Source organism: Polistes dominula, unplaced genomic scaffold (genome assembly GCF_049000335.1).
Source record: "Polistes dominula isolate Pdom_NZ unplaced genomic scaffold, Pdom_raw_medaka contig_15, whole genome shotgun sequence".
Taxonomy (NCBI): Eukaryota; Metazoa; Arthropoda; class Insecta; order Hymenoptera; family Vespidae; genus Polistes; species Polistes dominula.
Genome location: NW_028300915.1, coordinates 3,897,121 through 3,969,209, shown reverse-complemented (window position 1 = coordinate 3,969,209; position 72,089 = coordinate 3,897,121). Strand labels below are relative to the sequence as shown.

General features: G+C 31.7%; 2 protein-coding genes and 1 long non-coding RNA gene across 3 annotated transcripts in view; all 3 read right to left on the bottom strand.

The window, feature by feature from the left end:
* Positions 1 to 23,555: 23,555 nt before the first annotated feature.
* LOC107072209 (uncharacterized) lies at positions 23,556 to 55,017 on the bottom strand. The gene is given in 4 exon segments (XM_015331963.2): positions 23,556 to 25,705; positions 25,707 to 25,814; positions 42,614 to 42,786; positions 52,714 to 55,017. Coding segments are annotated over 4 exon segments (1,476 nt in total). The 5' UTR covers positions 53,744 to 55,017; the 3' UTR covers positions 23,556 to 25,540.
* LOC149033176 (uncharacterized) lies at positions 39,673 to 41,033 on the bottom strand. The gene is made up of 2 exons (XR_016175926.1): positions 40,790 to 41,033; positions 39,673 to 40,260 (listed from the first exon to the last, which is right to left on the bottom strand). It is a non-coding gene; the product is annotated as an uncharacterized LOC149033176 (long non-coding RNA).
* A 16,740-nt stretch (positions 55,018 to 71,757) lies between the features above and the next one.
* Positions 71,758 to 72,089, bottom strand: part of Rpn3 (regulatory particle non-ATPase 3) — a 2,061-nt gene continuing 1,729 nt past the window's right edge. The window contains exon 2 of the mRNA XM_015331599.2: positions 71,758 to 72,089. This exon is cut by the window's right edge and continues 1,279 nt beyond it. Within this exon, the coding sequence (XP_015187085.1) occupies positions 71,867 to 72,089 (223 nt within the window). The 3' untranslated portion in view covers positions 71,758 to 71,866.

Sequence of the window (72,089 nt, the reverse complement as noted above, 5' to 3'; positions counted from 1 at the left end):
TCTCTATAATACCTAGCCTTGCTCTTTGTCTAGTTAAATACTCGTATTTATCTATCTATCTTTATCTTTTCCTCTAGTCTCTCGCTCCTCTCTTCGTGACTTCAACGCGTTAATTCTCTTCACGTTTTCAACGTGAGTCGATCGGTCCTCGCACGTTCGGGCCGGAAGTTCGATCTGAACTTTCTCGTTGAGAGTTTTTCTCTTTCTTTCTCTCTTGTTCTCTCTGTTCTTTTTCTCCCTTTCGACGATATTATTCCTCATAACGTTTTATAGTTTTTGATCGTGTAAAATCGTTCAGTCTCTTGAGATCGTGTATGATCGTTCGCTATAGTACAAGATCGTTTTAGTGATATTGTTAAACCATCGTAATTATTATGTTTTATATTCTATACGCGTGAAAAGGTGTAATTTGAAAATTCGTATATGTGTTACATTACGTATTATTATATACACGCACAACTAAAACAAAATCTTTTAGTTTTTTTTTTCTTCTATTTTTTATCGAGAAAAAGGTAACACGTTTATTGAGAGTAAAATATAAAAAAAACCGGGGGATATAAAAAAAGAAATAAATAATGAATAAAAATATATATAATATTACACTTAACCCTTTGAGTGCTATTGACGCATATATGCGTTTGGTCAAAAATACTAGCGTGGTCGTTCGACGCATATGTACGTATTTGTTAATATTAATTTAAAATAATGTAATGTTTCTATTAATTAATTAAATTATATTCACAGAAACAAAAACATTAATTATTAAATATTGTTTATTATTAGAATCAGGTTAATAATAAATTATTCCGTTTATACAAAACATTTTAGGTAAAAGTATTTAGCACCCAAAGGGTTAAATGTTATACCAAAAGTGTGATCGCATAAGACTCTCAAAGAAACATTTTAGTAAGAGTATATGTTACTGCTATTACTATTACTACTACTAATACTTCTAATATATATATACCGTGTGAATTGTGATACGCGAGCGAGTGTAAGCAAGACGATTCATCAACATTATCACTGACGGCTGTAGTTAGCCGACGAAGAGAAGAGTACTTCCTAAGCAAGGAAAACTAAGATACCAGAGAGGTACATATACACTGTGTTCAGAATGTAAGAATGAAACTGGTAGCAAGGTAGATGAACGATCTATGAGAAAGATTTAAATATGTCGGACATCAATCATCTAAGTTACGTCCTTGATATTAAAAATTTGAAGTGTTCCTAATATTCCGTCTCATTAATCTTGTAACGTTCGATAATTTAGTTTCTCATTTAATTTCTTGGAAACACTAAATTATGATAATGTAATTTTAATATTTATATGATATTAAAAAATAGTATAATATATATTTTTCTTAAAAAATTTCCACACACAAAAAAATAGAAAAAAATTTATTATTAAAATAAACGAATGAAAACATATGATTATTTATACTAGGTGAAAAATTGTGTCAACCAATTGAATGACAATCTATCTTTTAAACTCTTCCCTTTTATTATTTTTTTATTTCTTTTTTTTTATTTTCATTATTGTCTCGTGCAAAGGCACGCGTGTCAGACACGACTGCTCTTGCATTCGGAATGATCAATGGATAGAGATAATGGCCGAGAGATTATCATCTCGCGATAACGTTGCACGAACCGAGTTAATATGACGTGCGTGCAACAATCAATAATAGACCGAATGAGATTAAAGGAGAAATATTATGAATTATAACGTGTTATTCCATGATAACGCATGCAATTAGGTGTCTGTTATATGTATATATATAACATATGTGCAATACGATCTGTGGAAAAAAAACATATTTGAAAATACTTTCTTTAAATATTGTAAAATAACTCATAAATATAATAGATATATTTATAAACTAAAAATTAACAGATGCATGTTGCATTATTTAAAAAAAATAAATGTAATATAGTCTAATAACATATCAAAAATAGAATTGAAAGTTAAAAAGTTTAGATTCTAATTCTTTTATTTCATCTTCCTCATTGCTGCAATCTTGTCATAATGTAAAATATAAATATGATATGCACCAAATGCATATTCATCAAAAATAATAGTTATTCTCGAGATGTTCAATTTATATAAATACACGTGTAATAAATTTCACTCATCAATTATCGTCATTGATTTTTACAGGTCAAAATCTAACGGAAAACTAACGAACCGTAAACATACCGTCAAGTAGTTTTTGTTTAAATCTTGAGATTTATTAACGATTTCGAGTTCTTACGAAATATTCAATCAAAATGTATTTTATATTACTATTATATTGATGCATTTATTTAAACAATTATACAAATCACAATTACTAATAATAAATTGTTCTTATACAATTAATAACAATCAATATAATACACTAAAGCGTTACAAGTATTTTAACATTAAATAATTGAAAGAAGATAGAGGAAATTCAATTACGAAGGTGTCTAAGTAGCAACGATCCATTAATAAATCAAAGATCAATTCTTCAGTAATGATAATTACTTAAAATGGATAATATAATAAATTGATTGCACAATCAATTTCTTTTTTTCTAACGAACTTACCTACCGCGAAAATAATACACGACGAGTAAATAACGTGTAAATTTATTTGTAATAAGTATGTGTGTATGTGAATGTGTATGTTCGCGTGCACGCGTGCTCAATGACGCGAGACAAGCCCTTCTTTTTTAAAAGGGGGATATATTGTATGTGAAATGAAAATTCTCCTTCAACGGCAATGTGACTCGACGTATGATATTTGCATGCACTGCACTGCACTGCACTAGGTGGTAAGGGGTCACGTGCCATCTCCCACACCCTTCCCATCTGTTAGATACGATCTTGTACGATCTACGAAATGAGAAAAAAAATAAAATAGAGAAAGAAAGAGGGAGATAAGATGAAAAATGTTAAAGCCGACTTTTTGATAGTAAGACGCCTTAATTACGAGCTCATTGCACTAATACTTCGTATAGATAAGAATATAATATGCGTAATGCGTTTGAATGCTCCACCGGCTGACCTTGAATAATATTTCTCAGCATCGCTCTTAACATCCTCCACGGTCTTTAACGTCCGGATAAACGCCTTTAAAAGAAAGAAAGAAAGAGAGAGAAAATCTTATCGTGATCTTCCGCGTTGTCGATCAAACGCGTTCGTTCACCGACTTCGGTCGTTTAATTCCAGCAGACTTTTTACGTGGCACGTTAATTGCCTCGATTCGTGCCGAACGGGCACGGTCTGCTCTTGAGATTTTTCTAAATCACGATAGATCGCCGATAGATTGAAATCGTGGATCCTTTTACGCAACGCCTACCACGATTAACCTAAGATTTTTTGAAGGATCCTTTAGCTTTAGCTTATAATACATTTTCTATGTATAGATATTTATGTACGTACGTACGTATATGCACATGCATGTAAGTATGGATGTATGTAGTTTCTGATCACCTAATATCTTGAACATGAACCATCTGTCCGTCAAAACTGTCATTTTTTAACATTCACGAATGAACTATACATAAGTTGCAATCTTATGCCAATATCGTGAGAATTTATTTCATATCAAGCATATTGTAATTAAATTTAATATGAATTACATCTTTATTTGTTAAAATTTTTTTTTCTTAAAGTCATTAAAGTATTTTAATCATATTTTGATAATCTTGAATCAAATTTTTGTTCGTATTTAACTACGAGATATCTTGTAGTGTGTGCCGCGATTTTAAATTAATTACAAATGGTTATTTGCGTTAAGAATTATTTAAAAGGTTGAATAAACTATATGGTGTAAAAAACATTAGTTATTAATTATTGTAAATACTATTACAATATTATATCAGTAACTTAATATTATTATATTTTTCAAAATTTAAGGTAAGACGCTCTAAATATGTATGTCTGACAGTCAATGGGTTAAAAAAGACAATCATCTTGTAGACGAAAAAATAAAAAACATTAGAAATAAATAATTAATATATCTTTAATACATTCATTATAAAAAGTAAATTAAGAATATACAAAAAGAATATATAAAGTCTCGTATCTTAAAATTTTACATGCTTGTCAAACAATTGATTGGTCATAGTTTTTTTACCGTCATTTAAATATTATTTTCTTTATTTTTTTTTTTTTATATCAGAATCAGTTTAATACACACGTTATTTTTTACTCCAAAAAAAAATTGTAACGTTAAAAATCGAATAAACAAAATCTTTCGGTGACTCTACTAGATACGAAAACGCGCGCGAACCAATTCATTCGAATCGTGGAATTTAATCGTGCGCACTATCGAATTCTGCCTGAAAATCCTCTAGCTAAAAAAGAAAAAATATCATAGGGGAAACGAAATAGAAAAAGAACAAATAGAAAAAAAAAGATGAACGGAATTGCGAGAGACAAAGAAAAAAAGAAATCGAACGCTTGTCGTCACGTTCATGACGCGCGTCTAAAATATCGACGTCTCGTTGAAACACGCGTCATGCGCGTAGTTCAAAAAGTAAATAGAGAAAGAAAGAGAAAGAGAAAGAGAACTTGATTCGTTTATTCAGCTTGTAACGAATAGCATTCTCGTCTTTCTCATGATTTTCCATTTTCATGAAAATCTCCTATAGATACGTATGTGTGTGAACGGTTTATGGTGTTCAAAGATTATCTTCAATCACGTAATTTACATTATTGTAAATCAATCGTGAAAATGATTTCAAAAGTAGAGTTTCATGATAAGAATCACGTGATTAAATTTTAATACTCGACTAGGTTTTATTTTTGTATTAATTTTGTTAAACATTTAAAACATTTTTTTCAATTATCCTTATCAATGACACAATATATGACATAATTATAATATCAGTGACTAAAAAGATAGCTATAAGTGAATACGCGAAATAGAACTACATGGATATTCCCATTCGTATTTTTTATTTTCCATTGATGTCCTTCGCCGGCACCTTCTTCTTCTTCTTCTTCTTCTTCTTCTTCTTCTTCTTCTTCGTCCTCGTTCTCGTCCTCGTCCTCGTGGTCGTCTCTTCTACAGGACTCAAACGAGCACCCAATTAACCAACAATCCAAAACAATTTGGTCGGTCAGATGGTATCTTCGCCTCCAGCACGGACCAAGGCCATTGGACCTATCTCTCTTCTTTTCTCTTCTCTTTTCTTTTCTTCTTTTCTCTTAGAGTTCTCAAGGTACGACCTTAAGGCTGCACCCACACGTAGGTCAACGCTGTGAATTTCAACCTGCTTACTATTCCATGTTCGTTACAAGCCGTCGAGCTTGTTTCATCCCTCATCGATGTTTCGTTTACACGTTGAAACGTCATCAAAAATCATAGTCAATTATAACGATATAACAATTAAATTTGAACGAAAGAAAGTCCGAAAATTACTGTAATTAGTTAATAGAAAAGAAACGATAGAGAAAGTGAAAGAAAGAAGAAGAAGAGGGATAGAGAAAAAAATATTCTAAAAGGAAACAAAAAACAGATGTAGACAGATCATACACGGTAGAAGTGAATCCTTCAAAAAACCAAGCTAAAATACTCGAAGTTAACTTCGGCTTTCTTCGGTCAACTTCGGGTATCTTCGGGTTTGTTTCGGTTTGTTCGGGTCGCCTCGTGACGCACATGCGCGATGTTCAGAAAGTCATATAAATAACTTTCAATAAAACAAATTTCATAGAGGACAACGGCTCAGTCTGAAGGTGAATTTCGAGGAGGACGGTGCACCGATCATATACTTGGTATTTTAGATAACAATACACATTCCTATCGATTAATTAACAATTATTTTAATACTTTAATGCACTGTACTTATATTATAGGACAATTTTACCCTCGAAGTCATCACTGCGCATGAGCGATGAAACAATTACATTAGAATGCAAAAAAATACTAAAACGTTATAATCTGAAATTCTTTTTATTAAGAATATTGTTACCGTTGCACACACGTGTAGCATTTGGAAAGTCATATAAACAACATATAATAAAAGTATTTATATAGAGATCAACGTGCCAGTCTGAAAGTGAATTTCGAGGAAGACGGTGCTCCGAACATTTACTCACCATCAGTGTTTTACAACGTTGTTTTACAATACTGTCTTCTATCCCATTCTTTCACTGACTAAATCCTATAGATGGTATATATGTTTGTCTCTTTTTAATGACGTATTTCCGTTTAATCGTGTTTCACGCTCTTCCGCTTCACCGATTTCCAAATCACCCCAATACTAAAGAAGTTTTCACTTCGATAAGATTCCAAGACTATCTCAGTCGTTGTAAGAAAAAAAAAAGGAAACAAAAAGAGAGAAGAAATCTTACTAGCCGAGGGATAATCGTAGAGTTCGATCGAGAAAAGTTGGCAAGAACAGCGCGCGAAAGAGTCTTCTTCTCTACGCTAGGAGATCACGAGGATCGTGCATAGCACGCATCCTGTTATTCGCGAGAAGGTAAGCAGCAACGAGAAAGAGAAAGATAGAAAGAGAGAGATCGATGCTGAGAGAAGAGAATGATCGAACGGACCGGAGGAATATCGTTGACCGTGAGATCGGACAGGAGGGAAAAGGAAAGGTAAAGGTAAGCTAAAACAAGAAAGAAAACGAACGAACGAGAATGAGAATGAGAATAAGAATGAGAGAGAGAGAAAAGATCTCTCCTCCCCGAAGGAGAGGAAACCCGCACCTAGTTCTGTCGATACAACTACTCTCCTGCTTGACTCGGTTCTCCAACTCGATAGTCAGGGAACTCTCTTTGCACGCTTATTACCCTAATGCCAGTACTTAACACACTGTTGCCTGCACATATTCGTCGTTTATTTGCCGTGCCAACGACCGGGTGTCCTGCTTTAAATCTCTGATCGTTCTTGAAACCACGTACGGAAACGATCGTCTATCCAGCTAAGATATTCCTTTTTATGATCCCTCTAAACTCGAAATATTACTCTTTTTTTCTCTCTCTCTCTCTTTCTATCTCTTTCTTATATTCTTTTTCTTTTTAGAAAACGAGAAAAGTAGACGAGACAAATACGAGACTTCTTGGTTTAAATTTAACGTTGAATTATTGGAAGGAAACTTGGGCGAACGTATTCTTTACTTACTTATTACTATTTCTTATAAATCGTTTACCCAATCTCACTTTACAAATTTTCTCTCTCTCTTTCTCTCTCTCAGGATTATAGGTTGCTGTTACTGTTGCTATTGCTGCTGCTGCTGTTGCTGCTGCTGTGGTTGCTACTTACTTTGTTGCTCTTTCCGTGTGGTTCTCTGGTAAATGGGAAATTAACTCTTTTTAACCTTGACTGACTATTTTGCTTCATGTAGAGTACTAGCATGTAATTATACCTGTGGAATACGATCGTTCCACGTATCTCGCGCTATCATTCGATTCGAAGATCGTGAAATTGATAAAGCTCGTCTAATTCTCTTTCTCTCTCTCTCTCTCTCTCTCTCTCTCTCTCTCTCTCTCTCTCTCTATTTTAATCATGATTAACGTTCCATTCGAATTAAACTACTATAGAGTTAGAATGTTAATCGAAATTTGTGCACACCTCAAATTTCCTGTCAAAATGTTAACATGGATCGATATAGAAATTTAAGTAAAAATATATGTAATAAAATCAGAGAAGGAGAGAAAAAAATTAATATAAAGAGAAGGAAATAAAGAAACGCGAGATGAAACGTTCTACAAGTATACATATATATATATATACAAAATGTAGGTCTCGTAACGATGGAAATAACATTTCTCGTCTCTCGTTTCTCTCTTGGAGCGACTGTTAACGCGAACGTGTAATTACCAAGATATGCGTCCTTTATGGGAGTCTCGCTTTCTTCGTCGAGCTAAATATCGCCAAACGTTTTTAACTTAACGTAACCGTACAACGAGTTAAAACAGAACGCCCATCGAACGTACTTATAGATAGATATATACGTACGTGTATATATATATATACACATATATATGTATGTATGTATGTATGTATCTTACCTGTGATCGAAATCTTACGATCCTTTTTTATCTCTTCTTCCATAAAAACACGAACACATTACGACACTACGGAAACAACCATTCAATTACTAATTATCTCTTAATTACAATACGTTACGGGTTGTTAAAAAAGACTACAAGTTGAAAGACTTGTGTATTTTTCTAGCCATATAAAAAAAGATATTATTATTATATTTCTTTTTTATTATCTATAATTATTGTTAAATTATTAGACAAGATAAGACTGAACATTGTTGAAAGTATCCGTAAATTAAACGATAATGATAATTTGTTAATGCAAAATTGACGTTTCTAAATAAATGATCCATATTGAAAAAGAATAATTCGTCGATACCGGGATCACCCGGTATATAGATCAACCGTACACGATGCTGCCTCGATGGCGTGGCGTTCTTGGCAGATAATTATCACTAACCATCAGCTATTTGCGAGGAATGGCTGATAATTGCAACGTTGTTCAAGCTCTACCGAGCGATAACCCGCCTAGGACTCCTTTTAGACAAGCACTCGCGGTCACTGCGGTTCCCACCTCCTCCTCCTTCTCTTTCTTAACCTGCTCCTTCCCTCGAGCAGCATGCTTTTTTATAGCCTCGTCGCCTCGTTTCCTTCGCATGGCATTTCGAAGGAGTTACGTTACGTTAAACTTAAACGACTTAGAAAACTAATAAAGGAAAAAAATCATAAAGTTCAATAATTATTATTAATATCAATTATCTTTGAAAAATATGAATTACTATAACTAAAACCTAGTAAATGTGAATAAAAAAAGAGATCAGTGTATTTTATAGCGAATGTTTAAATTATTCGTAATTTGAAATAAAACTGATATGATACCTTGTGTTTATTAAAATAATATTTATTTATGAATTATTACGAGGAAAGGGTGGATAGAAAAAGAAAATGTTATTTAAAAAAGAGAAAAGATGAAAATATATTATATATATATATAGCAAGTCTCGATCGTTCGATAATTCGACATTTCCGAACCATGACATCTCGACGCTTAGATAGGAAAGGAATGATCGATAGGTATTCTAACTTCTTGTCTGAAGCATAGCAACGTTAAAAGACTTATCTACGTCTGTCCTGTAAATTAGCCGTTAAGCCGGGGAAATTATAATGCGCTATATTATAAGGAAAAATATTTCAAACGAGTTACGATGCGAACAGAACGTGTTTTTCGCGGATTTAACATAGACGAGTGAATATATCGAACTACCGGTTGCTATATTATCTGATATTATTACCGATGAAATTACTACCAGTCCGTGTGACGACGAATCCTTTAGAATATGGCTGACACGTTTACAAGAAAAATGAAAAAAAAGAAAGATAAAAAGGATAAATACAAAAGGGAAAAGAAAAATTGGAAAGATGCAGCAGCAGCAACAGAAGAAGCAGCATCTTAGTTTTGCAAACTATTTTTCGATTCACGGAACGTTGTATCCGATGATTTGCGTCACGCAAATACACCTAGTAGCAGATGCTGATTTTAATACATTCATCTTTGGACCTTGATTACCGTCATCGTACGACGTTAATGAATTGAAGAAACGACAAGTGTGTTCCGGATAACAAGTAGGCGAACTCGTCGGACGGCCATTGTTTCTCTTATTAGATACGAACTTTTAATTCTAATGAGAAACGTAAATGTCAAATTGTAATGTTTACTTTCAATTCAACTTATTTTTAACAAGTTTTAATTTAACATTTCTGTCGACAAAATGTCAGGATGTTGAATGAACTCATTTTGTGATATAAAAATGTTAGAACTAGATTTCAACATGTGCGTAATGTTGTCAAATGTTATTCAATTATTACAAACAAATGTAAATGTGGTTAATATCGTTGTAATTTTAAATTATTATTCTATAGTCACACATACAAGAATTATTTTTTAAATAGATGTTAAACGCGTTATCAATGAATCATAACAGTGACCGTAGTAATTCACAAATGATATATATATAATATAAATTAAATAATAATTTATACAATAACTATAAAGAAACAAAAAAATATATAAATTTATTACGATTTAGAATTTTTATTCCATTAAAAATAAATTTATCTAAGAACTTCAATTTTGCGTCAGTGTTAAACATAATTTCAATTGCTAACTGTTTTAATGTCACGAGAACACGGTATAAAATTATAAATACTAAGAAAAACTCAAAACAACATAAGAAGAATATTTTAGTAGTAATAATTGTAAAAAGAAAAAAAGAAAAAAATTAGGAAATTTAATTGTCAAAAAATGAAAATTGTCCAACTCGTTCGTCGATGTGTAAAATGTAATTACGTAATCCGTGGTATCATGGAATCGAACACAGCAGTAAAATTCAGTGCTACCTTAGAGCTTTACTCCTTCTGGTATTAAATTGGTTAGAGTAGGAGAAGAGAACAAGCACGCTACGTTAACGCCACGTTACGGGCTCACTCACGAACCCGCGCTGCTTGGATAACTCTCTTATTGCCCTGTAAATCGTAATGTTACACCAGCAATTTAATAAGCCAGCCGCGTTCACTTATCCCCACTGACGAGCACGGGCGCACATAATAATGTTAATGGTGGTGAGTATATCTTCTAGGACAGCAGAGAGGCTGGTAAACGCACGTATGTATATATATATATATATATATATATATATACGACTACACCCACGTGAATCCATCCGCTCGTCCAGAGCTTGAATGGTTCCTATGGAGACTTTCCTTCTATCTACAGGATGATTCTAAAGTAATCTATTGTTTTATACTGCTGCATAATAAAATTTCATCTTTCTTTTATATATATGTATATGGAATGTACTATTTATTTGTTTTTTTTATGTTTGTTTTTTCTTATATGGAATTATATAATACATTTAATTTTAATTTTTATAGACAAATGTATTGGGTTGGGTAAAATTTTTCTTAGTAATTTTTTGGTAAATTGTTTGAATATTTGGATAGTTTGAGTAATGTTAATCGAATCTAGCAATATTCGTGTGTATATTTGAAAGATAATATTGTATATCATAGAATAATTAAAAATTAAGTTATTATATTTGTCTATTAATTCAAAAATTACTACGTCTCGAAAATGAGTGAAAATATTATTTAAAAAATGTATAATAATATATATAAAAGTTTTTTTTAAATTTTATTACAAAAAATAGAAAAACACGACTCAGACTAGTAATCAAATTTATTATGTACATTATCAAACATTATATCAACGTGGAATTAAACATCAAACACAAAGTTTTTAAATAATTTAAAGAAACTTGAGAGTAAAAATACTTGCATTAAAATACAAAGAAACTTATAATAATATTATTAATACAAAGCATTACCCTTAGTAAAAAAAAAAAAGTAATATTTTAAATACATTTCAAAAGTTGAAAAAATATTTGAATAAAGTAAGCTGCAAAAATTGAGTAATGGTTTTTGGATAACATCGATGTTATTTTGAAAGACGTGTTTTAAAACGTTGAATGATTTTGACGAAGAAAAATGACTTTGAGTTGATTCGAATAGAACCGTCACGAAAGAGAGAGAGAGAGAGAGAGAGAGAGAGAGAGAGAAACATAGGGGTCCTTAATAAAATGCATTAACGTCGTTGATGAAGTAATTATTTCGAATGATGTTCGATCGAAGATCGATAGAGGATTCGATCATCATCGATGGTAAAACAAATGTTGAAAGAAGGAGAAGAAAAAAGAAAACAAAAAAATTGGAATTAAAATAAAAAAATAAACAGAAATTTTTTTTAAATAATTTAAAACCAAAAAAAAAAAGAAAATACCATCAACACATACAAACACACACACAGTCAGGCTCGCGTTCAAGACGAGAATACGCTAATCGAACTCGAGAGTTACTCTCTCTCTCTCTCTCTCTCTCTCTCTCTCTTCGCGACTGTAACGATCGATAAAAGTTAATTTGCGGGCTGACAAGAGCGGATTATCGTCGAAGTGCTCAGGCGACGATGAGAGTATCCGCTTTACTTTCAGCCAATATCATAATTAAGGCGTAATGTTTAAGATACAAAGGTGATAAATCAAATAATTACTTTTCCATATAAGAGGACCCCGATGTGGGTATGATCAATGGCGTTGTCGTGCCTCGCAAATCGTACCGGTTAAACGAATTTTAATTCAACCGTATGTGTAGGACACGTATACACGTAAACTTACAAATACATATAAACGCATAGCCGAATAATAAAACTTTCAATCTTGTGGAAGGTACGATCGTTAGATGGTTATCGAGTTATACGAGATTATAGAAACGCCTTAACGCCTGGAAAATTTACGAGCTACTTTTTATCCCTCGATTTATGTTTATCTGTAAGGTATATAAGTGTATATATATATATATATTTATTGTTAACCGAACTCGATGGAAATTATTGCAAGAGATTTTAGCAATTTCTTGACGTTGTTATATCGTAATAAAATTAATACCCTTAGATTACTTACCTTTTATTTATCTTAACGTTTAAAGTTCCATCAATTCGTAATAATTCATTCGCATATACGTGATACATACCTACATGTGTTCTTTATACATCGATCCATTGATTATTTCGAAATATTTTCCATTATTATTATATAGGGGAATATATACTATACTTTGTAATTGTATTATTCGACTATTACTAAAACAACTGGATCGTTCCCATCGTTATCTACGATGTTCGTGATGTAGATGCATACGTTAAACGTCAGTAAAATTGTGATTATCCTCAAACGAGATTTCTATTATAAATTAATCTTTATCTCTTTCTCTCTCTTTCTTTCCCTCTTTCTTTCCCTCTTTCTCTCTTTTACTTTCGCGATTCGAATCTTCTCGTGAACAGTCTTTAGAGTCGACTCTTAATTTAATATTCTTCCTGCGTCCTGTAAGCTATTCACCTCGATTATTCGTCATTCGCCTCTTGACGTTCGAAAAAGAAAAAAAGGAGACAAAAAAGAGAATAGTAAGAGGAGAGAAAACATTACTCTACGCAATCTCAATGTAAGAAAAATTACGAAGTCGAAAGGCGAACGGGCTTGGGTTGTGCTACCTAAAGAATGGAAAAAAAAAGGAAAATATATAAAAGAAAGAAAAAAAAAGAAAAAAAGAACACACGCACACAAATTAAGAAAAGTAAAAAAATCTAATTCGAAGATTAGTTAATAACGTCCTAATAAAACCTTTTTTCATGGGGTAAACATTAGCAGTTAAATGAAAAGTAATTTTATTCGTTTTTACAATATATTAGGTCTACCGGAAAATTCTGTACGTTCAAACAAACATTAGTTGAATTTTTCGTCACTAGGGGTAAGGCCCCATTTCTTAAAATGCAATATACAAATTGCCACCATGTTGGCAAGAGTTGAAAAGTAATTAAATTGTTCAAATTAAGAATAATTTATTATTTTATTTTATTTTATTTTAAAAATGGACAGAATTTTTCGGTAGACCTAATATATTTTTTTTTTAGTCTATCAAGGGGTGGTTTCATTAAAATTATATTAAATTTATTTAAACTGCATGCATTCCTTTAAAGAAAAAATTATTCATCAAAAGTGATTACACGTACGTTTTAAAAACAAGTAAAATAACTACTTAATTCGATAACTACTTAACAAATCGATAAGATGAAATAAATAATCGGTAATCGGAGAAAGAGTTAAGTATCGAAATAAATCGAGTTCCGTTCGACCTTTGGTTAGTAAAAAAAAGAAAACGAGAATATATTAAGTACTTTGAGAAGGGAATATACAAGGAGTAGGAGGAGGAAACAAAGAGAAAAGTGTGAGTACAAGTGAGTATGGTAGAAAAGAAAAGAGAAGAATCAAGTTAAGTTGAGTAGAGTAGAGTAGAGTAGAATAAACAAAAATAAAAAAAGAGAGAGAGAGAGAGAGAACGAAGAGGCGGGCGAAAGCGATGCGTGTGGGTTCAGAACGGGGGTGTCGGGTTACCAATGAAATAGTGGTACCATTTTGTTTACAATATTGTCGGGGGTGTTGCTGAGAGAAAGGAAAGAAAGAAAGAAAGAGAAAGAGAGAGAAATTGAAAAAGAGAAGAGAAGTGTATGGTGCATGCACACACTTAAACTTCTTCTCGCACATCGCACGAAATACCCCGTGTAGAATGTCCAAGCAGGAGAGTCATGTGTACAAGTTCCACCGATCCGGAAGAATTATTTTCTGTTGGGGAGTCCGCAGGTTCTCCAGAAGGATCTTGATTGGACCGATCTTTCCACGTGCTTATATAGAGAGAGAGTGTGTTGTGAAAGGTAAAGATTACACCCCTTTATTCTTTCTTACTTTCTTTAATTCTTTTCTGGTTCTATCTATCTTTCTCTCGGTTCTTTTTCTCTTTCTGTCTTTCATCTAGACTCGACAATACGACTTTATCGTAATGAGAAATCCGAGAAAGCAAATCTCGTAATTAAAGGTATACCCGAAGACGAATCTGAATAATACTCGGACCGCCCAAGGATCCTCCAACGAGAAATCGAAATCGAGCTTAGTTTTCGTGCACAATTTGTATGTCTCTGTGTATGTGTATGTATATTTTACTACTGTAGAATACGATGAGACTTCTCTCTCTCGTGCCATTACTCGTACTCGAAGCCAGAGTTACCTACTCGTAGAAATGCAAATCCAAGGTAAATCGTTGGGAATTCTCTCGTAAGGGTGGTGGCTCGGGGGAAGAAGTTAACTGGACAAACATGTAGTTACTTGGCCGACGTTGGCCCAGGTTATGATAGGTTCGCGTGGCTGGCCCACATTAGACAGAGAGATCGAGAAATCAAGATCTGGAATCGTAGAAATCCTTCCTGAGTCGGATGATACTCGGTTATTAGATGTTACATACACACACATACACTGTACACATGCTCGTAGTCAACTCACCCTATTTCTCTCTATCTATTTTTGTATATATATATATGTATGTGTGTATGTGTTCGTCTCATTCTTTTTCCTTCTCTCATTCTCGCAACCCTTCTCGCGAGTCCTCGAATAAACGAACTGGTAAATCGACCTCCCGTCTTCGATTCGACCTATCGACGTTACGTTTCTACGATCGAATGATTTCCAGCGTGTAATTCCGTTTCTTCGATTAACTTTCCTCTTTCCCTTAACTCGAGAAATAGAAAGAGAGAGAGAAAGATGAATCCCTCACGATTCGGGTAGAAGAAGAAAATTGCTGGACACCACATCCTTTTCGTCGATTTATCGAGAAACTCTTACTTCTTGAGAAATGATGAAACGAATTGGCAACTTGAACATTTCAAAATTGGTACTTCTTCAATATATTTCGTTCAATTTTTAAAAATATTTATAAATAATTGTAATATAATTATAAAGTTGTATCAATTTACTTATATTGTATATACATAAAGTAATTAATTTTTACAATGTTTTAATCTAATAATAATCAAATAATAATCTAATCAATAAATAATCTAATAATCTTTATGCCGCTTGTAGTAAGCTAATACAAACATTTAATTGATTACATTTAAAACTCAACCTACGTTTCCAGAGTGGTAAATAATTACTAATTCTCTTATAAAATTAAATCTTTTTAAATAAATAAAATTTAAAGGAATAAAATCTTTTTACAATATTTTAATCTAATAATAATCTATAATAATCTAATAATCTTTATCTATATGCCACTTGTATCTTTATATAAACTAGCTTACCTGTTATCTTTAAATTATAAACGTATAACATTGACTAGATTGTAACAGTAAGCTAAAAATACAAACATTTAATTGATTAAATTTAAAACTCAACCTACGTTTGCAGAATGGTAAATAATTACTAATTCTCTTATATAATTAAATCTTTTTAAATTAACAAAATAAAAAGGAATAAAATCCTTGTTCTACAAGATTCTTAAAAATACAAACAAAAAATAAAAATGTGAAATGATACCTAATAATGTATGATTTAAGTTTCTTAACGATGCTTTATCATAGGATCACACTTCGTGTAATCATATATTAAAATATTGAAATTTGATTTGATATTGAAATTTTCTTTTCCAATACTTTTTGTTGCAGTAATTACTTATTTGTGCACTTTAGTATAATTTAAGTGCGTCATAAATAAAGAAAATCAAAGTTCGCTAAAAAAGTCGCAAAACCGAAGGGTAATTACGAAGGGGCGAGTATTCATTAAGCCGATTCCACTTTATTCGAAGAGAGGTTCCTCCCCTATCCCCGTCGGCAAACCGAGGCCACTTTTATACCTTCGACTAAAGGTAAATGTAGCCTTCACGCTGACTTTTAAAACTGGGATGACCCAGCAAGCTGTTGTTGTAACCAGAGATCTCCAAATAATTACGAATAAGGGAAGATAATAGATGGTAATATAAACAATATTTGTGTGTCCATACGTACATGAATTATCAATATTTGTGATTGCTATTGATTTTATATGACTACACGATGATATTATCGTCAACAAGACTAATTGAGTTCAACATTTTGTTTTTGTATAGAGAAAATTATTTGCTCGTTTTTATTTAAAATCGATAAAATATGTTTTTATACAAAAAAATATCACATAAATGAAAATTAAAATGAAAGCATAACAAAACAAAAAATTCAAACATTTATCTTATAAATAAATCCAATAAATTATTTCTCATTGTTAATAATTTTTTAAAACAGTAATGATAGATATTGAAAACAACTAGGAAGATAAAAATTTCCTTAATAATATTGTATTATCTGATTGAGTTAAGAAAAAAATCAATTGTGTATTGCACGAAACTTAGATATAATATAATATTACACGAAAACACGTTTAGATTAAATTCAAAGTTATGCAATAGATTTAGAAATTAGTATTTTCACATTTAGAGGTTCTTCTAAGATTAGAAACCGATTACGTTACGTCGATTGGAAGTTTTACGATCATTCCGATCGATTCATGCTCGTACAAAGAAAAGAGAAATAAGAATGAAAGGAAGAAACAGATCGATCGTGACGTATGGTCCAAGTTTAATTCGTATTTTACGAGCTTCGTTAGTTGCACCCGTCGGTGGTCCCAGTCGGATGGACCGATGCGTTTCATCGCTCGTAGATACATTACTCCTCATCTACATTCCATACATGAGTATTGGTAAATAAGTAAGGTACATCCATATATATATATATATATAAGTACGTAAACAAACACAAATACAAATACCGATGGGATTTATTTCGTGGCACACATTCACGTGAAAAAGGTCGTGTCGACCGCTTGTTATTCAAATGCAAACATCGCTACGGCTAAGGGACACCCACCCTACCCAACATCCTCTGACTTATTAGCGTGAAGAAAACGAAAATCCTTGGAGTTGTTCGGAATGCAAAGAAGTGCTGGAGGAGAAGATGTGGAAAGGACGGGAAAGGGGGGTTTGTATCGAGTAACTCGAAGAGAAACAAAAAATAACATTCAATTCTAAAGTTAAGCGGCATATTCTTTTCTTACAAAGGTAAATAAGCGTTTAATAATTCGAAAGTATCTTGATATAGATGTTAGTTTTCGTTTAAACGAATGTCCCATGAGATACAATGACAAAGTGAAAAGAATAAGAAGAAATTAAGGAATAACAAAATATTCAGATATATTTTGATTAGATTTTCCCATAGACTAACTAAGTTCGTCTAAGTTAATCTATGGTCAATGCAGAGACACGCGTGGGGAACATTTGTCAGACACTTTAAGACCTGTCGGGCCATTGTTTTCCCATTGATTCCGGCTTGGAAAGCACGGCTTTAACCGGTGTTTTACACGCTCGGTTCCTGGAACCGGATCCTACATCTGGGATCTCAAGCTTGTGGCATCCAACGAACGGTGAAGAGAGAAAAAAGAGATAGAACGGAAGAAGAGAAAGAGAGAGAGAGAAAGAGGACCAGGTATACATGGCCTGGAACTCCGAGGCCCATTTCGCCTGTCAGGCCCTCTATTCGGTTGGCTGTGCAAGAACTTTTGCTCTCCCTTTCTTTTTCTTCTTCTTCTACTACTACTACTTCGAGATGTTGCTTTCTTTCCTTTTCTCTTTCTCTCATTTCTCCAACAGTTTATGGTCATCATTACCCTCCATCCTGGCTCGACTTGGATTAAACGATTTGTTCGTGTTCACGGGTTATTTCATTGGTCACACGTATCGTTTCGGTCACCCGCTGTGATATCGATGTTCAAAAATCTCTCATTTAATTCTTAAGTTATGCTCGTCAAATCAAACGATCATTCTAATCATCATTTTAACTCATTTAACTACTTTTTTTTTCATAATATAATTCTATAGAATATAATGTAATAGAGATGATACTTTTGATGATAGATAAGTGGTAAAATATTTTTATTAATGATTATTGTTTTTAGGTTACCTAAAAAATTTTTTTCTTTTTTCTACAAAAAGAAATCTAAAGGTGTTAGAAATTTGGAAAAAGATAACTAGCTTCAGATAATGATTTCAAATGGTAAAGGTGATGACTCTTCGCGTGTTGAAAACTCCTTCCCCTTTCATCTCGTGCATTCACTTATCTTATTTAATTTGCATACCACACTCGGTGATGCCATATCGTGTCGTTAAACGTCTAATGTGAATTTCACTTAATCTTCGTGATAATGAAAGTACTACGAGTGTCTCTTAATTCGTATTTAAACAACGAGACGGTAAACGGTTTATGTAGGAGTCTTATTTACACAAATTATGTAAACACGATGTAAACAATCAAAACGTCATGATATCCTAATGGTATTTTTTCCTTTTTATCTTATAATAATATTATATCTCATAAAATTGTTTCCGTTAAAATAAATTGCATATTATTATTTACATATTTCAATATTATCTACGTAAAATGAAAATGTTTGTGTCACTTGTTGTAAAGAAAATGAATGAAATCACGAAACGATGAATTCAAAGTAAAATCATAGATCTTTTTTTTTTTTTTTATTCACAATCAAATTAATATTAAAAATCATTTCTCATCGAGGAGAAATACAATATTATTATACTCGTTTCTTCGTAAAAAAAAAAAAAAGAAAAAAACTTCTTTTATCCAGTCTTTATCGATGACCTCATTTCTTTTCGTTCCTTTTTCTTTCTTTCAACACTTGAAATATTCTGTAAAGTTATTTTATGAGAAAACAAGATGAAGACAGAGAAAGAAGAAAAAGGGAAAGACAAAAATACTTATAATAAATAAAAACAAAAAAAGAAATAAATGGAAAACAAGGAGTAGAAAAAAAAATTAATGAATATATCGGGATCGTTGAGCGTCATTGAGGTTATCATCGTTATCGCGTTAGCGAGTCATTACGCACCTACCGAATATGTTTCACAGGCCGAACGAGAGAAGCACGGAACCACGGAAAACGAGAACTTACGAAGGTTATCTCCTTTATAACCAGTTACAAGCCGGTCGGATGCTAAACGGGCAAAAGGAAAAGCGAAAGATTGCATTTTTACGCGTCGCCGGTTAACACGAAAGAAAGCAATGAATTTCTTCTTATCTTCGGGGCCTTAAACCTTAAAATCGTACGAGCTATATCTCGATCCTTTACAAATCTGCCGAATAAAAACCTTAAAAAAAGAAGAAGAAGAAGAATAAAAAAAATAAAAAAATAAAAAGAGAAAACAAAAAGAATACGTGTGTCGGATAAAATATACATCCTCCGCGTAGGACGTAAAATAATCGGCGTGAAAATCGGGTTGTAAATACGTAAGTATTATAAGTATAATAAAATACGAAGAGAATAAACAAACAAACTAATCAAACAAACGAGCGAGAAAAAAAATCAACAGATTACGTCGTCATTAAATTTCTTTAGGTCTCATTCTCATGTCTTTTTTTCCCCTCTTTTAAATGAAATAATTAAATTATCAAGCAATAAAGATTTTTTTTTTTTACTTACAAACGTGTCGTAATATTACGAAATAAACCTGAACTGTCTGAGACATCAAAAAGATCTTTACAAGCTGATATAATCAATAAAAGTTTGGAAAGAAAAATAAAACTTAAAGTAAAATACTTCGTCAGGGTTGCATTATACGTGTGTTACTTTGTATTAAATATTGATCACTCTCACAAACATTTTTCGAAGAACTCGTTAAAGGAAGAATAAATAATATTCTCATATAAATCGGTTTCGAATGTGTTTACAAATAAAATAAATCTAAAAAACAAAATTATCTATTAAAAAAAGAATAATAAGATGAAAAAAAAACTACTAGTCACCATTTCTAGGAGTAATTTGCGAAACATCGATCTACTATCTTTTCTACGTGGACACTCGGTAACCAAGAGTATACTTACTCGTTGAGTACTAGTTATGATGAATGAAGGAGTAAGAAGAGTGGTAGGAAAGAAGGCAGAACGTTCCGTAGGGCAGAGGTGTCGTTAAATCCTCCTCGCACTCTTATATCTCCTTCTTAGTCTATCTCACTCACTCAATCTCTCTTTCTCTTTCTGTCTCTTTCTATCTTTCAAAGGAAGTAACAGTATCTGAAAGTGGATGGATTCCGTGCGAGGTGTGCGAGATGTGCAGGGACCATGTGGATTGTGTGTAGAATGAACGCAAACTGTGAGGGTAATTTGCAACACTGGCAATTTACATAATTAGCAGTTCTGAACTGCAGGCCCTTGGACGACCCCCACCCCCAAGATATTTCCACTTTCTCTCTCTCTCTCTCTCTCTCTCTCTCTCTCTCTTTCGTTCACGTTCGTTTTCTTTATCTTTCTCCCTCATTCCAACTTCCTCGCCATACCACACTTACCTTCTTCAAAGCCCAATGCAAGTGGTGGATGAGAGCAACCAAGAAACCCAACAACAACAACAACAACAACCAAGCGTGCTCCCGAACGAAAAACAGTGGCGTAGAAATTCATAACTGTCGACTTTCATTTTCTCTCTCTCTCTCTCCCTCTCTCGTTAAAATATTATATATTTTTTGTTTCAAATGTTTTATCTCTATATACTCGTTTATACATTGTAGATAAACAGTTAAAAACATTATCAACGCTATTACTCTATCCAAATGACAATTATTTATCTAACATGATAATATAATTAATGATTTGCCAAGCATCCCGGATGAGAAATATACCAGTTTGATTTATAAATAATGAATCTTATCTCTCTTAGGATAGTTAAAAAAAGAAATCGATTTATCTTACGAATTATATATGTAAATTTGACGAAATAGAAGTAGCATGGCATGGAATAAGATAATCCATAAAGTAATTGACAAAATCGATAGTTATCGATAGAAACGAATAATCATTTTCTATCTAGCGTCATTTTAAATTGTTTATCTCTCTCTCTCTCTCTCTCTCCTTTCTCTTCATATATATATATATATATGTATATCTCGTTCTTTCTGGTAATACGGGTAAACAAACTCGGTGTGGAATGATAAATGCGATATAATTATAGATCGAACGTCGAAACAATCTTCTAAAACATAGCTATGACCGAGGGCGAACGAGATAAATGAATCTGGAACAGTGAGTGCTCCGTTCCTCTCGCGCTAATTACCAGTTGAGTGAGTAATAAGCGATTAACAGTGGCACGCCTACCGAATGTAAATGAGTCTCGTTTGGGAAAACGATCATCGCGGAAGTTGGAAAGAAAAAGAACGGACGAGTTGAAACCTATCTTTTTTTAATTTTTTTTACTCTCTTGTCCCTCTTTTTTTTTCTTAAATACCATCGAGAAGATAAAAAAGATAGATTTATTGTACCTAATTTATTTATTATTATTATTATTATTATTATTATTAAAGTTCGATGGTTGGAATGCAAACGTTTGATCAACGATCAACTTGAGGTATTTGGAATAATCTGCTTCTTTTTTTTTTTTTTTTTAAATGTCACACATGATTCTCGATATCTCGTCTAGATCTTTTCAAATTCCATCGTGGGTGTAAAGGATCGATCCGGTTCCCCTTTTCCTCCCCCTCTCTTAACCCCCGTTTTTTGTTTTTGAATAATTATGCGCCGAGAGAAAAGGTCGGTCCCAAAATACATCGCGTGCCTCTTACTAGTCTCTTCTTTTCCTTTTTTTATTTTTAATTCTCTCTCTCTCTCCCTCTCTCTCTCTCTCTCTCTCTCTCTCTCTCTCTCTCACTTTACACATATATTCAACATCCTCGAAGAAGAACCATCGAATTCCGAACGAAACGATTTCACCGACTTGTTACACGAGTTTTGTTTATGTTAATGTTCGAAAATGTGACGTATTATAGACAGGATATCTACTCGAAATAATGATTATACGATATTAAGATGAAAACTTACTATTATCCCCCACTCTCTCTCTCTCTCTCTCTCTCTTGTTTTCTATTTCTCTCTCTCCCTTTTTCTCTTTGCCTTCCCTTTTCTTTTGTCTGTGAAATTAAAATACGATAAAAATCACATCGTTTCGTTGCAAAATCTTTTTTTTTCGAAAGAATAATACATACATCCTTTCGATTTAAAAGCCACGCATGCATATACGCAAAGAACCTCTCACCCCACCCCCCTTCTACTTCTCCTACTCCTCCTCCGTTATATGCACACGAACGCTTAATTACGGTGTAGAACTTCCATGTGCCATAATTATTCATTTTGGAAGCGGCGATTATAAAGCGATTACGTGGAAGAATCGTTCCTTATCTTCGGCGTAGAAAGAGAAGAGAACTTCCGAAATGGATAGGAGGGAGAGGGAGGGGAGGGAATGGGGGGCGCCCGCATACATACACGATCATTTTCGCTTTGGCAATTTGTCGGACACGTTGCATAGGTTATAAAGCGGTAATCAAGGATGATCATTGCATTAATATCATGAGTTTAAAAGCACCGTCGTTTTCATCATCGTGAAATTGCTCCACAAGGAAGCAATGGGTGTGGAGAAGGGGGGAAGCTGGGGGTAGGAGGCCCATGGGGAAGAAGAAGAACTGCTGGAAGCTGATAGAGGAATGAGAGGAGGAAAAGGTGGAGAGGAGGAAGGGGGAGGGGCCAAAGAGAAAGATCGTAATCGTCGTTCGCGTCGAGAGCAAGATGTTTTACGTCGAGAAAAGACGATTTATCGATGTTAAGGATGAATATACCGTTCGAACGAAGTAACCACGTTGAAGAGGAGAAGGTCCAATTACTTAAAGTCGAGATACTTCTTATTTTCTCTTGAATATACCGTAAAATCGTGTCTGTGTTCCATTGTTTCAACGTTATATTACAAATTCCGTTGTAAAATACATTTTACTTTCTCATAGATATTCCGAAATAAATCGTTAGAATTTATATCTCGTAATACGAATTTTTCTAAAGATTTATTTATCATGGTATCCATCTTATTGGCACGAATTTCTCTAAACTTTACTATAACGTTCGTTATTCTATTATAAATGATGAAATTAAAATAAACGAATTTATATATTTACATGCATGCATGCATGCATGTATGTATGTATGTATGAATGTGTGTATGAGTGTGTGTAATCAATAAAGATTTTATTCTTATCTCGTCTATTTTTTTGTTGTTGTTTTTTTTTTCTTAGGATAAATAAAACGACAATTTATATCGTTATCGTGAATTGCTTTGATATAATTTATTTCGCTATATCGTTTGGAAGCTCGAACTGAATCTTCTGGACGATCGTACAATTCTATGTCTTCGTACGACAAATAAAATCACAATTTCTTATTTACAAGATTATTTACACTTAGTATGTGGTACGTATTTTGCAACGCGACCGTCGGCGGTAATTAAATAAGAAAAATACGAATTATTACTTTTCTTTGGTTTTTTTTTTATTTTCCTTTTCGTTCCCTTCTCTTCGATTCATTATAAATAAACTCTTATATTAATTATTCCTTTACGTTTCTAATTTATTTTTGTTAATTTTTTGTTGCATTTAAAAGAAATGATTTCATATAAGTAATTAAATAATTATTTAAATTCGAATTTTCGTTGTCATTCAAATAATTTTTATCATTTCTTTTGTTTCTATGTTTTATTATAAATTTAATTAATATTAAATACTCTCAATAATATAAAAGTTTACTTTGAACATAAATATTATAAGAATACTTTGATTCTCGTTATAAGATTCTCTTTCTTCTTCTTCTTCTTCTTTTTTATTAATTTGAATGAGATAATTAAAAATAAAATTGAAGCCGAGGGTCGTGATGCAAAATATCGTTATTATAAGTATCGTCCATAATAATTTAAGTCGCCGGTATATTTCGATACATCGATTGACGAAAGGAATACTGCACGTTCGTAGAACAACGATCAAAGATACTACTTTTGTAATACGTCTTCCGTGTATTTCTTAGTTTTTTTTTTCTTTTTAGTTTCTAGTTTACACTGTCTCTCTCTCTCACTCTCATTCTCACTCTTTCTTTCACTCTTTCTCTCTCTCTCTCTCTCTCTCTCTCTTTCTTCTTAAGTACTATGACGTTTGGCACTAGCTTTATCGTCCTTGTATTTCTCTATATATACATATACATATGTATATATATGTATATACATATAATTTGAATCGATCGGACGAGTTCGATTATTATCGAAGAATCGTCTTTTACACCTTTCTTATTTACACTCACTTTCGACGTTTTAATCTCGTCTCGTCTCGTCACTATGGCGAATGAATTATGGCAAGACGACAGTGGAGGGTGGGTGGGGGTGCTGCAGGGACTCTGCATCCGATGATCACAAAGAGATTATTAATTTTATCATTTTGATATTTAATTAAACTATTACGTAGAGAAATATAGTCCGTATATTAGAAAATTTTGTCAATTTTACGTTAAACTCGTTCTACTTGAAATGTGAACAAAAAATTTAACAAAGGTTTGAACGAGAATGAGAAAAATCAATGTCGATTATTCCTCAACAGCCCTTTTCAGAAAAAAATTTCTCTTTAAAGGGACAGAAGTTGATGTTCGTCGATATCTCGTGATTCTTCTTCCGTTCCGTTCGTCTAGTCTGTTTCTTCCGGCGGAAGTATCTCCATTTAACCTTGCCGACCATCGCTAAACAATACCTCCATTAGTTGACTTCCGACCCGTCTCTATTTTCCACCCTCTTCTTCTTTTCTTTCTTATACTTTCTTGTATTTTTTCAACTCACGAAAAAACGTGAAGTTTAGTATAATATTATTCGTCTGTCTCTTCGTACTCCTTTTACGTAATAAAACGATCGTAAACGTCCGATTACGATCTTCTTCATATTATTATTATTATTATGATTATTATTAATTTACTCTCATTATTTTCGATAAAAATCCAAATTAATCGATTTAAACGATTCGTCAAGGATATCCGTGAAAATTTGTTATTTTTCAGATCGTTTATCATCGTCATTTTTTCGTTGAACCAACGAACAAACGTATTCTCCTTCATGAAGAATTCGTTTTTAAGGAAAAAAGAAATATTTTCTTCGAGAATTCCGTTCAAAAAATGAACATATCACTCTCTCTCTCTCTGTTATTTTTTTTTTTCCAACGATACAAAATGCCATCCTGGAAACTTTTAATCCAGGCATAAAACGTCTAGCTACGCTTCAGAATCGCTTGAACATTCTTCAGCTTCCGGATCGATTTGTTCTTCTTCCTCTTCATCCTCGTGATGATAATCACCAGTCTCTTGTTGCCACTTGCTAACGTGATGAGTGTTCTTATTATTACTGTTGTTATTCGCGTTACCACCATTACCACCCCCCGCCACCGCCCCCTCCCCCACCACCGCCAGATTGTTGTTGAGCTTTTGCTTCCTCTTCTTGTTGCATTCTCTTATGCTTCGTTCGCCGATTTTGAAACCACACCTTAACCTGAAACAATAACGAAACAATTTTTATTTTCTTTAATATTTATTTTATTATAATTCGCTTATCCGAATGATTGAATTTATATGCTAATGTTTTTATTTCAACAAAAAAATATTATATTTTAATCGAAGTATATTGTCCTACGAAATTTTCGTATGACACACGAGTTCCGTGGGAAAATAATTCAATTTCAAAAAAAATATCAATAAAAAGTAAATATTGAAAGGTCACAGGAAACACTGCACGATACTACGTTCATAATTTTAAAGATTATATTTATAATAATGAACAGAAAGTGTGGGATTATTATCATGATTTAATATGTTCAAAGAGAAGAAAAAAAATATTAATTAAGTGTCAAACGATAACATTTTAATTACATCAGACATTAAAGAAAATACGTATGATATAAAATTGTTGCAAAATTATTTTTCCCATAGGTCGCACCTTTTATCGAGAGAATAATATTCTTTCTCTTCAGCGATGATTTAATAATCAATTCTAAAAGATATATATAAATACCGCAACATTTGATCGAACCAGTGATAAAACAACCAATACGAATAATAGTATACCCTAATTTTCATGAATTCACTCGTACGCAATTTCGTGTATAAATCTTCTATACATATATATATAAATCCCTTTACAATCGTGCTACCCTATCATTCGACCGTCGTTAAGCCGACGGACAGTCAACGATACAGACGATCAAGCTCATTGGACCAATCCGCTTGAAAAAAGGGGACACGAAACGTTCCACCCTCGGGATCGTAACCCCGTGGTTTGGCAAATTAAGTGGCAACTAGTTATGGAGCCAACCCCTATACCTCTTAGTAGTAGGGACGAGTCGATGTATCAAACAGCCACCCCTAAACGCAGTTATCCGGTTACAATAGCTCGTGTGCTGACACGGAACCCCTTCGATCGTCAAATAAGAGAGAGAGAGAGAGATAGAGTAAAAAAAAGGAAAGAAAGAAAGAAAAAGAAGGGGTAACACACGTACACATGCTCCCTTTTATGAAACGAGAAACGGCATAGGACACTATTGTCCTTGAATTGACTGCACGATCGTCATATTTCATACCGAAAGAAAGGGCTGCAGATAGAAGTGCCATTTTGAAGTTATCAAGCTGGAAAATCGACATTGTACTCGAGTTCCAAGAGAAGAAAAAGAATGATAAAAGAGAGAAAGAGGGAGAGGAACAGAATAAATGGTCGACCGAATCTCGTCTCACGTCCAACGTATAACATAGTTTTGACGAGACCCAGATTAAACCGAGCATTTCGAATCAAAATCAGAATTGTATACGTATAAACCGAAATTTCTCTCTTTCTCAAAGGATTTTTCTAAACTGTTTACAAAATATTTTCTATCTCGTTTATATTGTCACAAAAAGAATAAAAAGAAAAACACATATACAATTCTACTGCCTATCGTCAATAGCGAACAAACAAATATTATCTAAAATATTAAAATGCAATAAAATAATATTAAATCAGTCAATTAACGTTCTCGATTGTTGCAAATGTTTTTAAACAACAAATTCGTAAAAATCCGTCAGATAAGAGTAACGTTGATATCGGACGATTCAGCAATGTCCGAAAGCAGCACTCAACGAATCACAAGTTTTATGCCCGAAGGGAGGCTCTTTGGGGTCGTGGCACTTAACGGGTGATTAAGAGGGCAAATAGAGAGCAACCCCTTCTAGCAAGCACGATGAAGTTTCTCTTCTCTTTCTCTCTCTTTCTCTCAAGCTTCCTCTTTCCTTCACGAAGCCATTCCCTTTGGGAGCATCGTTCCAAAGCTTAATCGAGTTACCCCTATCGCACCCCTATTCCTTCCCACTTTCTATCTCTTCCTCTCTCTCTCTCTCTCTCTCTCTCTCTCTCTCTCTTTATCTCACTTGCACATTCTCCCGTTGAGTTACCACGGCAACGAGCGTGGACCTGCGATCCGATTGGTTGATCTTTCACGCACGCGAATACTACGAACATTCCCTTCCACAAAGTTCCGGACCATCTCTCCTAGAATGTAGACAACTCTCTACTCCTCTTCATCCCTTCCCAATGTCCTTTCTTTCCCCTAACTTCCTAAAGTACTAACCCTACCCCACCCCATTGGATTTCGGATTTACGCTTAGTTTCAACCCTCCCTTTCTCCCACCACCAACACACTTTGCTCATCCCTTTCCTGATCCTCTATTTATACCCTACTTCTTTCCATCGACTTCCTCAGATTCCATCAATTTTAACATTGTTCAAACTACTCTAATATCATCTATCAGGAATATCAAATGACTCGGGTAAAAAAGTAATCTTTTAAATTCGCACGCGAATTTTTGTTTAAAAATTTTCTTTCGTGTACGTACAACGTTTTTTAAATTTGACGTTACTTCATATAATTAATTTTATGTTATTTTTATTTTTCAAAAATATATATTGGATTGTTCGGAAAGTAATTTCCTTTTTTCCTGACACAATAAAGACATTAGTTGATGCAAACCGGCAAATAACAACACGTGAGATCGGTGAGAGATTTAATTTATTTTAACTGTTTGTGCCCACATGAAAGGCCTCGAAACAAAAATTGTCTTAATTTTCACAAAATAAAAACGAAATTACTTTCCGAACAACCTAATAATAAATGCCCTTAAAAATTGGAGTAATCTTGATTGGATTAATCTCATAGGAAATAAGGAACACTCGTTGCACTGATTAAAAATCGAGATAGACTAAAAACATGGGGATATTAATGAAAATAAAAATGAAATTTCTCTTTCTGCTGCGCACCCATGCGCAACTAAGTAAAATGTACAACAAAGTTGTAATTTAGGAATAAATAGAAGTTAAGGTAGTAAAAAAGAAGAATATGAAGAATAATAAGATAAAGAAAAGGAAGGGACTATTAGAAAAAGAAGAAGAAGAAGAAGAGTTTGTCCTACGTTTGTTTGTATGTGTATTCTATGTGTATATGCCTACTAGTATATATATATATATATATATGTTTTTAGAAAGGCGCATACGACTGTCACTGGCGATGTGACTCGCATATAAGGTGTTCACCTGTCACTTAAGCGCGTTCCAGAAACAGCCTCAATTACGTGGCTCTGCGCAAACTCACCAAGGAAGGCAGGTAAGCTCAGTTGGTGCTTAAGCCAGGCTGTTACCCTGTTCAACTAAAAGTCCGAAGTAACGCCGGTTAACTCGCAAAGTCTCTCTCTCTTCTCTCTCTCTCTTTCTCTCTTTTTTCTTTTTATTTTTCTTTCGTACTATGTAACGTACCTACGTACTCGTTATCTCGTCCAAACGATCGACAGACACACAGTGAGCGTGAGCGCTTCCAACTCGCAATCTTGCGAGCCCATTTAGATAGCCGACATCTTTTCAGGATCCTCAACCAACCACATCACATGTGCAGGACCAAGATTTTTCTTTTTATTTTTCATCTTATTTTGATTTTGTTTTCTTTTTTTGTGTTTCATTTCTCTCATGTTAGTTTTTTTTTTTCCTGTATTTTCTTCAAACCGACTTTAATTTCGATCTTGGTAGATCTTACGGAGATGGTATTGCCTGTAATTGGTTCCGTATCGATGAATGATACCTTCTTTAAGATGCCATGCCGCTTCTCGAGACGATCTCTTCACCGATCTCTCTCTCTTTCCATCTCTTGGAAAATTGTAAGCCGAGTTATACGTACGAAAGAAAGATGAATCTTCCTGAATTCCTTACCCATCGATCCTCCATGAAAGTTACGATTTCAACTTTCGATAATGTATACTATCCTATCGATCATTGTCCTTTTATGTAAATCTTTTTAGGTATTAATTATCGTGGAAGGATAAAAGTTTGTTTTGTGTTTAGATTTAAAACATTTCAAATTCTATCCTCGTATATTATATTCGATAAAGTGACATAAAAAATATATTTTAAAAAGCTAAGAAACTGACGTAATGTATAATGATGCATAAATAATTAAAATATATATATATATATATATATACATTTTTACAACTAACAAAAATAAATAAAATCTAATTGTATGTCAAACTCAGCACAACATTTTTACAAAATTATTAAATAAATTAAAAAAGAAAAATTACGGGAAGAAAATTTGATAATCGTAATTACGTTTATCATAATTTCTGGGTTATCCTTAATCGTCTCGAGCCGGATATCGTTAACATAGTTTATCTCTGTCATATATTTTTTTCTTTTTTCCACATTGAAACGCCACGCGTTAGGGAGAATAATGAAAGCGTGCACGAGCTTCTGGATATCACTTTGGTATGCATGGATAATGAAGAGCTCAATTAATCCGGATTATTAATTGATATTCTAATTATGCGACACGACGAGCACGTCCGCTGATCAGAAACGCTTCGCGAACATTTTCAAGGTTAACACAAATGGATAATGATAGACGGACGGAATTCACATTGCATTTCTATCTTCTTTTTTTTCTTCTTCTTTTTTCTATCTCATTTTTATTATCATTACTTTTTTGTTCGTGAAAATATTTCTTATTATTAATATATATATATGTAACATACATAATATTTGTGTTATTTAAAATATTTTAACATTAATTAAATTTTTTATTCGTGCAATATCATTCGCATTACTTTTTGTACAAAATTTACTATTATCATGTTACTTTCGTCTTATTTAAAATTATTGTTTTTTATCTTTCAAATTATACATTATTAATATTAAAAATATTTTTAATATTACTACCAAGAATTTATACAGATATACCTATTATATTAATACCGTAACCGTATTTCAAATTATCATATTTTTAAAAATTAAATATTAATATCAAATTTATTAATTTTATAATAATACTATATTTAATATTATTAATTATAAATAATATTAATTTAATTATATTATTTATTATTTATTTATTAATTATTTATATATTTTATTATTTTATTATTTTATTATTTTATTTTTATAATTATTATTATATTATTATTATATAATTATTTATTTATATTATGATGTATTTATTATATTAAATATAAATAAATTTAATAAATTTATAATTAGTATTATTTATAATTAATTTAATATTATTTATAATAATATTAATTTAATATTTTTTATAATATTAATAATTAAAAATTAAATTTAAATCAACTTGATTAAAATTTCAATAATAAGTAAAACAATATAATGATTATAATTGTATAAAAAGTAATAACATTGTATTAAAACTTTTCAATGATTATTTTTAATAAAATATGAAATGAATTTCAAATCGGTCGTGAGATAAATTAATGTTAATGAGTTAACGTTAATAACGTAACACTTGTAATACGTTTATTAAATATCTACTTATAGATAGGTATGAAAACATAAATTTCTTGTTATTTATAACATCATGTCCTATATACTATATTTATAGGAGAAAAATACTATTTATACATATATATATATATATAGCTATACTAATAATTACTCATTCCTAATAAGTATTTATCAATATCTATCGATCAGTCATACAACTGTATCATTTTAGATAAATGATAAAAATATATAATCACTATCCAACTAGATATTAACGATAACGTAACATAATCATCCAACATCGTCGAGAAATTAGACGTTCTTGTACTTGCTCGTTTCTGTAATAAGAATAAACACCTCAGGCCATACGCATATTTTATGGGTATTTTTTTTTTGAACAAATATAATAACTCGACGTTTATATCTTCGTACAAAATTGTTGAGTTTCAGCGGATAATTTAATACCACGGGAGAATCCATAATGTCCGATTTCGCGATTCGAAATGGCTCCAAAAGTACAAGTTGCCATTACGAGAAAACATTTCGTTGCTTAATTATGAAACTACATATGTAAAATATTTATATAAGTACATACATACGAGCTATAAGATCTATCCTGCTGATGAGTCTTTTCCTTTTATTACCACGAGAAATTGGATATTCGTTAAATGGAAATTAATATTGCGAAAGCAACATTTCAATTCTTCGATGCCATATATTGTTATCTGTATAAGTATTATTATACACTACTATTGGACAAAACTTGCTGATATCCATAAAAAATTAACTACAACGATAAATTTTACAAATGATCTATGTTTATTATATCAAATATTAACAAGTTGTGAATTATTTTTTTTTTAATTTTATTATTTTCTTATATTCGTAATAATTTTGTATATTTTATACATGCAATAAAAAATACACGTTTGATATGAACTTTTCTACCAAGTGACATTTTTGACAATTTTAATAAGAAGCATGGAAAAATGTTTAATTAAAAACACTCGATAAACTAATTACCAGAATATGTTAGGATTGCGTCAAAAATAAAAAAGAATTAAAATAAATTTTTAAATAATATGAATTAAAAATATATAAATATAGTTGTGTAATCGCATTATCTCCATAAATTAGCTGAAAATTTATATATTTCAACGTTCTATTACCAAAACTTTATCATACGAATGATAAATCAATGTACCTGTAAAATCTACAACTAGACGGTATCTTAATTGGCGAGTACCTGCGACATTCGACATACGTTCTATAACAGATAAATTGATCTATTTTCTACAGATACATGTTTCGAGTATCTACTAATCGCTAAGTGATCTATCTAACGTTTTCTTAATTTTTTTTGTTTCGTTTCGCAACAACATTAAAATAAATTCATTCAAATTACGCAAATAAATACTTTTCTGAATTACTAATGCAAATATAAGAAAAGTTCTAATACAAAAAAGAAATTTGCACGTGCAAACTGGGTGGTTTAGAAATATGATAAATCCTTCGAGAAATAATTTTCATTCGATTGAAAACTTTTCAACTCACTCTATGTAAAATAAAAAAAAAAAGGGGGGCTGACAGAAGAAATGAAAAACAATCTCGTGAGAGAAATTTCAGTTAGAAAAAAAAATAAAATCTCATCAAAATCATTAATTAACATTTTTCATTCGATAATCACGTTGATTGAGTTAACATTTAAAATTCGTAAAACAATCTTTATCGTCTTGCAATGTTTGTTAGTCAATTTTACATTCTGTATCTATCTCTTTTTCACTCTCTCTCTCTCGAGTGATATTGATCGAAACGTTATATAAAAGAAGAACGGGAACTCTGATGGTGTGTAGTATAGCGTGCGTTAAACGAAATATCGACGAATAAACAAACCAGAAGATATATATATATATATATATATGTTATATATTTTCTTTTTTTTTCTGTTTTTTTTTTTTTTACTTTTTGTCGATCGATGTCTCTTTCGGCACGCACAGCCCAACTCACCCCGGTCGAATAAAATCCGCCAGCTGGACACAGTGCGACCAATCGCGTAGATTCGAGAAGAGGCGGTCCAATAATCTCCCCCTTCGGTTTCCGACGATCACGCTCGAAACATTATTTTTTAATCCTCGGTACGCGTATTCAAACCATCAACGCCATCATAGTAGTCGTCATCGTTGTCGTCGTCGTCGTCGGCCTCATCGTCGTCGAGTTTCTACCCTCTTGCCTACCACCCCACCATGTCAACCTACCTCTCCTGGCTAAATAAACCCAACGATATTATTTTTCAATCGCCGACACCGTGCGTACACGTTGGGGTGGCTGGTCCTAAAACGACACGCTTCGATAAAATGACGCTTTTCGCATTTTCTCTTTCTCTCTTTCTCTTTTTCTCTTTTACACACATATATACACATATGTATGTATTTATATATACTTTTATCTCGTTTCTATATACTTCTCATGACGATCAAAACGAGATACTATCATTTTTCGTAACTAGTATTACCTAGAAATAAATGCAGAATTGGTTTTGTAAATTTTAAACAATTCTTTGATAGTTTATTTAATAAGTGTTTAGTAAAAGTTTACTAAAAAGTACAGAAAAGATGATAGTAAATATATGTACATGATAATATAAAATTCAGAGTCACATTATTGGTTTCAAACGAACTTTGAAACTACTGAACTGATCTTACTGAAATTTTTTGTATTTTGCATGATTTTCTTCAACTTAAAATATGGAATAGTTTTTATCGCGTTTATTTTTATTTTTTATTGCTAATTGAAGGATTTATTATTTAGAGGTTATCTAGGTCTTTAGATACCGTAAGTTTTCAATAGATAGCGCTGTATTACAATTCAATTATTTCAATTTATATACAACTTAACCTTACTTTTTCAATTTTTTCGTATATTATTATTTTATTGTGGTATTATTTTGTGTCTTGTTATAATTTACTAAATAATTTAGAATTGATTTATTATTTAGAGGTTATCTAGGTTTCTAGGTACTGTAAATTTTTAATAGATAGAGCTGTATTACAATTCAATTTTTTGGATATATTTACGTCATACATTGCTTTCAGATTTACATATGGCATAATTAACCTTAATTTTTATATTTTTTTCGTATATTATTATTTTATGTATTCCATTGTAATTGTGGTATTATTTTGTGTGTTGTTATAATTTACTAAATAGTTTAGAATTATAATAAATTATATATTATATATTGTATAAATTAAAAATTTATGTTGTTTTGTGCTTAATTTGAATTCTCAGACATTATTAGTGAATATTAATTTGATTGCATTAAATAATCCCTCTATATAATTAATTAATAGGATTGAAAATGATAAATGTTTATAATTTATTTACAATTGTTTTGTTACTTAGCTTTGACATTAATTACTTTTTTAGGTATCTTTTTAGCCTAACAACTTAAAGTAACTGCTTTTCTTGATTTTACGCGTAACATAACCTATCTTTTTTACTTCTTCTTAATTATATTCTTAACTCAATTCTTCGAATTGTCTTTTCGTTACACAATTATAGACATTTCTTCCCTTGTCATTATCATACACATATTTTCCCTTGTCATCTATCATCCCTTTTTCTTCTAGTGTACTTTAACTTAAACTACCCTTCCAGCAGACATCTCCCCTTCGCACCATCGCGGCTAGCAAAGAATTTTATGATCGGTGTATTTAAAATCACTTATGCCACGAATATGCACATACATACATACACAAACACTCTCTCACTTTTTCGTACTACAATAACAGGAAACAATAATTCTTATATTTTACCTAACCTAAAAACAACTTCGTTTATATCTTTTCCTAGAAATATCAATTTTATGTACTTATGAGAAAAACGTTTCTACTTATCTTTAAAATATTTTTTCATACTTAATTACAAGAAAACATTAACGTAAATATTCATTAATGATCGTCTCTTATCTTTACACTTATTCATATGGATCAATTTTACAAAGTCATAAAATTGTTTTAACAAAACTAATTGTAAGAGAAAATGATATAAACAATCTCGTCTCGTTCGTGGAATACGATAAGAACGATAAATGGTTACAATAATACGATATTAACGAGTAACTTGTAGAGTAAAAAGAAAAACATAAAGCAAAAAAAACGATATTCGTGTTTAGAACGATGAAAAAAGATCTCACTGACCACGAGTAAGAGGAATAAAGACTTTTAATGGGATTTGAAATTATCCAAGATTTTAATGTACCATTGTTCGCTTCCAGAAACTAGAACCCTTGAGAACACGCGAGAGAAAAATACAGGTGATAACCTTCAACGTTATACAACGAATATTAATTTCACTTTAATACCACTAGCGATAAAGAATATGTTCACTTGTTCAAGTTTCTATTCTCAATTATGATCGTTGTTGTTGTTGTTATTGTTGTTGTTGTTGTTGTTGTTGTTGTTGCATTTGCATCAACGATCTTCTTTATCAATCATACGATCGTATTTTACTAAATTATTTGCGATTATTAACACTTTAATGGCCGCACGTCTACGCAGTCAAACGTCGCCAGAGGCCGGTAATATTTTTTGAAAAATTAATTTAAAAAAACTTTATTAAATTCACGAAAAAATTAACATAAATAAAAACAACAACAAATTTAATTTTATATAATTTCAAATATATAAAAAGTTATAAATAAATAACGGCCAATAACAGTTGTGCCGGCTATCACACACATGTTGTGTGAGCGACCATTAAAGTGTTAATTAGAACTAGAAAGATTTAAATGCATTATTTAAAAATATTATTTCTGAAAACAAGACATATGAATAAAAAATTCTTTAATGAGAATACGAAAAAAAGATTGAAATGGAATAATAGAAAAATATTATAAAAAATCATATTATAATTTCGAAAGAAAACTTTCAGATCTGCAATGAGTATGGTCAAATGATATTATTGGTACACTCGGTACCGTTGTCTTCTTTGAAATGTATTATACTTTCTTACGTGATTTCTATCGACTCTTCCGTGAGAGAAAAAGAAAGGAAGGAAGAGAGTAAAAGAAAAAGAGAGAGAGAGAAAAAAGAGAAAAAAACAATATCGTAGCTCTCCCGACATGGCACTATTTTATTCTCAGCCAATCGCACTAGACTTTTTCTCCTTGCGTATTACGTTGCCGTGGACGGTAATGGAAAGAAGTTTGCATATTATGCAGGCCGCGTACGGATTCTCTATGCATAATGAGCCGTGACGTCGCTGGACTAAAAATAAAGTATTCGCGAGTTAAGGCTCGTCGGTCATCCGATGACTGTTGCTGCGTTGCCAATTTACTAAATAAATTCATATATATATCCCTATATATATCTAAAAAATAAACCTTATATTATATTTTGTCTATAAAAAAATACCAAACACAAAAGCAATATAGTACGAAAGAAAACTCTTCGATCGTCAAACGATCTTAAAAATAAACGCTTGCCATTTAGTAGATACTAAATAAATTTATATATATATATAATTAATAAAATATATAAATTATTATAATTTATATAATTATTTATAAAATTATATAATTTATATTATAATATAATAACTAAAATAGAAATAATATATTAATATAACTACATATAATTATAATTATAATTAATATAATATAATTATAATATAAAATAATATAAAATATAATAATATAATTATATTAAATTAATAATAATTATATGTAGATATATAAATATATTATAATATAAAATATATATATAATTCTAATATAAAATAATATAAAAATAATAATATAAATATAATATAAAATAATAATTATATATAATGATATATTTAATTATATGAATATTATATATATATATGTGTGTGTGTGAATTTATTTATATATTATTATCTATATATATCCTATATAATATAATAAAATAAACGTTATATATTAAATTTCGTGTATAAAAAAAGCAGAAAATTAACAAACATAGTGTGAATGAAAACTCTTCCAGAAGATAATATCGTGAAACGATCTGAAAAATAAAAAATAAAATAAACAAAAACGTTAGAAAGTGAACGGCTTCTTATAGAAATCCGTTTGTTTTTATTCTCACATTTTTTATTGTAATATAATATATTCCGGTAATTTAAACTCTCCGCGAAACGAATTGTGTTTCTTAATTATCATAAAATTAAATGTTATCATGTATAACGTATTTTACGAGGAAATTATTACAAAATACATATGAAAATATAAACATAAAAATATTATGTAAAAATAAATCAATATAAATAAAAAAGGTCTGTTAAATGAAACTATTTTTGGTACCATAAAAAGGAAAAGTCGTAAAATCTTGAGACTTCTCGTGTCTTACCTTTAAATACTCAAGCACCAATCGTTTATGAGAAAAAGAAAGTGAAAAAAGTGAGTAACATAAGATAGAAAGAGAGTGAGTATGATTAGATTGTAAACCGTGCGTTTGGTCAGTTAAATTATTCGGCTTAATGGAGAGGCCCATTAATAATTTATGTCTCGCGTACGTAAATAAGACTGCAAGTTTCCTCACGAGACCATATTACTCTATAAGTGGCAGAACACCAACAACCGTAATGACTCGTTGCCCTATTCAAAGACTGATAAATCATTAGAATTAACTCTATCGATCGCGATTCGCATATAATTAACGTCATTATTCCTATAATATTCTCGATAATCCCGTATTAAATTACCAATTAATCCTCGGGGGCACATAATTTTGTTATCTTTATATCTTTTATTTTATTTATTTTTTATTTTTTTTACTTTCTTCTTTCTCAGTTTCCTCTTTTTTTCTTCTTCTTCTTCTTCTTCTTCTTCTTCTTCTTCTTCTTCTTCTTCCGATCCGTTAATTCGAATTAAACTTGTCATTACACTATCCGTCGCTACGTGATATCTATGATAAAACACTTAATATATTATATTTCATTTTAAAAAGGAAACTAACTATTAAAAAGAAAAACCAGCTTTCACATTTCTTCGTATACCAACAGATCGTCGTATCTTTCAATATCAAGAACCACGCCTAATCAGATACATGATCGCGTATTAATCCTATTATCTAACTGTCTCGATCATTGACTTTTTTCCTCCGTTTCTTATTATAATTACAAATTACTAACGTACTCCTTCACATATTATCATTTATTATAATATATTATCTCGTCGGATATTACAAAATAAAACATAAACATACCTATATATATATATATATATTTATCTATATATCATTTAACTATCTATTTATCTCTCAATCTTTCTAATACACCTACTTCGGAAGCTAATCAAGATTGAAGACCATAAATAACAATAAAGATATGTTGGTTACGTGTATGACGTTAGAAAATTTACTTTTCTAATAATAATATCTCGAATTCTTTTTTTTTGCGTTAAGAGTTTGTTCGGTAGTAGTAGCATAAGAAATAAATAGTAGCCAAGAGGGTAGCAAAATACTTTACGAGCAAATTTACGTTTAAGAAACGACGGCCAACAGCAACGCGTTGTCTTCTTCGATCCGGAAGGCAATCAGCAATGTACTTATATATATATATATATATATATATATATATATATATATATATATATGTACTTGGAACGGCACGCAATTAGCAGTCACATTATATCCTTAGGCTCTTTACAGAGGCCTCTTCGAACACGCAGAGAAACGGTACGTTTCACCCTAGTTAAGATTCATAAGAAAGACGCGCGTTACACGCGACCCGGTGTTCCTCATTAGAGCACTAATTACGTACGATTAGCCCAGCAATTACCTGGGAATACATTATGACCGCGAATCAACTCGCCGAATCGCGATCACGTAGGTGCTTTTGCTCGATGTAGTTCGCGAACGAGTCTCTCTCTCTCTCTCTCTCTCTCTCTCTCTCTCTCTCTCTCTCTTTCCTTTTTCTCACAACCAACATAAGAGAGTTTCTTTTACAGATAAGAGAAACGTGATCGTACGACCTAACACGAATTAAATTGTCTCTTTTTTTCAATTTTTGATCGAAAGAATGCTGTATCTTAAATATATGTATATATATTTATATTAAAAACATATTCTAATCGTGTAATTGAAAAAACGTGATTATACAGAAATTTTTAATTTACATTAAATACAATAATATCATTTATTATTATTTTTATTCTTATTTTTCTTTATATGCGTGTATCTAATATCGTACATTATCGTTATTTTGTAATATTATATTTTTCGTATATATAAAAAATATAATAATATTATATTTTTATTAAATATATTTATATATTATATTATAATATAATATATTATATAATATAATAATAATATATATATATATATATATATATATATATATATATATATATATAACTAGGGTGCCCCGGCCACGCGTTGCTGTGGCTTTTTTTGAGGTGAAAACTTTTTCAAAATCAGATCGATTTAAAAATCGTTAAATGAAAGAACGTAAAACTGATAAAAAAAAGATAATTTATTAATTAATAAAATTCATTATATAATTTTTTATTCTATATATTAATTACTAAATAAAAGTCTATATATAAAAATCAGTGTCACAATTTATTTGTCTATTAATAATTCTGAAACTGCTTATCTTATCTTATTGAAATTTGTTTTATTACATTCGTTTTTTTCCAACTTAGCACCTAGCATAATTTCAAAACACCAAACATCCATTTCTTTAATTCATTGTATTTAATGACATCAATTAATCTATTATATATTTACATATCGCAATAATATGATAATCACTAATCATAATAACACTAAAAGAAACATTATAAATCTGTAAGTTTTATGGATTGTACGATGTTTTTCCGTTCGTATTTTAGCACGAAAGTCATAGCTTCCTTTTTATATTCTTGCATGTAACGTGGACTGCCTATGTACGATTATGGTAGAATGACTGAATTACCAATTTCTGCGGTTTCGGCGTTGTTTACAATAGTCCCACGCAAGTGATTGTATTCTTCCGCACGCAGTTTCTGTTGATTAAATCGTAAGTATCATAGTCATTCGCTCCCTATCTTCACGTACATGTCTACTATGAATTGTTGGCAAAGTTCACGAAATCGTAGAATGATTTTGTCCTGACCGCGTCTAATCATCAACCGATACGCATAGTAATCCTTCGAGCAAAACATACATAAATAGAATTAATGAAATTATTTAATGATGAAAAATGTTAAAAGTATAATTAGGGCCAGGATTTTTGCCGCAGTTTTGAAATGATTAGTTTTAATTTATGAAATTATAACAAAAATATAAGTTTTATGGAAAAATTTTTCAAACAAAAGTAAAAAATTAAATTTTATGAAAACATTGTCTCTTATAATTTTTTCATACAACCAATATTTCCATTGACATTTCAAAATAAAGATTCATAATGATTGATTTTTTGGAAACTATGAAAATCTTAATTGTTCAATTACATTTTTTTAATAAAATTAAATTAAAATTACATTTTTATAAGATCAACAACATAAATAAAAAAAAGTATACTTACAACACAAAATCCGTTGTTATTGGAAGCTCGTGTCACGTAATCACTTGATTAACTAATCGTGCAAAATACACTCAAAATTGATAATTTAATAAAATTAAATTAAAATTACATTTTTATAAGATCAACAACATAAATAAAAAAAGTATACTTACAACACAAAATCCGTTGTTATTGGAAGCTCGTGTCACGTGTTGAGTACTTTTGAGGTTATAAAATCACTTGATTAACTAATCGTGCAAAATACACTCAAAATTGATAATTTAATTATTATTGATAAAATAGGAATGATTAAAAGTTAATATAAGAGTTACACTGAGATAGCAAAATAATAATTGTCAACGTTACTACTACACTTGATGCATAAACAATAATGATGGCCGACAACTGTGTAGGGAGTAAAAAAAAAGGAAACCGGCTTCGTTCTACTCCGTGCTGTTTACTGGGTCAGAAGTGACACCTATAAACATCTGGCGGGGATAATAATAACTAAATAAATGACGATTGATCAGTTATCGACCGGAGAGGAAAAATGATTAAATTACTAAAATGGCTATTAAAAAATAAGGGTTGATCGTAGAAGGGTGAAAATTAAGGATTGTATGTATTTTTGTATGTTGTATCATAAAAAAATAGAAATTAAAAATTTTGTCTAAAAAATGAAAAAAAAAGTTTAGGGGTGGACTACCCCTAACATTTAGGGGGATGAAAAATAGATGTTGGCCGATTCTCATAGATACCGGATAAGCACAAAAAATTTCATCAAAATCGGTCAAGCCGTTTCGGAGGAGTATGGGAACGAAAACTGTGACACGAGATTTTTATATATATATAGATAGATATATAATAAATACATATTATATTAAATATATATTATATATAAATGATATAATTATATAATTAAATATATAAATAAAATATATATTTTATAAATTATATAAATATAATAATATTTATTAAATTGTTAACCGAGCGGGACGTATAAATACGTCAAACGTATTACTTTAAAGCAAAATGTACAAATCTTTCTACTTTATGTATAATTAAACGAAAAAATATATATTTCATAATCTTTTCATTTATTTTAAGCATAAATAATAATAAATAATAAATAAATAAATAATAAAAAAGCTTCGTCATTAAAAAGGGAATTCCCCGGTTAATAAATTAAAAATAATTTAAGATTCGCATGAATTATAAAAACAAAATAATTTCATAAAATATGAAAAAAATTATTAAATATCCTCCCAATTGAAAATTACATTAGAAAAAAAGAAAGTTTAAGTTAGAATAAAAAAGAAAAAGAGAAAGAACTTGTTACCACAATGCGTAAATACGAGTTCCTTCCAAAATGGCGTCGACTAAGGTAAGCTCTCTCCGACTTAATTCACTATCTCGCCACCTTTCTCCTTCCCCATTCGTACACACCCCTCCTACTTTGTTCTCTCCCTCTCGTTCTCTTTTTCTCTCTCATTTATATCTATCTCTTTCTTCCTAAGAATCCCCACCCCTTGTTTCAGGGCGCGTTACGCCCATAGAATACATAAAAGCGTGACTCTCGCGCCCTTTTCGCCGATTCTTCGTAACGTGTTTTCTTTAGAACACCACACAACCATGTACATCCCTATTCTTAGCAAATTTGCACATCCATTGGCCTCGTTTAAACTAACTCGTTATATTCTTGTTCTTTTTTCTTTTTCTTCCTCTTCCGCTTCTTCTATTTTCTCCTACTATTTTTTTGTTGTTGTAAATTTTCGAACGTTTAAGACGTGTCGCGATTAATTTTTTTTCTCATACTCACGATGAAAGATTTGATCGTTAAAAATATTTACGATGAGAGACGATGTAGATCATCATTACCATCGATGAAAATAATATTTAATATTTTACGATCGTTTTAAATAGATATACGTTTGAAAAAAAAAAGAATACGTTAACTTCGTTTTTATCTCACATCAATCAATTTTTCTTTTCCTTACCTGAGTTTCGGTTAACGATAGCGCCTGCGCTAGCTGCTTCCTTTCCGCCCCGACAACATAATGATTTTTCTCGAAGGCGTGTTCCAGCTTTAACAGTTGACTCGGACTAAACGCAGTCCTTATTCTTTTCGGTTTTCTGAAGGGTTGCAGAAGGAAGCCAGATATGTCGGGACCTAATGAAGATAAACAAAAATATTGTTATCCTTGTATAATTAATCATTACTTTTATCTCGTACAAATTCGTCCGACATAATATAAATAATAATGATCATAATAACTACAATCAACAACAACAACAACAACAACAACAAACGATCGTATATTTTAATTATTTAATTACTCAGTGCAACATGTGTAAAAGAAAAAAGAAATTATATTACGAATCAAACTTACATTATAATTATACAAATATCTCCATGAGTTGCAATAATGTATGTATCTATTATTATTCTTACAATACTGGACTCGTAAATCAAGTAATAAACAAGATAAATATGTATATTGAAAGTAATTAGATATATATATATATATATATATATATATATATATATATATATATATATATATATATATAAATATATCACGCAACGGTACGATATTAATTAATCTTGAATAAGTAAGAAGAAAACAATTTTCAAACGATCTTGAATTTTATTATTCAATGATTCACGATGAAGGTCAAGTAAATCGATATGAAAATACTATGCGAATGTTAAGTGCATTAGAGCATTGATAAGTAAGTATTTACATAACTTATAGCTGATATACATATTAATAGAAACAAACGTTTTTCCATTTAAACGTAATATTTATTAAAAAAAAAAAAAAAAGAAATAATAATCATTTTTGCGGAAAAACTTTTATTAACTTTCTCATCTCTGACGATTTTAAACTTGCTTGAACTGACGTTCGTTACCACCAAAAATAATGATCAAAAAGTGATTAATTAACGTTATAAGAAAGAACCTATAATTATATCGTGATAATACGTAAGAAAGGATACAGCAAGTGGCGCATATACATGTGCAACGATAGAAGGGGTTGTTTGGTAGATAATTTACATTCTTAATTAACATCGGACTACGCTTGGTAACAGCAATAACTATGTTTTACCGGTATTATTATTATTATTATTATACAGTCCGTATTTTGTAATATGTGCAATCACGATAAATAATTGATCGAAATAACTGATTAATCATTCTAAGAATTGAATATGAAAATTGAATATGTAACATTATTATTTTTCAATCTTTCATATAATTAGAAAAAGTGAGAAATACTTATCACTCATTTGGAATTGAAATAAATTTAATATAACTACTTTAATTGTAAGTTTCATCTTTTTAATATGAATATAAATGATAGAAAACACAAAATAGAAAATAGAAATAAGAGAAACAAAGGAGGTATTAATTAATTATTAAACGTTGTCATCATCGATTCTATTCTCGTTAGTTAGTAATAAGTATCCCCACTATTTTCATCTCGTCATCTTTCTCTCGTCACCTCAACTTAAAGTCACGAAACGCGAGCGTGCTTGGGCACGCATAATCCAACCTATGTAAGTAGCTACATAATACAACAACCTAACTCATATAGTTAGTATAGGTTATACAGTATAGTTATACAGTGAAGGAGAAGTACCTACTAGGAACTCGCTCAGGTAATTGAGTATTCCACCTCGAAAGAGCCATGTCGATCGTCCGATACCCACGTCTGCCGGAAGTACCTCGAGATACTTTACCGGAAAAGCTGCACGATAAATCGCTACACCTTCTATCCATGCTTCGAAACGAAAGTAGATATATATACATATACATACTTGGCATGTGCCTCGAAATGTATAGCTACGTAAAATGGAAGACCATACACAACCATACCAAGTCCGTCGTCCACCCTTAGATCGATCGAAAACTATATACATGTATATATCCTATCAAAGAAGTTTTACGAGAAAAATCCTATTACGATTATGTTTTTCTCCTTGATTCAACTTACTCTTACATCTAACTATCCATTACCTTTCAAAATTTTAATTACGTCATTTGTCTTTTTGATTTATACCTCGACAGCAAATATTTTATTTTTTGAACATCTTGATTATTCTAATATATGTATGCATATATACACAGGGTCAGAGTACAAAGTAAGTTCTTTGTGAAATATTTAAAAATGGAATAATATTTTTTTGGTCCAGAGTACCGTGTAAACTTAAATTTTGGTAGACTACAATAGCATCTTATATTTTTAATTCATAACATATCAAATATTGAACTATTACACTTGCACACAATTAATGTGTTCACCCTTCCAATTAAATTATCGAAACAAATTATTAATCATATTTTATTCATTCATTTGCTCAAAAAAAAATATCTTATCCAATAAAGAAATTAATAATCATTACTAAATATAGAGAGAAAATATTTTCAATATCTATATAAATATATTTAATTTAGTTGCAAAAGTAATTTACTAGTTTCATCTGATATCGTTCGATACCTTTACGAATCTTTTTTATTTTTTATTAAATAGAGATTTTATACGTTTTTAATTTACCTGATTGTCCTTAACGAAAACAATAGGAAGGCAAGCTATTAATGCGTTCAAAAATGCATACGATGGATCGATGCACGATGACATGCTAATTCATATTATGCAAGCACAATGTAGACGCGCAGGCATTCGACGTGCTATCCGATAGCAATGTAACCAACTTGGCATAACGTAATCGACCGTATCACCTTTTGCCAAAGAAAATTCTACGATGAAGTTTTACTTACTTATATATATATATATATATATATATATATATATATTATACAATGTAAGCTTAATTTATTTTTACGGAATGACAAAATCAAATTGTAATATGTGCAAATTGTTATACATTGAAATTATTACAAATATGGTTAAAAAATTTAAATTATATACACCATTACTCGTATACAATTTAAATAAGTATCAAACATATATGCATATGCAAACATCAATACTATAAAACGCAATAAATTTATACGCTTAATTAATATACATATATTACCAAGTCTTTTATATATATACATATACATATATTCGTGATGCATCCTCTTATGATTCAAAAAAAAAAAAATAAATACTCATTTAAATTACATTTCTAGCAGCGCGTAATGAAAAATTAAACGTACAATCCTGTTGAAAGTTAAATATCATTTTAAAATAAAATTTCATTCGAATGAGTTAATTCTTGTCAACGACAAAGTAGACATCTCTATTCGAAACTGCAATCGCTTAGTCACGTGCCGGATCGAACAGATAATGTATATTAGATGCAGCAGGCTCGCCGTTAATTGCACGCAAATATAATTCTCAATGCAAGACATCTGCCATGCCAATGATAAATGTCACAAAACAATTGCAATTATACGACTAATGAGACGACGACAATAAAGAAACGATCTAACAAAAGTAAGACTTACAAAGTTGTTAATATATTTCTTTTTCCCGACTATAACGTTTGTTAAAACATCGAGGAAGTAGAAACAGTTGCAATTAATCGATTAACGACACGCGAATATCGTTTGGATATTTATAAAAAAAAAAACTATTAATTCGCTATAAAAACACGACAAATCCTGATTTAATCGATGTGTAAATAAATCATTGAATAATTCAATGTGAAATATATAAATAAATGAGAACTCATTTAACATTCGTCGTGTATTTAATTAGACATAATATAACGCATATGAATATCAATCATTTGATAAGAAAAATTCCAACAAAACAAAAAAACAAGATTCTTACAAAAAATACTATAAAAATATAGGATATCGGAAAAACCACTTTACCGAGTTGAAAACTTATAAATTCTTTTTTTTTTATAACCACTTGGAATATCAGAATCAAACTAATGCGTTTTTTTCTTTAAATTAAAAATTCATCTTATGAAGTAAACAAAAAATAATATATTAATTCTATTAATAAACCATTACTAATCTTTCCTTTGATTTTTTTATACTTATTGTTGGTTAAACAACATTTACGGGTTACTATATTTTCAAATAAAATATAAACTTAAAAAATAGAAAGAGAGAGAGACAGTTGGTCATCGTTTCTTTCAGATTATTGGAATCGTTGTTAGACGAAGAACGATCACGATAAGTAAAAAGGGATGAAGCATGATTCTCTCGATGTTCTCGCGAAAGATTAAACGAGATATCGAACGTTGAATCTTTCTTACTCTTTCTATCTTACTCTTTCTTTTTCTTTCTTTCTCACACGTTTCTCTATGCTGATCTCCTAGACATTGCCTAGGGCTTCTTCGTCCTGTTCGACATAAAAGAAGAGAAAGAAATGGAAGAGAAAATGAAAAGGAGAGAAAGAGAGAAAGAGAGGAAAAAAAAAGTTTCCAAGGCTATAATTACATCGAGCTTGCGTTGCGGCATCACAGCTGAGACGCCCTGAGCGACTCGAAATTACTCAAAAATAAGACTAAATGGTAAACGTATCAAATTATACTCCTCTCCTACCTCTCCCACCCCCTCCCCATCTTTCTTTCTTTCTTTCTTTCCTCTCTTTTTCTCTTTCTTATTCTCTTTAAACTCTCCTGCATCCTGGGCTTCTGCTGAAAGCCTCGGCGTCTACTTCTGCATTCTACCAACGATTTCTTTAGCACGGAAAAAGGAAGAGACCTTTAATACATTGCCCGTTCTACAGACCTAATGTGTTTTTAATTGTTGGCAAGCGTGCGACGACGGTGATCGTGCAAAACTTACGATATAATACCGGGAGGAGGCAGGGGGGAGGAAGGGTAGGTTAACGTATATCTAATGATTTCAAACCGTTCTAATTATTCGAGTTTATTTTTGTGAAGAAACATCTAACGTGTGTTTTTTAATTTTTTTTTTTGTATGTTATCTCGATCGTACTTTCTTTACGGATACGAATAATTATCTTGTATGTATAGTAGTATCATCTATCTAGTTTGTATAGTATATAATATACTAAAGTAATTTTCGTATAATATAATATTATTTTATTGCACTTTAGTCATGGTTTTTTGTTTATAAAATATTTATTATTTTTCATTTTAAACATTTCGTGCTAAATTCTTCTTCGATTTCAATGTAATTTATTTTGGTATCATACTGAAACAATATAAACATAATCAAGAAAGTATCACGAAAGGGTATTTGATTTAATTAATTATTTAGAAAGATATTATTATTATTATTATAGATAAAAGATACAATTTAAGGTATAAAATTATTTACAATTATTAAGCCAATTGATTTTATTGAAATTGTTTCTATTTGAATTAGAAACGAACAAATCTATAGTAGGAACGTTCGAATATTTAAGATCATCGAATATTGAAAGTTTTACAGTACTTATTTATATTCCTGTATAGATCATTTGTTTACGTGACAAATTTATCGTTGACAAGGATATGAATAATAATTAAAAAAAAAAAACGCGAAATAAAAACGATGCACGCATATTGCAATCGATAAAAGAAACAACATTGGTTGCGTAAATAACGGTATTTTATGCACATACGCATACATACGCATACGTGTACATTTATTGCATACGTATCAATACACGCCCCGCCCTCGCCCCCATCCCATTTTCTTCTCATAGCGGAAAATCGGTATATCTATGAAAGAGCGTGCCGACGTAGGTTCCGCTGTGTTGATATCACGTTAAAACTATACGAGAGAACTATGATTAATCGTTCGAGAACTATTATCGGTTACTACGATCTCAACGATAATTAATTTTTCCTTACGAATTAATTCATTCTTTATTAGAGTATTCTAATAAACTCGTACGAACATTTATCTCAAATGGTAAAAGAATAATAAAAATTACGACTGGTTGTGCATTAACAATTCGCCGCGTTCAATTATACAAAACCGGTTGGTTTCCTCCAACTTACGCTTAACTCACGGACTACTCTCTTAACTATGATAAGCTCATTGATAATGAACGATTAAAATTTCATTACATTTACTAGATGATATTTCTCTTATGATATATAATGATAGAATGTATTATTTAAAATAAGGTAAAAAGAAAATTTTCACAAATGTTTTTTGTCATCCCGGTTGTTGTAATCGTTAAATCTCAAAAATATAAGACCCGGCCCCATTTCTCATCTGGTTTAATTATTGACGCAAAACAAATCATTACGCGTGACAAATATTATTGCAATTTATCTATATACGAAAGATAACACGTTTAACTTTCTTCAATTAAAATCGAATTGCGTAATAATTTACAATTAATCGGTATCAAGGTTAAAATGAAGAATAAAATCATTATCATAATTATAACGTATGATCGATAAAGAATGAATAAAGTATATCACTCTTGCATTGGTTATCCTCGATCAATTTATAAATATGACAATAGATCTTGAACACGTATAATACAATAATTTATCTCTCTTTTGTCGTCACAACAAAAGCAAATCTATCTCGTCACGTCCTTTCGTTATCTTCGAAGGAATCATAAACAATAGGACCAGTAATGAGCACGCTTCGATGATAATAATCCAAACACAAAACGTTTTTATAATAACGAGCTTAAATTATGCGACAACAACAACAACGGACAACGATAATCAAGACGAGTAGCCAGCGACCTTTCGCAACATATATGTAAGTAAGTAAGTAAGTAAATTCACTCGATCGTACAACACCGTCATTCAGATATACATATATGTATTATGTTTACTTTCCCGAGAAACGTATGCGGATAAACATTGCGTCGTTTAACTTGACTTTAGACGTAAGAAATGGGAGAAAGAGAGAAAGAAAGAGAGAGAGAAAAAGAGATAAAGAAAATGCACATTACATCTATTTACATTTATATATATAGTTGATTCCATTTCTTGGAATTCGGTAGATCAAATAAACATAAACGTTTCATTTATTATTCAATCCTGTCCAATAATTTACAATATTCTAACGTAAATTATCTAATAAACAAGTTTTCAATTTGCATAATACTACAACAGAGTTTATTAACGATCTTTCGTCATATTTTATTGTTTTATGTGTATATGTGTGTTATGTTTTGTTGATTATGTGACAAAAGTAATGAGCTTGAAATTAAATCTACATTTCAATGAAATATACGGAAGAACGAGATGATTTATTTCTTAACATTTGAACGAGGACACAAATGGCTGCCAAGGTAATCGAATTTATTATTGAAAAGAAAAAGGAAAATACAGAAGATATAGAGTGGAATGCGTCTTGCTTGTAAACGTCTTTGGAAAAACAATTCCGGAACGCCGCGGGACGTATTTTTGCTACGATCTAACGTTCCCTAGACACCTGTGAGAACACAGAGTCCGCGGTTTTCTTGCACACGAGTTTTATCCCTTTCTTTCTCTTTCTTATTCTTCTTTCTTTGTTAGTTAAGAGAAATCCACTGGCATATCGACGAAGACGACGTGACAAGTTCACTAAACTCAGCAAATGTTGATCGTTGGCCACTGACAATTTCGTTCACGAGTTTTATCCAAGAAAGAGGAAGACAAAAAATGGAAACTAACTCGATCTCACGATCCAAAGTGAAGATTAATGATTTGTTGCATCAATACGTGTTATGAAAAATTAGTTTTCCAAAGCATTTTTCATTTGAATAAAAATTCGATTCAACAAGGTGTTACTAAAGAATAAAAATACAAAAGATCGTCTATGTTCAGGTAAAAATCATTAAATACGTTTTTTTGGGTACCAAATGATTTATGTATTTTTACAATGTTGCATACAATTTTTTGTAAACAAACCAATTTATTACCTATTACTTTATTTAAAAAAAAAAAAAACATCGTCTGAATGTATCAACAAAAAAGAATACTTCAACGAAAAACTTGATTTTTCCGGTTAAAAATTTGTTTGACGAGCGATAATTCATATTAACATAAATATTAGTTAATGACATTTTCTTAAAACATAAACGATACATCAACGATTTTAACATATTCGAGAAGCTCATTGTAAGCATTAAAAAAAAAAACAATAAGTTTTTTAAGGGAGCAAATACATAAGAAAAGAAAGAGGATGTATAATAATATAATACAATGGTAGGTAGAAAAGAAACTCATCTATATAAACGGGGAACACGACGAACAAGCAAGAAATCAACTACGGGGAACTACCGTAAAAAAAGAATAATAAAAAAGAAGGACGAGCTGGGTCCTATTGTCGAATATGGACACCCCGCTGTGAGAATGTCACGGGGATAAAATGACGCTTTAATAATACTGATTAAACTCAGTATTGTGCACCAACCAAACGACTTTTTCTAAGTCGTCGATCGAACATCGAAGGTGTCGCGCTTACTTCTATGACTTTTTTTATTTTTTTTCCTTTTTTTTTTAGATTCACTGTATTCCTCGAACGTCAACGAGAATTTGAGTGTCATGTTGTCGCTACCACTATTATATCCTACTATTCAAGATATTGAAAAGGTTTTCTTTTCACTGACTTGACTTTATTCGAGAAAGTCGTTCATGTTCAACGATTTATCTAATTGTTCGGAAAATTATTATTATTATAAATAGTAATGTTGTAAATTAAATCACGTGGAATCAATCGTGTGTGACAAAAGATTTATATATTATTTGATTTATTAAAGTACTATAAAAATGTTCCAAAGGTTAACGAATTTGATTAGAATTAAATAAAAGTGAACAAATCTATGAATGTTTTTTGAAACATCATCTAATCAAATTAACGCTATAATTGATGAGCACTTTCCTGATAAGACTCTTTATTGGAACATTGAAAAGAAACTTGTTACGATGATCGTTTACAACTTAACATCTTAACACGTTGAAATCTGAGACCCTAATTAAAAACGACCTCCACTATAATTTGTCTATTCGAGGTATCAACAAAAAATGAATAAAAATTAAAAATAGGCCAATGAATTCTAAAGACGTTAATTAGACATGACCTAACAACCATATGATTAATATAAATATACATCATCTTGTAAAGTTAATGAATTTCTTTTGATGATAACGCATGATGCGTATTTACAAAATAAAGGATAGTGGGGGAGGGAGAAGGGGAAAAGAAAAGAAATGAAAATAAAAAAAAATTAATTAGGATCGGTCTACTCCTCCTCGTTACGTTAGTTCCTGAAAGTCTATATTTGCGGTGTCTAAAAAGGACGAAGGAAATTAGATTCGCCGCCCTTCAATTCCAAGAATTAAAAACCATTTGTAGTGCGCGCGGGACAAGCGCGAGATCGCGAAGACAAAGATGGCGTCGAACAATTTTTTTACGACGGAACAAGTTTCGTGTCCTCTTCAAGTAGAATATATATTCCTCTACCGGGTGGCACGCCTCATTCCGTATAAGCGCCGATCGCGGTAAATTTATGGTAATTGCCTTTTCTACCTGTCAGAGACGTTCTTTCTTCTCTCTTTCTTCTCTCTTTCTCTCTCCTTCTCCTCTCCCTCTTCATTCTCTTCGTTCGTACTCTCTAGCTTATCTCCGCGTTCCTTTCATTAAAGAACTGACCTCGTAAGAAGAGTTCGGAAAGCAGGATGCCATTATCATCGACCTAACATCGATAAACCGTAAATTGGATTCTCACGATACATACACAACAAGGTGCTACTTTAAAGGGGGGTTAGAAGAAGATGAAGAAGAAAAAGGAGTCAGACAAAGAGAGAGAGAGAGAGAGAGAGTGAGAGAGAGAGGGAGAGATCGTTGGATCAAATGTCAACAAGAAATGAAAAGAATTCATTGACTAAGAAAAATAATCTAACTGATTAGTCGTCCCCCGTTCATTATTTGCCGCTTTCTTCTTTGATAATATTAACTAGGAAGAATACGAGAAAGCGATAAGACGAGTCAGATAAGATTTACCAAAAAAAATAGTACATTGCTAAATCTAACATAAATGAAGAAACATTTACGTAATTACAGAGAACTTATTTTATCGATTATGCTTAATAATAACATAGGATTATTGTGTAACAATAAGCGTCAGTGATATCGTTTGAGGACAAATTAATAAATGAGATAAAGTTAGTGTGACACAGAGAGAGAGAGAAAAAGAAAGGGAAATAGATTATAACATACCAGCCGTAAATCTGTGAGGAAAAATCCTACCATGTCTTGATAATAGCCAAGGATATAGAGGATAACTGTCTCTTGCTGGTTGATGAGTATGAGGTGGAGGATGTGGTCCAGCCGGTGCGCCACCGTGCGGATAAGGTCCATGAGGTGTAGCGTGAGGAGATGCACCGTGATGCGCTTGAAGAGCAACAGCAAGATTTGCCGCTTGAAAGTGCTGAGCAGCAGCAAGATTGGCAGCGAGTGCTAACTGTTGGGAATGATATTCGTTCTGGCCGGTCTGAGGTGCCGTCGGTCCGTGTCCAGGTGGTATTCCATAAAGAGACTTTAGTTGTTCGGCTGCGACGGCTGCTGCAGCCGTAACGGCACCAGGCGGTGGTGCTAGGTAGTTTGGACTCGGCCTTACAACGCCAGGAGGTGGCTGAGGATGAGAGCTTACAGGTGAATCACCGTGTCCTGGTATCCTATGTGGTGGACTCGGACTATCGTTCGGAGTTGAGCCACCGCTGTGACTGAGAACGGTACTCTTACCGAAGTCTAATTGATTGCTACCACCGAGATGGTGATGATGATGATGATGGTGATGTCCGTGATGATTCGCGTGATGGTGGTGGTGATGATGATGGTGATGATTATTATTATTATTATTATTGCCGGTAGTCGCGTGGGATGGTGTCCTTCGCGGATTATTCGTATAGGATTCTACGGAGGAACTACGTGATACAGGTCGATCGGAACCTTCCGAATGAGCACCAGGTGATCTAGTTGCAATGCCACGTGACTTCGGCGACGAGGAGGCCTCGACGAGTTCCATCGGACTCCCATCATCTCGTTCAATTTCGACACGATGATCCAAACGATCTTTTCCAGTAATTCGATCTTCGATGACACGACCAGCCTGTACACCAGGACCGCCGCCGGTACCGGCACCACCGCCACCTCCACCACCTCCGCCACCGACGATCGAGTCGATGCTGAAGCCGATCTTTGGCTTCGAGGGTACCGGAACGATTGGCGTCGGCGCGAGCGGCATCATCGTACGATTATCGTACGGCTCGCCGAAGAATTCCCCACTTTTTTGCTTAGACCTAACGACAACTATTAACCTCCTGCTCGCACCAAATGGATCCTCGAAATTAGATCTGATGCATTTTTTATAATTGTAACACGCGTGATCGAATTTCGTTCGAGTCTCGTTAACATTCGCGGACCGGAAACTCAAAAAAATAATTTGAAAAAAGAAAGAGAGGAAAAGAGAGAGAGAGAGAGAGAGAGAGAAAGAGAGAGAGAGAGAGACAGACAAATAGATAGAAGAAAAAAAAAGAAAGGAAAAGGAATTCAACGGGATCCTTTCTTCGGATAAATTTCTAGGTAAGATTCCCCGCAGTGAGGCCTAACGGCTCTCATTCAAAATTTCCAAGTCATCTCCGAAACACATTCGTTCGTATTATACACTGCTGCGTCGCACACTGAAGAAATCTAAATCACAGCAAAGTAGTAATAGTTGCCTCCAAACCTTCGTTTATTTTCCCTTTACGTTTTAAATCTTTATTTATAACGTTTAATCATTCCAGCAGGGCACACTTAACGAACTGGGTCTGTCACTGCACACTGTCACAATTACAGGGGTAGGGAGGGGGTCGCGCACGAGCCCACCAAAAACTCGTAGTCCTCGTCGAACTTGATAACGAATGATTATTGTGATTAATAAATTATAATAAAATGATCTATCACTTGAAATTTAAGCCTCGAACAGGACCGTTGACATTTTGTTGAATTATTTTTATTTTGCAAATACCGCGTGTGTTAAAAAAAACCGTCGTACGGATTTTTCTCTTTCTCTCTTTCTTTCTCTTGCTCGTCGTTCTCTCTGACGGATGATGCTTCTGGCACGAGAGCTTGCTAGTGTTTGAGCAAATTACAGGCTAAACGAGGCGCTCCCGCTCGACGGTGGGGGAACGCGTAGCAAGTTAACGCGTATCCCCACTTTTCAACTTGTTCCTGACTACAGGACCCTTAGTGGGGTAAAACAGCAACCACGAATGGGCGTTACTATATCATACCGAGGCCGATGTTGAGGCGTACCCTTGCTACAACCCGATTGGTCCGTACTGCAACCTTCGAACTAAAGCTACCTCGATTTCTCGCCCGCTACGTGGATGCTGCGACGAGTGGGGCAACGCATTTAGTCGACGATGGGCGTTAAACTCGCGTTTTTGTCCTACGATGAAAATGAGCCGTTTAATTAATACGTCTGCCTCCGTCTCTCTCTCTCTCTCTCTCTCTCTCTCTCTCTCTCTTTTATCTCTCTTTTACCCTCTTACTCTTACTCTTACTCTATGCTTTCTCTTCTCTCACAGTTGGCTTCCATTTCTTGGCTTTTTTTTCTCTCCCATTTGTTTTTTCTTTTTCTTCGACAAAAGGGATGAACCAAATCGCACGTTTTTCTTTCTCTATTTCTATTCTTTTTTAATTTCATTTCTTTCTCCGACCGGCCTTTCTTTTTTGAACTTAACCTTTCTTCTTTTGTTCTGAGAAAAACGAACAAAAAATCATGTTCAAGTCGAATTCCTTTGGTAAGTTTAATTTATTTGTCACCAGTAATAATTTAAAAACGGACTATATGTATATATACTTATTTATTTAAAAACCAGAAAAATTAAATACCACGAAATACATTTTATCTGTCCATGGATTTAAATAAAGAATTTGTAAGGATAACTACTTACGAAACTCTTTTGTAAAGGGTCATTTTCTTAAGTCTTTCACTGTAATTTCAATAAATGGTTAACAAATTCTATTACTTGCGCAAGGATAAAATTATATCAAATTTTAATATTACAGAAATGAAATCGAGACTGGTTGTTATTTGGTTGGTGTCTTATTAGCACTTGTCAGTCGTATTGTAAATTGGCCTTTTCGAATTACTTGACTCGAACAAAAATTGTTCTTATATTTATATTTTATATTTTTCTTTTCTTATCTTTCTTTATTTCTTTCTTCTTTTTTTACCCATAGAATTACTTATATCGTACTTTTCAAAAGCATTGACCGTCGTTGAAATTCCAGATCGAGAGCATAATATACCTACACCGTAATTGGCGGTGATGTAGGTGCTCGAAGCAAATCGGTGATAATTATCAAGAACGTAACGGTGAAACGATACGAAGCCCATAATTCGATCGATGTAATTATGTAATTAAGACGTCCGTAGTACCGTCGCTTGTTCTATCACAATATGTACCAAAACTAACGTAATATCTTAGAAACTATGCAACCATACATAATATATATATATATATATATATATACTTACATATTAGATATTTATATATCTCGTCAACGTGATCTTTCAGAAATTTAGATCAATAATAAAGTGTTACAACACATAACGGATACCTTCCATTAAAATGATAAATATCTGCACTTAACATTATCGTGTTAAATTTATATTAATTTTACCTAATAAAAATAATCAAAATGGATCTAAAATATCACCTACGAGTCAATAAAATTAGTTAATCTAATAATACATGATCGAAACAAAAATTTGTTTCCAATGAAACCGATTGATTGCTTAATGAATTTACATATCTTTCTTTCAATTCAACATATTAGTAATTAGTATACTGAATGTGTAAAATATTTTTTTTTATCAAAAATTACAGATTAAGAAAAGAAAATGTTTACTTTTATCTATTGACATTTTTATGTTATTGAAAAATAAGACAATCTAACAATAAAATAGGGTAGTCAGAGTTGCGTCAGGATTGCATCAGACAAATGCAGATTAAGTGCACATATTTAAAAATATGGCACATCAAAGACAATTTTATTAATTGCAAAATGTTTTCCCTAAAAATACATTTAAATAATCAAACTAGATTCCATGCCTTTTTAACAGGTTATATAATTATCATAATTACAACGCAAACAATACTAAAATATATAATTGCAAAAAATTAGTCCCACTCATCTCAGATTGTCTTATTTTTCAATAAAGCAAACATACCATAAGAATAAAATCCCATACAATCAACATACCTACTATACACGAATTAATACCAATTAAAAACTATCGAACCTAACCGAAAAAACAATATTATTTTCTATCAAATACACAATTAATGTTTTATTTTTTATTATTATTGAAACTCAGAACTTTTCAACTCACCTAAATAACATAACCTATAATACTAATTCAATTAAAAAAAAAAAAAAAAAATAATAAACATTTGATTCAAAGTTACAAGACATTAGATTTGATGATAGACACTTAGCACGTATGAGGACGTTTTTCCTAATCTAATTCCCCGAAGGTGTCGCGGCGTTCATTTGGACTCGAAGAGCCGAGGAGGCTCGGCTTCTTTCCCCCTTCCCTCATTCGCACGCGAACGATAGAGCCCTACCCTTTCCACGCAAGAAACCAGCCCACATGGCGGAGCTGCTGAAGTTTGCTTTCTCGCCCTACCGAGGAGAGGCTGCTTTAGTCGGCACCGTCTCTCTCCAACGAGCGAGAAAGCAGGTGTGTTGGTGCCCTCGGCCACGTGTGTACTCGAAGAGGGGATGTTCAACATGGCGACTGTGTACACATAGCGCGCGATGCTGCACCAATGCGCGAGCACCGATCACGCCCGTTTCATTCTACCTATACTCTTCTTCTATTTTCTTCTTCCAACGGCTTCTTCCTTTACTTTTTCTCATATCTTTTATCTTTCTCTCTCTCTCTCCCTCATATTCTTTCTCTCTCTCTGTGCCTCTTTATCTTTCTTTTACTTTCTTTCTTATTCCTTGTCTTTCAATACGTCTGAAAAACGTTTCCTGTACAGTTTCATTTTATTCGAGATCACATTTGGCATCGGCACTTTTCGCATAAACGCTCGACGAATAAAAGAGGGTGAATCGGTGTATTTTGTTACTATGTTATCAAAAGAACAACTCTGTCTACCACCCCTCGCAATATATCTATATATATATTTATATGTGTGTGTGTATGTGTGTATATACTTCTCAACACCATTTACAAAATAACGTTCCATGTGACTAATCGACTGGCAATCATTTTTTTTCGGAATAATGCCGTTAAGTTCGAACATAAAAAAGTTCTAACAAAAAAGACCATTGAATTTGAAATAGAGGGATGCATTGTTCGATCATTGTATATGAATACTTTATCGATATACAATTTTTTCCCAAAAAAGGAAATCCTATGAAGAGAATTGAAGAAAAGAAACAGAAAGAGAGTAAAGTATGCTTTCACAATATATTTTTGAGGTAAGGATTTTTTAACGAGACCGTTTGTTTGCGACACGCGTCGATTTTAAATCAAAGCGTCGCGACGGTACGACGATTTAAAACGAGACGTGGTGAATCTTTCTAACATTTCCAACACAATTTTTATTCTATTGCCAACGTTTCATTCGTTATATCCAACACATCCTATTTTTTTATTTTTTTTTTTTTGATATACGTACTTCATATAAATATTCCCTAAATAAATGATAATATTATTTTATACGATTTATTATTTTAACAGCTTAACCCTAAGAATTTTTGTTCATTCTATACAATAATTATAAAAAATAAAAATAACGAGTTGCACAATAAATGTCACGCATATATCAATAATTATTTTGCAATAATATTTTTAAACTCATTTGCATATGTATTTATAATACATTGACAATTATATTTTTAATAATGCAATAGATTATTTTTGATGGACGTAAAATATAAAACCAAAAACAAACTCGAAAAAGAGAAGTTGTACAATTATTCAACTGTTGCAACTAAAGTTTTAATTAAATTCAAAATGGTAAGCAAGATCGTATAAAGAGCATAATATAATATATATATTTTTTTCTTCTTTTATTTTTTAGCATTTGATTATAATACAAGGGCAAATTGAAAAGTGTTCGCATAGATCGAATTACTCAAAAAAAATGGCGTGACACTTAATCAACTCGTTTATTCACCGATCAACGAACAATTGTCGTAGTTTAAAAAAAAAAAAAAAAACGAGAAAACTTTTTTGTTCCTTCCAGACTCCCCTTTTTCTTGCTATATGCTGTATACTATATATATATACCTGTATATTGTTCTCACAATGAATGCTGGGAGAGTTCGCTTCGGTGCGTATCGATTTCCGTGTTACAATTATAATAAGCTCGTAATGCCAGTATAATGGAAGCACGAGACTATTTTGGTGTCCCGTAGAGAAGGACTCTACAGTCGAAGAAAACTGGACACACAGAGTCCTTTCATCTTTCTCTTTTTTTCTTTCTTCCATTCCCTTATTCGTTCCAAGTGGTATTATAATACCCTAGCCTATAAATTCGAACAAAAAAGTTATAAACGGTTACAAGGTTTCCTAAGGGATCTTTTTAACACCCTTAGTAGTATAATAATAATAATGATGATAATGAATCGAAATAAAAAAAAAAAGAAGAAATAAAAGAAAATATTATTGTTAACAAATAAAAATCAACAAGAAAATAATATCAAATCTTTTTCAATGTTGTATTTTGTTAAAGTTGACTCTGTGAGAAAAGAAAAAAAAACAAACAAGTAATAGACCAATTGTAAATCTGACGAATTAGAAGATGAGAACCACTGAATATTCGCGGTCTCTGTATCTTAAATAACCGGTCACCGGCGATGATTTTCTTGGAACGACCAACGGCCCGATTAAATTGATTCGCTAAGCCGAACACCGACGGTCAGGTAATGTAAGAAAGAAAGAAAGAAAGAGTGAAAGAGGGAAAGAGAAGAATGAAGGAAGGGCCAACATAAACGAGCTCGTGGCACGGATTTGCACGCGGTACGTAAAGTTTGAACGAGCTCAGGACAAACGAGGAGGTGCATCGTGATAGTCGCTCTAAGTGCATACATTTTATTCAATCTTTCTTACCATTTTTATCACCATCTTTTTTTTCGAATGTAACAGTGATGACACGAGGAAAAAGAATCAATTTAAAAAATGTGAATGTTTGATAATTTACAATTAAAGTGTGTCAAAGTTCGTGAAATGAATTTTGAAATTATTTCAGAATATTTATACTCACATGAGCTATATTTAATGTAATGTTTGGAATTAACTTTTCTATTGGGATATTTTTTTGCCAACTTTTAAAATAAGCATGGAAATATATTCAAGTGGAAACAGTCGCAAAAATTCAATACCAAATTGTCCAGTATATATTGGACAATATTTTTGAATTAAAAAACAATTTGAAGAAAAATACTTGTTTCTTGATTATAAAAAATAATATAAAATATAAAACAAAATTTTACACTTAAGTTTTTCTGACAAATAAATCTACCCTGGTTACTTTAAGGCTATATATTTTTTTCTTATAAATATTCTGTTTCCTTGAATTTATATATTTTATATATATATATATATATATATATATATATATATATATATATATATATATATTTAATATGTTATATATTTTATATATAATATAATATATAATATATAATTATTTAATTATATAATATTTAATTATATTATAATATATGTAATATATTTATATATTTATATAATCATTTCAAATTATTATCCAATAACAGGTTCTTACTTACTTTTACACATAAACGTATTTAACTATGTATATATATTTATATATGTATTGTCCTATATATTATATATGTAATGTATATTATAAATATTCTTACACAGATGCATATTTATCCTGTATGTATTCATATATATATATATATATATATATATATATATATATATATATATAAGTACCTATTTTACGATGAATATACGAAACCGTAGGTGCCTAAAGAAAAATGCAAACCGATCGTGCTCCTGGCCATCATCGACGATTACGCATACTTGCTGAACCATTATAGCTCATTAAAGAGGACCAGCCCCTACCTTATACAGCCAAGGACCTCCTCCGATCTTCTCTTTCTCTTTCTTTCTCAAACTCACTATTACATATATCCTCGAAATGATTTTCAAAGGAATAACCAAGAGTAGAAGTGCATCGACCGAAAATTAACGGCTCTTTAGGGCAAATTGATCGGCCGTGTTCGCACTCGAATTTTTATCCATACTGAAATACCGATCGTGGGGGACGATGATGGGTTGGTTACCGCGGCAACTCGATAAGAAGAAGAAGACGGAAGCTCGAGGTGGGCGAGCGATCGTGAAACCGTCGATCATCGTCGCAGTCTTTTACCATCGGTCAGAGACCCCATCTGACTAAGGTCGTTGAAGCTTCAATTTTTAATACATCATTATCGTCAAAAAGAATAACCATATTGATAGTTACGTGTAATATTTTTATCCTAATTGTACTCAGAATTATGAAAGTGGTTTTAAGTCAAAATTTAAAAAAAAAAAAAAAGGAAAAGAGATAAAAAGTTTTATCAGTTATTTCACATCACATTATTTTAAATAAAATTAATACAATGTAATTAGTTCAATGACTACTGTCATTGAAGTTTTATCAGTTATATCAGTATTATCAGTTATTTCACACCACATTATTTTAAATTAAATTAATTCCTATGTATTATAATTTTTACGATATTGTCAAAAATGAATCGTTAAATAGTGTTTGTTATATTTCAATATTATATAGAATTTATTTAATATTCAAATGTTATATAATAATTATGGGCACAATTATTATTTATAAATTTTTAATTATTATTTAATATATAATTTAATTATATTATATTTAATTATATTTTAATATATAATTTAATTAATCCAAAAATTCAATGATTGTAACGTATTTTCTAATTAACGATATATATTTTTAACCAATACGTTTACTATTTTATTTTATTATAAATTTGTATTATGTGAATGATAAAAGTCCGCTTTTGAACAAAATCAAATGAAACTTATTATTTTAGAGTTATATTTATAAATAATGAAAATTTTATTTCAGAAATTAATTTATATCATTTTTGTTAATAATAAATGGTCCAAAATATTTGTATAAATATTTGTCCAACACAAGATAAAAGAAAATGTAACAATATCGATAAACATAACTGATGTTTCCTGAGAAACGATATAAAGATTATATTGTTTGCTTTAATATGAATAATTATATAGTTAGATATAGTTTGTTCCATACAACTTCTCATAATTTTTTTAGTTTCGTTTACAAAATCCAATGGCCAATCTTGAACTATAATATCGATTGAAAAATAAAGAAAAAAATAAAAAGGAAAAATGAATAAGTTCACTTTATCTCGAAGATTTTCCTTGCTCATTCTCAAGATCATTCCACTTTACGTAATCGTTCAACTACGATAAAAATCTGAAATAGTCAGGCTACGAAATCACGTATTACATCTCGATGGCTCCTTTACAATCTCTCTCTCTCTCTCTCTCTCTTTCTCTCTCTCTTTCTTTCCTTTGGAATCTCAAGAAAAGCAGGATGATATTCACGAGCGATTATAATCGATCAGGCGGTTCGATGGTCACGTCTGCCGTTTTCGTATATACCTATCTACTTTGGGGTCATGGTGTGTTCGCGAGAAACGCGTTACTTACGCGCCATGAATACCCATGGGGCCGAGAACTCGAGCTTGGGGAGGAAATCGCGTGGCTCCCGTGCTCTGATGACAGGTAACCATGTGTAATGGAGTGCTAACTACTAGCCACTTCGCGAACCAGCACCACCTTCCATCGAAGGGACGAGAAGAGAAAACAAGAAGGGGGAAAAAACAAGAAAAAGAAGAAGAGAAAAAAAAGATAGAAAGAGATAGAAAAGGGCTCGAGCCTGGATCGGCTCGATCGGCTTCTTTCTCTCTCATGTTAGTAGTATCCGAAGCTTCTTCGTGAAGGTGAACGAAAAATAAAAAGATAAGTTGTGGTTTAAAGAAGGGATGTAGGTATATAGTTGGCTCACAACCTGAGAGACGTGAGATCAAGAAAGAGAGAAGCATGTCGTATAGAGAGGAGAGGCATGCCCTCGTCTCTTGATTTCTCAAACAAGGGGGCGGTACCCGCAAGGACCAGTGGCAGTCAACCAAGAAAGACCTACACTGACGCTAGATAGACCGATAAAGTTTCATTCGCGTATACAAATCACCTCGTAAAGTCAAGCAACTAAAGCTTACACGGGTCCTAAAAGAAAATGATATCTTTATGAGGTAGTATCGATTTTATATCTTTCGACTTATAACTGGAGATCGTTTTACCGTACATACCATTGACTTTTCATTTCGTCGATTATTAAATATATTCTTCGTTATGTTGATATCAAATTCAATGACTGGTCGAACGTAACAACAACGATCTATAGAACACGAGGGATTTTTATCTATATCGCGATCTTTGAAAATTTTACTTGACTTATATAAGAATATGTTTTTGATTTATGATGTTATATATCGAAAGAAATAAATAAACCTAAATTAAAGTGAAATTTGTCAAAATCTATATACCTAACAATTTTGAATCAAGTCAAATATAGGTATATCGTTGAGTTCCTTTTCTTTTTTGTATTTAATAGAGGCCAAAAAAAATGGTTAGAGAGAGGAAGAAGAAACAACGACAAGGAGAGCAGCTTGCTTCTTAGAATCAGATACGAATTTTTCTACCCCCTTCTTTCTTGTTCTCTCTCTCTCTCTCTCTTTCTTTTTCTCCTTGTCTCTTTCTTTATCAGCTCCTCCTTCTTCTTCATTTCCCTCATCTTCTTGTCTCATTCTCATGGATCAGGGCACGATTTATAAAGCAAACACCGTGCGGTACCCTGCAATCAACGTATACAACACACTACTCGATGTACCTCCTCTACTTGTCCCTTTTTTTTCCCCTCACTTCAGTTCTCCCTTTCTCTCTCATACTCTTTCTATCTTACCAACCATCATCCATCGCTCAACCACCGACTATTCGCTTTTTCTCTTTCGATCTTTCTCTCTTTCATTTTGCCACTCGCGGTGCTTCGTCCTCTTTCCCTTTCTTTCTATCGTTTCTCCTTTCTTTCTTTCTTTCTTTCTTTCGCTATCGTATCAACCGATCGCCCCTCGTACATAGCGGACCTTATAACTCGGAGCACGTTTACACCATACTTAGGATTCTGTCGGTAGGGAATAAATTAATAGTTACTCCGGATTACGAACGGCACGCAGTTTCATCGATTGCCAGGGACGCATCTTCTATCGTGAATCTTTTCTATATTTATCGAGATCAATAAAGAAAAAGATATTCGTTTTACGTTAATGTTCCTCGGTATTTGTATAATTCTCTAGAATAACTAATAATCTAACTCTTGTGTTCTCACTTTAATATATACCCACGTTAAAAACGAAACTCTCGTAAAACCAGTTTGTAAATTTTGCTGTTCGTAAAAATCATGAAACTTTAAAATTAAATCTAGTTTAATAATAAATGAATAAGAAGAATTATTTTGACGATTAAATCATATTTAAAAATATCTTAGCTTATAATCCTGGAATTGGGTATATTTAACGTGCTTATAAACTATCATCACGTGACTATACCGAAGGATATTCATTCCTGTTAGAAAATACTTTCAAATCAATCACGAGAGAGTATCGTTAAACGTAACTCACGAGCTGTCACGATACCTTTTGACGAAGGACGAAGTCAAGAGAGAGAGAGAGAGAGAGAGAGAGTTAATAGAGGCTCTAAACGTCAGGATCCTCGAGCATCCAGAAAGAAAGAAGATTAGATCGAAATAAAAGTGAGCCGTAGAACCGGCTATTAAAAAGGAATGGCACGTAATCATACACGTAGCTCTAATAGCAGGCCATTAATGAATAGTCCGATCGTTTCGTAAACTCCAGGTAGGCAAAACTACAAAGTAGCCGAAAGCAGAATTCGCCGGATCTGCGAATTTACTTCGTTCGAATACATGCTCATATGTATACACTTATATTCATGTATTCCAAGTCTATGAATGCACTAATATTACCTGCACAGATGCTGTAATTATTTCGTAATTTAAAAAAAGAAACTAATTATACAATTTAAACATAAAAAAACATTAACTAAATCTCTAATATAATAAATTTCGTGAAACATTTGTTTACGGTTTATACAAACAATTGATCTTTTTGCTTATTACAAATTTCATATTTAAATATCTAATAATATCTAAAAAAAAAAAATGTATACAATTCATAGAATATTATTAGAATAATATTTAACAAAAAGCCTACGGCAGGAAATATTTTCGAACTGATACTACAACGACTTGAAATATTTGGGACTATAGATGACGGCACTCACCTCGTCTCGTCCGATTTCGTTTCCTTTACCATGATATATATTCGATCCCTACCTTCTCTCCATTCTTTCAGCGATGATTATAGGTTGTCCATACATTAGACCTACGTCTAAACAAACTGCTCCCACATCTTCCAATGATCCAAAGCAAATGGGGCGGGCCAACGATTCTACGTTTGCCTTCTTTGCCATAGTTGTTCCTTGCTTCTTTTTTTTTTTGTTTGCCGTCAAACAACACCACCACCGATTTTCGATTCTCATTCCTGACATTTTATTCCTTTTTTTTTTTTTTTACAATATTTTAAAATAATCTTATGCAATAAAGAAAAATTGCAAACAAGTGGGTTCTATTTATTGAAAAAATTTGTTAAATTATTCTACTGAAAAAAAAGAAATATATTTCATTTATTATTAATAATTATACAACTGAGGGAAAAAAGAAAAGAGAGAGAAAAAATAAATTAACTGTGAAATAAAAAAAAAAAAAAGAAGAAAAAAAATATTTTCGAAACATTTGAAAAGATCGTTTTCTTTGTATCGTAAACCGTTGGCCGTCAAAAAACGATAAAAGTTGTTGGTAACGTGTGCTATTAATTATACGCCCGTAACACTCGACGCTTGGGAAAAACGCGTGTTTTATGGGCCGCACAATTTAGCTAAACGTTTCGGGGGCGATGATAAATTAGAGGTCGATGAAGAGGCTCTCTACTTATCCCCCCTTCTCTCCCCATTTGAAAAGACAACCGTGTGCTTTGAGGAAAACAAACGTGACGTTATTATTATCATTACATCGTTATGATAATTTATCGATAAATAGACTCGATATAGAAAGAAAGATAAAGTAAGATCATTAATTAAACGTCAAATAAATATTCTCTTAAAAATTAGACTCTCTCTCTCTCAAAAAAAAAGAAAAAGAAAAAAAATTTGACTTACATACCTAAATACAAGTATACAGGTGGGTAATTTGAACGTATATAATTAATAGACAATTATCCAAAGAAAATTATAGTATTCCACGAACGATAAGTATAGTAAGAAAATAACAAAAGTTTAATTGTCTTAAATGAATCTTTCTCTCTTTCTCGTTTATTTATAAAAAAAAAAAAAAGAAAAGGTAGCGAAAAAAACGAAAACATTCATTTAAATGTTTCTATGGGTATAAATATCCAATCCTATATTCGAGGAAATAGAAAATGAATGCAAATCACTGGGAAGGATCATTTCTAGCAGTGTACCTACCATCTCGGGTATTACACCGATTCGTGATTTTCGAATAGAATGACTTTCTCGTAACGATCTAAGTATTCCGGTATTGCTTATACAATTGATACGAGATCTCATTCGATTTTATGTCTTTCTTACGTGCTTGTACAATGCTTCTATAAAATTACTTTCATCTCTTTCTTATTCGTCTTCTCACTGTAACGACAAAGGAGAATTCAAGAAGAAAATTCAACGTTGTTCGTGAATGTGGATGTGGATGATCCCGGATGATCCAAGAAAAAGCGTGGAACTAAAGTCGACCTCTTGGCCAACTAAGAACGGAGATATTATGCGTGCTAGAGTGAATTACCTGCAATGGAGAACCTGGAATGGCCGGTAGATGTACCATTGATGGCGTTGCCACGAGTTTCAACGTTCATCGTGAAAGCCAACTATATTCGCTTCTTCCTATCTCGATGATTCTCTCTTCGTTATTACGTGCTTTACGTCTTCGCGTGCCGAAGAAGAAGAAGAAGAAGAAAAAGAAGAAGATGAGAAAAAAAAGAAGGAATGAGAAAAAATAACTAGGTAGGTATATACCTTAATCATCGTAAGCTCCTAGAAACGTCGTTACGTGTTGAAAACGCCTACGTAAAAACCCCTGTTGTCCTGGAATAGAAAATTCAAGGATTCGTTAAATAGTTGAGTTTGAAAGGAAAAAAGAAAAAAAGAATGATCTTATCGAGATTATTGACGTACTATAATTTTCATTTAATCATGAATATATATCCTTGTTAAAACGTAGTAATCTTTATTTGAAATTATTCCTATACATGCAACAGTTTTCTTTTTACACAGTTTCGAGATAATGCGGTCCAAGAAAAAATTCATTTTGTTTTTTTTATATAATTTATTTCCTCTAACACGATTTCAAAATCATTTTCCACGTACTCATAACTAAGAACTTATACAGCTAAGAGTTTCCATTACTGTTTTGAATTAAATCTACTTTTTAATTTCACTCGTTTTACATGGTTTTGATGAAACGTATTTACTTTGTTATTAAATGTATATAAATTTTTATGGAAAAATAATTATCTAACAAACTCTTCTTGACATAATTATATTTACGTCGATTAATACAAATATGTTATTTAACAAAATATATAATTATTACTTGTTAAGTTAAATTATTTTTAGAAATATTTAACTCTATAATTATTGAACGCATTTGATCACACATTTTGACACGAGAACGTACCATTTACGAGTAAGAAATCGTGATCGAGTTTTATCCCCGCAGGACTATACATACAACTATACACCTCTACTCTCTTTGTCGAATCAAGACTTTGATTACGACGTGCCACCATTGAGAAAGCAACGATAAGATCGAAGAATAAAAGGATAAATGAATTTAATGCTTGATAGCGTAACCGAACGATTTGTCTTACCCGTTCACCTGTCTGACAATGAAACGTACTTATATACTTATTTACTTAGTTACTTACTTACAAATTAAGATGTCAAAACGTCCTGCCGTTTGTCTACTATTTTTATAACAGAACCGAGAAATCCAATTATTTGTGTATACATGTGTATTAACGAATAACATAGTAATGTAAAAAAATATAATAAAGTTTTGATAACATAAAATTGTTTTTATAGTACAAGATCATCTTAAGAAGCTGAATTGGTTATTATACTAAACACGCGTGACTAGACAAATTCCAGAAGGGTATAATAAACGAGAAAAAAAATAACGAATCATCATTGGGAGTAACTAAACGCTACCTTGGTAGAAATGTTTTGACTCTTTCTAAACGTTTCTCACCTCTTGTAATATATAAAATTAATCTATACTATCATTCGATTAAAATATAAATCATATTTTAATATCAACTTCATAATAATAATAATAATAATAATAATAATAATAAATATAATATTATATTAAGACAGTTGTATACATTAATTAGGATCAATTAAATAATTTTATTGTTTAAGCTTTCTTCAATTAAAATAATAAGTAACGAATTTATTTATGTGTACAAACTCGTTCGTAACGAAGTACTTTTCTGTATCGGTCATTCAATAGAATGAGAAAAAAGTGCATCACTGATAGATAGACAGAATGATTTTGGGCAAAGCTATGAGAGTCGTCTCTTCTCCTTTCAAAGAGAAAGAGAGAGAAAGTATGTGTATCTACACATACTTACATATATATGTCCATATATGCATACGTGTCGCGCATACACCACGATCTGATACAGCCGTAACAAATGACATCGACGAACTGGCATCGTCCCTATCTTCACATCTCGTGCGAAACTTCAACGATCAAATATTGTCCGAATTTCAGAGTAATCAAACCTTAAAGAAAAGTGGACAAAACTTAACCCAGGATAAAACGTTGGACCGGGAAAGACGATGTCCTTATATTCCACTTTGAAAGACTCTTTGAGGTAGTCAATATTTAAACTGGCGTTGAGGGTAGCTTAAGAGGGGCCTAGTTAGAAGACATGACGCCGGGTTATGAGCCCGAAAGAGGAGATACGGGGAGGGCCTCGCTTGTAACACGTGTTGTGAACCGGTTCTACCTTAATTGTCTTAAACGGAGACTATCATAATTCTGACTTTATCTCGGTCCCCGTTTCTACCCTCCTCTTGAAACCTCTCGCGAGAATCCTCGTAGATCCCCACCTTGCCCTCTGACATACCTTATTCAGGACTCCTCTCAAGCTCTCGCGATCGTATGACCGATTCTTCGACGTTCCGCCATTTTTCTTTCAACTCTTTTAACATAAATATCTATAAGGAACAAATATATAAGAATGATTTCTAACGAACTTCTAAGAATTGTTCTACAACTGACTTTATATTTTTCAAGTAAACCCATGTTTCTTCTATTTTTTTCAAAATATTAATCAGTATTTAATGTATTTTTTATAATCTTTTTAGGTTAACTCCTTAAGGAACAATTTGGCTCAACGTAATACAACGCCGCTCGAGTTAATTCGAGCGTGCAACTTAAGTGGTTAAATGATTTTAAATACATTAATTTATTACATTAATTATTTAAATTTCGTTAAAATGTCTGAAACATTCAAATGACGTTAATAATACTTGTTTTCTCTATATCAAATAGTAAATAACTTAGAAACATTATCGTGACATTGATATTCGTTTTTAATAAGCAAACTAATTAAATATCATACCTGTTTAATCTCTTCGCGATCGGTACCAGGCAAGATTTCGACTTGATCTACGACAATGTGAGGTCCTTTGCTCCTTCGAAAATATCCATCACTGCCTATACACGTCATTTTTCGATTTTGGTGGATCGACTTCGATAAATGTAATAGTCCATAGTTCAGCTTGCTAACAAGGCTAACCCTCGAGATTTGAGATAACGCCCAGTTGAGTCGACTCACTGTTAGCTGTTTATAATGAACCACGGTAGAACCTGATCATCGATTGAGACATTCTTAACTGATACTTCATCAATCATTGAAAACGTCACTAAACTTGACATGCTAAACTATGCGTTTCGTTTTCTTATTTAAGCGTTTGTTGTCTATATTTTCCAATCGTATTAACAACTAATTTTTAGAATTAATTTTCTTAATCCTGTTACTGTTCTCTCTCTCTCTCTTTCTCACAAGTACGCTTGTAAAATAATATAATTGATTAAATAACGTAATTTAATTACACGAGTCTAGTGCACCTTCATGAGAATTCAAAATACCAATCCTGAATACAATAAATTGCAAAATGATAAACAAATTTTTGAGAGATCTCTATGTTTAAGGGTAAAATGAATAAACTTAAAATATAATGTAATATTATCCTCCTACCATATGATATATATATATATTCTTTTTTCTTCGTATCTGAACGTCTATTCTTCTAGAAGATATATATACACTATTCTAAATAAAAGTTTAATTATTTATTTTTAGAAGATATCTCGTTCCTCAAGTTTTGTATTACACACACAAAATACAATAAAATAACTATAAACATTCTAATAAATGATAAAGTACAAGTTGTGCCATCTATGTTCAATTTCCGTATCAAATTTTTCTTTCGTTCTATTTTGATGAACTTACTGTCGGTAAAAAAAGAAATGTGATAATTATCGACGAAATTGTACACAAGTGGTTAACGTCATTTTCTATATTACCAACAAAACAAGAAAAGCTAATCAAAGCTAACTTATAAAAAATTGCATGAATATATATCATAAAATGGTCCTTATTACTACTCAATAATTTTTTTAGATATTTGCAATTAAAGATGGTAAAGATGCTTTTGAGTCCTTAAATTTATTTCTGTAGCTAAAGATTGTATATAACGGGTTCAGCAAAAGGGCAACGGTTCGGTTTACCGTAACTTAAGAAGATGAGTTGTTATGGTTTGAATCCATGCAAGATGAGTTTTTTTTTATTTTATGTCAATTTTTAAATTATTACTATTTTTTATTTTTATTTTATTTTATTATTGTTTTTTATTATTTATTTTTTTTTATTTTTATATTATTCTGTACTTATACGAATGATAATGACAAATAAAACTCTTATAAGTTTTCTAGTCATTAAAGACATTTCATTTCCAACTTATTTAAACTCCATTATGTATCTTTATATGTAAAAATAGACAACAACAAAATTTACCCAGCCCGGATTCGAACAACTCGGCTTCTAACAGGCTTCTACAGAACTGAATTTTAGGACTAAATGGCATCTTTAACATCTTTAATTGCAAATATCTAAAAAATTATTGAGTAGTGTCCCTTATAATCATATATATTCGTGAACAGAGAAGCAAAATCTATCATCCTACCAAATTTGAACAAAATCCGTTATTTCAAGACCTTGCACTCTCCTTATTAGACTTATACAATATGGGATATTAACCCTTTGCACTCCGCTGTCTCAACGTATGAGACATTAAAGTTTATTAGTGATTATGGGGAATTAAGTTATTTCAGCACAACTTTTTGAGACATGCATGTTTCCCTGTTGTTTTTTCATAAAATAGCACAAGACATCGAATCAAAATATAGTAAAATAACAAAGATATATAAAAAAAATGTCAGCGGGTTTTGTGTTGTAAGAGAATGCGAGACGCGTGCTCACGACAGTCCGAGAACTTTATGGCGAAACTTAAGAAGAGCGATAAGAAGAATTTGTAAAAGAAATGTTTTTATAGGATCATATCTAGCATTTTATAGTGAGATTTATAATGTACAAAGAAATATTATCAAATAGTATCACATTTCAAATACAACGGAACGCGCTCGCTTTTTTCAATTGCAACGCTATTACACACATACATTTTCTTGGTAAATAAGTTCTTTTGGTAAAAGTTCTTTAGGTAAATATGTTTCTTAATATTAATATAAGTCCAGTATCATTATTAGATTATTATTAGAATCCGTTATTTGGTTCCAAAGTTATACTAAATAATACGAGGATCTATAAATGTGCCGTTTCTGCCGCGAAGTCGCGCGGAGTTGCTGCTACCCAGCGTCGAAAGTCGTGCGGAGTGCAAAGGATTAAAATGAATCTTTGAAAATAATTACACTTCATGATAGTCGAAAATAGTTGTACATCATGTATTAATATATTATAATGCAACTTTAAATTGTTTTATATGCCAAATCGATTAAATAATACAATTAAAATATAATATTAATAGTAATGAAATAATTCAAGGAAAACCATCATCGTCTTCTTCCGCCATTTCTTTTGCTAATTCTAAATCCTGTTGTTCCCTCTCTCTTCGTTCTTCCGCGGATTCAAGATCCTTCCCATAAGATTTTGGTGGATAACGCATAGCTTTGACACTTTGATTATGTAAGTCTAAACAAAACGTTATTCTCTGATGGAACGCTAAAAGTGGTTCTCTAGTACAATAAATATCAGTAGTCTCT